Source organism: Larus michahellis, chromosome 5 (assembly GCF_964199755.1).
Source record: "Larus michahellis chromosome 5, bLarMic1.1, whole genome shotgun sequence".
Lineage (NCBI taxonomy): Eukaryota > Metazoa > Chordata > Aves > Charadriiformes > Laridae > Larus > Larus michahellis.
The window spans coordinates 74,529,835-74,587,210 of NC_133900.1; the positions used below are offsets into that span (position 1 = coordinate 74,529,835).

Genomic DNA, 57,376 nt, shown 5'->3' on the forward strand with positions numbered 1-57,376 from the left:
CTTTTCTTCTTGCCCTTGACATCCCTGGCAAGATTTAATTTTATCTGAGCTTCGGCTTTCCCAACCTGATCCCTGGCCGCTTTGCTCAATTCTGTTGTTTAAATATAGTTGTTAACTATCTTAAGATAACTGGCATTTTAAAACAGTGAAACTAATACAGAAAAGGGTGAATTTCATTGCAGTAGCTGATGCCTAAACATCAATAATGGTGAGCAACGTGATCTAGTCAAAGATGTCCCTGCTTACTGCAGGTGGGTTAGACTAGATGACCTTCAGAGGTCCCTTCCAACCCATCACATTCTCTGATTCTGTTAACCATGTCTAAATCATCTTCTAAATAAGCCGTGCTAAATAGAAAACACTTCTTCCAGTACAGCTTCCTGCAGTCAGCGTATACGTGCTTGTGTTGAAGAGCCAAGTGTGTTTTTTAGGGTCGCCTTAGATTTTATGAAGGACTGCATTCGTTTTCCCTCTCTTACCCTGTACGTGCGAGATAACGTGCAGCCGTCAACTGACTTCGAAGGCTGTGGTGTGGACAAAAGCCATGCACCGTGCTGCGGGAGCAACCAGCGAAGGAGGAGGAGCCCGTGCGAGCTCTCGCTGTGCAGGGAGAAGGAGAGGGGAGCGCAGACGGGGAGGAGGCCGGGCCGGCAGAGCAGCTGTCTGAGCGGTGGTCCCACCAGAGTTGCCAACTGCTCAGCCTACAGCTGGAGTGAGTGAAGAGCAGGTTTAAAACATGCCTCTGGGAGAAAGCTTTAAAGCTGTTTCTTGCTCTGAAATACCTGAGCTTGCCAACGTGCCTAACCAACACAGAGTTGCTGCTCAATGCTCAAAACACACCTACGTGAGAAGTAACACTTAAAAGCTCAGGTAAGCGGGGTTTTTAGTGCAAGGTTCTAGCATCTGCTCTGGAAGTGCCATTGCTCTCCAACCATCTCTACGTCAAAGACAACAGGAAAAACCTCCATTCCCACTCTAGTATTTTCTACCCTTCATCCACAGACAAAAGCACTATATTGTAATTAAAATGATTTAAAGGTGTGTTTTCTCAGGAATCTTAAATCTTTTGCTGCCTGCACGTGAAGATGTTTCAGTCTCCACTCCTAGGTATTTGCTACTTGAGTTATATTTTATGTGGCAAGGCTGTTAACTCGGTTTTTCAAAAGCTGTAAGAATATAAGAATCACTGTAATGGTCACCCTGCCTCCCATGCTGGCTAATGATCCTTCTAGAAGAAGATCCTTCTAGAAGGAGATCCTTCACCCGTGTGCCCTCCTGACCTCCTCTGATCAGAGCTGGGGAGCTTCCTGAGACAAAGGTTGCGTTTGTGTCACGCAAATCCAGATATTTCACAGTCACCAAGCTTCTGAGTGGAAGGTGCCTTTTGGAGCCATTTTTTCATTTCCAGCATCTCCTGTGGCAAGAAGATCCACAATGGAACTGTGCTGTATAAAGAAGTGCTTCTTTTCTGTTTGCTTTAAATCTGATTTCACCGAGTGCCGACTGGTTGTCATTTTATGAAAACCAGCAATTATTCGCTCCCTATTCATCTTTCACACCGTTACAGATATCACATTCCTCATCTTGAGTTGGTTTCAACCTGGAAAGTGAGTTCCTTCATCTCTTGTGAAGAAACCGTTTTGTACCTCTGATCTTCCCCCCTCTTCCTTTTTGTGTCTTTCAGCTCTGTTGTACGCTTTTTGAGATGGATTGGCGGCACCGCAATATTCAAGATGAGGACATGCCACCGAATTGCCCTGTAGTATAATCTATTTTTTCTCCAATTTTTTCCTAGGAATTGTTAACGTTCTACTTGCCTTTTGGCTGTCAAAGACCACTGATCTGATGTCTTGCAACAATGCAAAACTATGCAAAATGACTCCCAGATCTCTGTATTGAGAATGTCAGAGTAATTTAAAACCAATGGTGTGATGCAGTTAGTATTTTTCCCTGTGACAATGAAGCTTATTACTCAGTCTCTCAGTACTGACATTTTTTTCCTAGCTCTTCTATCATTCTGTCATCAAGAAACTTAGTCATGTTTTCCTTTATCAGATTATCTGCTAAAATGTTGACGAGATGCCCCCTGGCATATCCCCAGAAGCCATATCAAGCCTTGTGGATTTTACATTGGCCTTGAGAACCATCTCATTTATTTCTTGAGAACCTCATTTTCTTAAGAGACTTATTAAAAAAAACAAACACAAACAAGGAAAAAAACCATCCCATACCAAAGCACGTGCACAGCATGGAGTAGGTCCCGTTTTTCCCATGTCCACTCTTTCAAAAAAACATTAATATATTTGTAAGGCTGTGAAAGCTGTAATGATTCTTCTTAATATGTCATAGCTATACTTACGGCACTTCAGGACTTTACAGATCGATCTGGTTTAGAGGTGATTCCTCAAGTGAAGCACCCGCTTGGGAAAACAGTACACTTCTTTATAAAAGCTAAGGCTGTAAATAAAAGTGGCTTAGTATTTCCAAGATGTGGAACTACCGCAATGCTGATGTCAGAAGTTGGATCCCTTTTTTTGGCTCTCTCAAATGGAGCTCCTGTGCGCGATGCCAAAAACGAGTTGGGTGAGTGGGACAAATTACCAGCAGCTCTTCCACTGGTAGAAACAGTCACGAGGAAGAAGCTGCTGCTCCCAAATTAGCGTTGCTGCCAGAGGTACCAGAGCGGTGCCTGAGCCAGCTGCCCCCCCATACGTCCCGCCTGGCCTGGTCCAGCACGCTCCCGCTGTAACTCCTGCCCCGCAGCTTCCTCTCTTCTTACCAGCCCGCCCCAGCTCCCTCCCCTCCCATTGCACAGCATGCCCCATTCTCATGCCCCATTATCTCATTCTGCTCTCAAAATGCAATAAAATAAGCCCCAAATTTTATCATTTTTTTTTAATAGGGGTTTATAAAAACTTGGATAGTGAGCTTTCATCTCCCCTTCATTCCCAGTTTTAGAAGAGAATTATAGACCAGCTGGCTTGCCTAAAGTCCAACCACTAAGTCAGGACTTAAATAGGAATGTGCTTTGTTTTCAGCCTACAACTGCTTTCTCTTCTAAATCACAATTATTATTTTTTTTTGTAAATTTGGACTCAATACAGTATTTGTAAAATTATTTCAAATAGCTAATAGAGAGTCCCTAAAGACAAGCAATCTAATGCAGCTGTTTGAGGTTAATGTCATTTATAGCTTTCCTCTTCTACACCAACCCTTTCTCTGTTCATAATTTCATAAACTGGATTGAGGCTTACATAAAGCTACTCACTTTGCATGCATTACAGTTGAAGGATGTATTTTGTTTCTTGATTTTAGCAAGGACATGGACTTCAACGAGGCTGTGATATTCCTAAGCACACAGTTAAACTCCCTAGTCTCTGGCTGAATGGACTAAGCTTTATTTTCCAGATACAAATGATTAATAGGAAGTTATGTGTTCATTGGATTTTTTTAGCCTTTTTGTAACAGCTTCCTGGCAAAAGGGAATGCATATCCTATTATTAGTACAAGAAAATACTAAGAAAAGTTTTAGCACTATATAAACAATGCCTGATCCTTCATAAGGTCAAGTATTTTTCCTCCTGGAGACCTCCTTCCCTCTTATTCCAGGCTGAAATAAAGATTACAGAAGCAACTGATTACCTTAAATCTTTCCCTATTTTTTTTCAATAGGCCACCCCTAAACAAAATGTTTTCAACTTCTGCTTCAATTAAAACCAAATTCTTTAACCTACTTGTATGGAATATAATAGTCAACATAGGTTAGCTCATTACATTGTGCATAATTACTACAAAACTGCTGTACTAACTTACAGTTCTTAGAGCACTCTTTGTAAATCCTCAGGAGTTTCTCTTCCCAAGTAGAAAAATTATGAGGGTCCGGCCATGAGAGCACATGAGGTTTTGTCCAGCTCTTCCTGTCTCCCTTTTGCATAAAGTAATAATGTAAAATAATCAGTAAGCATTTAAACGTTCCTTTCTGCATCATGCAGCATAACTACTACCACCCCAACACCTGCTTTCTTATAGAACTTCTCCTGTGAACTACAAGGCACTTTTTCAGGTTTCTTTGTCAAATCTTAAGAAGCTTAGAAGTTTAATTAGGTCCTGTAAACCATTCAGTGCTAAAAAATCCAGCATCTGCCTGATTCCACCCCTAGAACACACATCCAGCCACCAGGAAAATTCCAGCACACCTGTAAGTCACAGCACAATGGAAGCCAGTTGGCTCCAATTTTATCAAACTGAATGACGTGGTGCGGAATGTGTTGTGAGCCTTCCCTATCCTTTTGTAGCTGGTGCTTTTGGGAGAGTCAGTTAACTTAAACTGTACATGATTTTAAAATTTTTAAGTTATATTTAAGAAATATTGCAACACCATTACTACCTAATTATAAAGGTCTCTAGCCCAGCTGCACACTTGACTAGCTTGTTGGTCATGCAAGGCAGGAGAAATTGTATTTTAACAAAATTAAATAACAGCCTTGCCAAAACATACCCCCTCTTATTTCTCAAGTCAAGGAGTATTATGTGCAGCCTGCCACCTGACAGACTTAAATAATTATTTGGCCATAAATCCTCTGAAGTACAGAAAAATGCTTTTAAAGGCCGTCTAAAGAACAGTTTGCTCATAAGCTGTGCTTGTTGTTCCTTTCATATGCACAAATTTAGCGCTAACACATCTTAGATTCGCAAACAGCCTTTTTTTCATAACAGTATCATAGTAACTCATGAACTTTGATCCACACAATTAGCTAATCAGAGTATTGCCTCTTGCAAACTACGGGAATAAATTTGAAAAAAAAGGAGACAATAATTTTTACATAACAGTACATTTATTACTGCAAATAATAGGAAGCCTGATCCAAATTACACGTAAAGCAGTTAAGTAGCTAAGTTGTAACCTCTGGAGGTAACACTGATCACAAGCACAACCTCCGACAATCTGACATGAAGGGTCCGTCCTCTGTCACGTGCATCAATCTCCTCAGCATCCCAGGGATGTAAGGGCTTGCCTCAGATGATAACCCAGGCACGACTACCCTTGGTGCGGTTTGTTGCTGTTATCTTGACAGCAGATGTCAGATGAAGGGAAAGTAGCTAAGACATGTCACCATGCAAGTTTTGCTGGCTATCACAGTACACCTGTGATAATTACACGAGCGTCATAAAGGAGGTTGACTTCTCTGCGGTTGTGTAACCCTCTCTCCCTGTAGCCCCAGCTGAAGGCTCCCCAAGGCTTACCTGCCTGTACCCCAAGCATCAGCTCTGATAAAGCACAGCTGCGTACCCTTGACTCAGACTGCTGAGAAAGAGCTGCGGAAAAAGTCTGTAGAAAGGTAAAAAGTGTAAAATTAAAGCCTCTGTTGAGACAGGGGTTCTTAGCAGCTCATGAATTCAAGGGGGCACACACCAATTTGAAAAGTATAAAATCTTAAAGGAGTGAAAACCAGGGAGTCTAGTTAGTCTGTCCCTTCTCCTCCTGTCTGGTGGCTGCCTGGCTAGGAAAGACTCCCCAGCTGCCTCACCTGGGTGGTGAGTATTTAGCCTAATAGCTTGTAAAACATAAATTTTACATTCTGTATATCCTACTTGCAGAATCTCTTTGTGCCCAAGTAAAGATGCCCAAAGAAGCTGGTTCAAAAGCGGGATACTAACTACAGGCATAGTATAGAAGCAAGCAAGCAAGCAAACAAAAACCCCAACCACAGAAGACAGGCTTCATCAACTCAAAGCCCAAACTTTTCAGTAGCTGTACATTTGATTTCCATGCGAACACCATCACTGTGTTTAGGGGAGGCGTCTGCTTTTGATTTCCTGAGATATTTCACGGAAGTTTGTGTGTCATGCTGTTTGCAGAGAGCATGTGCCACCTACTTAACATCTACTAGGCTCGGATTGCACGCAGACCATAAACTTGTTACAAAATAGTGTATCTTCTTGTTCATTATGAATGTGGCACGTGCTTTTGATATCCCTGGCAAAACGGATTTTTATGTAAAACTGGCCTATTAAAAGTTGGTTCAGCACAGTAACCGCGGTGTGACAATACCCTAAAGAACTTCTAGCTATAGTACTCTTAAAACAGTCCATAAACAATAAGTAAGCTCAGAGGCTGAACAGCTGCTTAACTGCAAAATCATTTAAACATCCTCGCACTCTTCCCTTTAGACATACAAGACAAACATTCCAGCATATGCCATTTTCCTTGCTACACAAAGTATTGTCAGCGTCTAAGTACAATAGACAAATTTAGTTTTTCAGCACTAAGAGCTAAATTGCATTGACGGGAGGAAAATAAACCAAAACACGCTGAGAAGAAAGACAAGAGGAAAAATCAATAAGTGCATTACAAGAAACTGGTATTTACTATGAACAGAACTACCTAACATTATGCAACTACTTCAAATAAGCCGATTTACACCAAATCAAAGACATTATTTCTTCTCTACGGAACAAAGCCTTGAAAGAAGAAGCTGATCCATAAGATTTTTATCATCTTCACCACACCTGTAAATGGAATGAAAGGACCAGTTACCCAGCTGAGTGGCACCTTGTTTTCGATGTGATATGAGCAGCTTCTTGGCGATTTCTCTGAGAACTCTGCAAAGCCCTTGAGGATAAAGGACATTATGTTTGGACTCATCAATATGAGTATAATTTTATCTGGGTGGTCCTCCTAGGCAATGCCAGAGCTTGTGATGTACGCTTAGCACAGATAGCGGTGAGGTGCGCCCAGCAGGGTCTCTGTACATTTTTAGAGCATAGCATGCTAAATTAAGAATTTTTATTAAAACATAAAAGAGGTTAGGAGGTTACTTTTCACTGTTTAACAATACAGAAAACAACATAATGTTTATGGTATTTATTTTCCTAAGTTTTTAACACCTGTCCATCAAAACTGATTTCTGGCAAATTCAAAATATCACACAAAAGCCAAATATAATGGCTTTTTTCTTGCAGCAATTAAAATTTGAAAGAAACACTCTTACATTTGTTTTCAGACTATATTTCTGACTAAACTTTCTAGCCCTTTTAAAAAACAAACAAGAAGATCTAAGTGGCTGGTAAAAAGTGCAGCAGTCAAGGTCTTTGATGAACATTCGAGGTGGAACAGGGAACACGTTTCACAGCAGAAATTCCAGGACCCCTTGCAGAAGGAAAACAGAGGGGCCTGTGGCATCTTGCATTCTTCCCTTCATGCAGCTGCAAGACTCCTTTGTATTTGAGACAATTTGGAATTTATTTAAAAGCTAATTGGTACTTAACACACCAGAAAAAATATTGTCAGCTCACAGAGGAAGGCTGAAAAAGGGAAAAAGCTGAAAAAGAAAATGTGTTTGGATTTAAGGTTTGGAAAGCTCCAGCTCTGACAAACAGTGGAAGTAAACGTCACCATCAACATTTGATTCCACTACACAGGTAACTGCTAGTAAGTGACCGTCCCCAGTTAAATATGCTTTGGAATTCCTTATTTGAAAGAGGTGAGGATACTGGCCTACATAAGCAAATGTTTATTTAAGAGAAAATCTTCAAAAGCACTATATCAGCACAGTAATGCAAGGGCTTAATTAAGATCACAACTGCTAATGGATTTAGGGTGTCATTCATTCACAGCTATCTAAGTCTGGCTCGCTCCCTCCTTCATTCTAGCACTGGGAAGGTACCCCTCAGAAAGGTTTGATTTTTATTTTTTCACCCCCCTTTCTTTATGGGTCTGATACCCAGCCAGAGCAGCGAGCTGATCTGGAGGGCCGCAGTGCTTCATGATCTCCACAGCTGGCACAAGTGAAGCACTGCCCATTTTGGCAGCAACCTTATTAGGTGAGCCTAAGCCAAAGTGCATTTTCGGCTAGTGGCTGAGCACTTGCAGCTTTTGATAGAAAATGTTCAAGCATTGGCAAAGTTGTTTAAAACCAGGAATTTATTCTAACGGCTTCTTTCAGGCCAACCCTTACTGCCATACTGTATTGTTGCATAGTAAAAATCCATCAAAACATCTCTTCTGGGTAAGTAAACAGGTTCTGCTAGGATACTCCTCCTTATAGATCGTCTGCAGCCACGCACTTCAGCGCAAGAAAGGGACTGTAATCAATATCCTTGTTTAAATTCCTACGCAACATATGCCAAAGAGACTCAATCCAACAATTTCTGCGTCAGGCTTTTGTTCTGAGCTCCAGCTAGAGCCATAACAAACTCGCATAGCAGGATTTCAAACAGGCCCTCTGCTCTCCTCTCTTGCAGGCAGCCAAGCTATTTGCAAACGCTTTCACACATTCTCCTGCCTGTGAGAAATGTAGGCCACAGTTTACCACAAGCAGAATGTGTGAAAATGCTTTTAAAAAGCCCAGCTGCTGGCCTGCTTTTCATAGACAAAGAGTGAAAGTGCTTTTAAATACTCCCCTGCCTTCCACACTGTAAACTCTCCCTTTTTGCAAAGGGAATTTTCCCCTTTCCAGGGTGAAAACATCCCACGGGCCATCTCCCCTACCCCAGCATGTAGCTGCTCCAGCACCACTCTTCTACTACTCTCCTTAAGGCTCTGGCCAAACCATAGTACTGGATGAAAAAAAACTCAAACAACTAAACAAACAAACAAACCCACCCCCAATTGCGTCTGCTTTCAGATTCTCAATATTTCAATGTATTTTTAAATATCAACGTTATCCATAATTATTTGATTCTTAAGTAAAAAAGTTGGAAATTGAAAGGAGTTACATTTGTTTTCATACAAGTAGTCAATCCAAATGAATTCCAATTAGGTGAATAAACAATACTATGCTGCAGCTAAACCAGAAATTCCTCAGAAATGGGGGGTTTAAAATTAGCATGAAAGATATGTAAGGTAAAAACGAAGAAACAAATTACAAACCATAGATACAGAATAATACTCAGATTTTAATCCATGGTTAAAGTCCACGATTTTCACAATACTGTCCAAAGGTTTCAAACAAGAATACCACTCAACATGGAAAACAAAATGAGAATTTATGTTAAATTTCAGGGTTGCCTACCTGGGTCTAAGATGCTGAAGGAACTGAACCTTCTTTCTCATTTGATCCTAATTTTGCTTCACATTCTTTGCAAGTATGATGACAATGCCTACAATATTGAAAGCAGACAAAGTATTCAAGAATTTTGCTGGATTTTTTTCTAATACAACCATATAGCATGCCAGCAATGTCCTCGAAGAACTAACCTCTTGCCTATGTTCTCCAATCGTTGTAACTGCTTTATAGGACATAAACTGCAAAAGATGACATCTAAATGTCTCAGCCAATAAAATCCCATTAATTATTATTCTTAACTACCATTTCCAGCAAACACCAAAATATAATAGGATTTTCTAAGCAGGAAAAGACAGTCCTTGCTATTGTACCTATCAATAAGGAGCAAACAGAGTTAGGAGCAAGGTGTATAATGCAAAAGAGTGACAAATAGCCAATTTGTGTAATACCATGTGAGGAAAGCAATAGCTTTGTTATGTGGGGGAAGAATGGAAGTGGAAGGACATAGGAACAATGAGAAAACTTCCCATTATCAGTCAGGCATTTTCATAGGCATAAAAGCTGACATTGGTCTGGGGGAAAGATGTGGAAAGACAGAGGAGAAAGATTTTGTGGGTAGGATTTTTGGAAATGCAATTTGTGTGTGAAAGGTGCATATGAGAAGCCATATTGGGAACGAAAAGTAGTACCGGCAGTTGAAGGGGGAGCTTGGAAGGAAGTCAGAGTGTGATTTGATAGGAAAGAGTACTTTATATGAAGCTTAGATGTCTAAAACATGGCGGTGACAGGAGGCAACCGCTGAGATCTATCATACAGTTGGTAAGGTGGAAAAAATGCCCTTGCAATTTGTGCTCTTCATGGTTTGGCATGACAGTGTAAGGCTGGGCAAAACCACAGTGGAGGAGGTTGGAATATGAGGTGACATTGAAATTCTTGTTAAAATATGAGGATAGTGTAAAAAAAATCTGCAGTGTATTTGGCCAGATATATGGTACAAAGGAGGACTCAAAGGGCTGAGTGATATAATAGAAGATCACAAGACACTTAGAGGCACAATACTAGATTAAAAGAGAACTAGTAACTGTTGTTCCATCACACTTAAAAGTATGATAATTTCATTTAAATAATGGATTTCCTAATAACAGGTATTAATACTGAGTTTAATTTGCATTTTCTGAAGAATGTTTAGTAGTTTCTAAAACTGACATATATAGCCTAAGAATGTAAGAGTAGTACCTCATGACCTGATCACAAAATTTAAATTCATAGTTTTGCTGCATATTATTTTTAGTATTGTAAAGATTATTTTAATCTAGGATTAATGATTTAAAACAGCACAAACCTTTTTTGTTGCGGACAAGATGGTACAATACCAATTTTCTGGAACTTTTTTTGGCATTCTCCCACGTACGACATCTTTCCAATGGCAAAACCTAAGACACCAGCAACTATAAAGACAGATAACAAAACGTTGTTAACACAAGAGCTTAAATCAACAGTATGCAATTGGCACCATTTTAATCATATGACGAATTGTATGTAGCGTGTCTTCTCAAAACATGTCGCAAACACATGTGAAGTTATACAGGGATTACAGGGATGATTTCAGTAACTGCTGAAAACCGGCTACCTATCGCGAGACGTAGCAGCTTGTCCAAGACAATGTAGATAAGAAAAGGATATCATATTCATCTGGAATTTCAAGATTTCAGATTCCGAGGAACAGATTATAAAGAAAGCCCATAATGAAATTAAATCACAATGTCAGCACTAATTTATCTTGCCCTTGTATGCACAGCATAGTATTTCTGATGATCCCAATTTTAACACTTATCTTCTCAGGGCTTCTAAGACGCTAGAACGTCAGCCTGCCATACTGTCGCACTGGGGATTTCACTCATTACGGAGTCAGAATAAAAATATTACTTCAACATCCTCAGTTTTCTGTTGAACTTCTGCTGAAGAGGGAATCGATTTCTTGCCGTTTAAAAGCCAACTTACTGTACTGTACAGTTTCTGTGCTTTTATTTGTTGTCTTTATCAACATGGTCCTAAACTAGACAGTTAAGATAAATCAAATGAACATGTGAAAAGGAACATACTATTTTATATATACTATGATGGCCCCTTGATACCATAGGCAGTGTGATCTGCTAAGCATGACTGATCAATGAGCCTGACATTAGTTATAGGTGAGATTGGAGTTTTTACCAGTTTGAGAGGATATATTAAGTAAATATAAGCTGCTACTGAAATGTTTACATTAAAAGAACCTTATTTCAAACATTTATTTTTAAACAGAGCAGAATTCTGATTTCCTAAAGCACTGCAGTAATATCTCATAAATTCAAAAAAAAGGAAGAGTTTGAAAAGAGATTCAGAGAGACACATTGAAGGTCTGCAGATTGCCTGTAAATAATTTTTCTTTTCCTTTTAAAATTGGGTACAACTTACTTGCCATCTTAGGTAATGCACCAAATCTTGGGCTTGCTGAGAAAATGCCTACAATAAAAGGAAATAGTCAGAAAACTTATTCATTTGAGGAACTCACCATCACTCAAAACCAAAGACAGTATTTTTCCTACAAGCTTTTGCATTTCTGAAGGTGAAGCCTGTACAAATGGGTAAGACTGTCCACTAATTCAGATTCAGGAACATCAGGGCACTTTCCATTCCACGAGTTCTTAGTGCATCCATTTTGGTGCTGTCCTAGAGTCATAGGAGGAAAAAAATCCGGACTTTGCAGGATTCAGTTCAGGCAGGGGTTCAGAGAGTAAACTAACATGAAAGCAGCATGGCTATCACTGTTGACATCTGCAGCACTGCAGGAGAGATGGTGGCGTCCGTTTCAGCACAAACCAACCTTGCAAATATAATAGTAAAGTGAAATCTCTTACTCAGGGTTCAGCTTCTTGTGCTGAGAGAAGCAGGACTGAACTGTTCTTCAGCAGTTTTCTGTGGCTATTAGTTAAGCTCATGTTAAACTGTAGCACAGATACCACATCTCCTCTGGAAGGGAGAGATCATACATTTTGGTCTTCTTAAGGAGAATACAGTGTGCTGAACATGAAAACCAAAAGATTGGCTTTTCCTACCAAAATCTACTTCCCCTCAGTTAACACCAGGAGGTGGAACCATTATGGCTCTGCAAGTGTGTGTCTGGCAGAGGAGTGCCATACTGTGGAGGAGGGCTCCACACAGCAAGGGTGCCATGGCAAAGGGAAGCGAACACTGTGTGCACTGTTCCATGCATTCAGACACTATTAATGAGGCTCAGAAGCTCCACCTTCTCATAGAGCCAGCGTACTGCGTGTAGTCATCAGAGAGGGCATTTAGACAGAGGAGCATTCAGCCTATGCTAAGTGCAAGGGCCTTCGCCCACTGGCATCTATGCAATTTTAAATTGTGTCTTTCAGGGGAGGGAGGAACAAAATTGCTGTTTGTTTCCAAACAGCCCCCGTCTTCCAATTGTTGAGACTCAGTAATGACTATTGAATATGGCCATTTGTTATTTCATAGCTGATAAGAAATGTCCAAGTACAACAGAGAGAAACTGAGAAGAGTACCCGGTGGCAGAGGGTGGCATGTTAGCTACCAAGACAACGCTAACACCCTTCCTATCACTGCTCACCCCTTTTCAAACATCGAAACCTTTGCCTTCCCTCACAGACTCTCCCATCCTTCTTCCCATCTGTCTACAAGCTCATAGGTCAAGGATGCAACAGAGAACCTACATCAGCCTGTTGTGGTATAGCACAGCTTTTAGGTTTTCTGTTCTAGTCCTCCTGATCATCTTAGTAAAAAAAAGAAAGAATGTGATGAGGAGGAAACATGGGAACAGTGGCTGGAACAAAACAAGGGGCTTGCAACCGCACACAGTGGGAAAAGGCTGAGCCATTTCCACCTCCTCCATCTGCTGTCTCCCACCACCCATCCCTTATAGCCCCTTGTTTATTTTCTGCTTCTTGCTTCAGGCCCTTTGATTTTTATTTTCTCCTACCCACCTTTGCTGTAAACGGCTGCTGAGGCAGGCTGAAGGACTGTCTTATTTGCTCCTGTGGGATACACCCATCTTAGCAGTCTTCAGGGTGGATGCCCTTCACACTTTACCCAAAACGCTAACCTCAACCTTATTCTTAGCCCCCAGAAGGGAAACTACACATTGCACGTTGCAATGTGTAGAACCAGCCTCATCCACCACATAAATGGAATACAATTCTCTTTTGTGTTAGCCTGCAGATCGCAAGACATCTCTATAAAAAGCTCTCTGTCTCCTCACTTTGGCAGCAGTCCTTGTCTCTTTGCACCAAAGCTGTATTCATATTGATATGTGGTCACTGTAAAAGCATTGCCAGCTTTTTCAAAGAAACCAACAGTTAGAGCTACTGTACCCGATTTTGATGCCCCTGCTCAGGTTGTACAATCCTCTGCCCTATAAGCAGCCTCAGTGAAGAAGGCTCTACTCAAATACATGTGATCATGGTGACAGAATCTAGCCACCCGTTTTTGAATTCGTGAATTCTCTTTTCAGTTCATGTTCTTTCAAAAGAATGACTGTGGCAATGCATACATAATGATCAAATCACTGTAACAATGACGGTGATGAGTGAGAGGAATATTGATCTTGGAAAACAGCAGACCTTAGGGAAACGTGCATTTCAGCAGTAATTCCAGAGTCTCAACTTCATAACTTAGGACCATTATGTATTTTTTATATTTACCTTTTGAGACTAGCCCCTGGGTGACAAGCATGCTCCCAAGAGACAAAGGAAGAGCTGTAAAAATAAAAAGAAGTGTATTTGGTATCAGCCAAAATTTGTTACCTATTTGTTAAATTCATTACTCTTTTAATGTTAAATGTTTTATATATTTAGAATGTTAAACACATTACTCATCTTCTAAACATTAACTTCATGCACTGTTCTAATCACCTATTACATCTGCTCATTCAGATTACTTTACTATTCCTTCAAAGCAAGGATGTGTTCACACAGTGCCAGACATCAGGCATCTGCAGCTAATGCATCATATATAGTTATTAAATAATAGCTTCCATAATAGAAATATCTCTTCTCAGTACTGCACCACTAGTAATGACAGCAGCTCTGATTAAATGCTGAAACCCTTTTCAGTCTTCTCCTTTCAGAAAATGTATAATATAGATACAAACTGACTTGGTGGACTTAAAAGGCACTAAGACACTGAGTAACTAATCTTTTAGATGTCCTAACACCTAAAGAGTTTCACAAACCCAAAACACATAGCCATGCCTGCCTTTCTTTTGAAGGCAAGAATAAGTATGCAATGAAGTAAAGCATTCCTAAGCTTGTTTTGATAATGGAATTCAAGAATAGAACCAACTCTATGATTGTTAAAGTAAGTTCATATTAAACAAGGGCTTAATTCAACCCCCTTTACCTACAATGATTACGCAAATAATTAAATTAATCCAATAGTAACATATTGCTCAATTTAAAATAAGGTGACAGTTAACTCACAATAATATTCCAACAAACTCCAATGTATTACAATAAACAGCACGGCATTTTGCAGCCATTCCTGCATAACTACATCAAGAAGTCATTCTCAGTGTCATAAGAACAAGTTTGCATTGCTCACCTCTGTACCAGAAACTTTCCTTTTTGCATTCTTTACGGATCCTTGCAATTTCTTCGGCATTGTGAGTTTGTGAGCTGGGACAATAGAACATTGGCTGAAAGGATAAACCTGGGTTAGTTTATTGAATTTAATCTCACAGGAAGAAAAAAAAAAAACTAAAGAAGGCAAAATATTTAAAAAACAAATAAAACAGAATGCAAAAACCAACAAAAACTTCTTGTTATGTTGTTAGCAGTGTGATGAAATACTTGATACCACAATACAGAAAGAACTACATAGGTTTTAAAGTTAAAACCACTCATCCTGTTGGTCTATACTTTCCTAAAATAGCTCAGCTGCTGCTTACCCCAGAAGTATATTGCTTTATTTCTGTTAGCCATTTCATTCTTATGAGCTACATCAGCTTTCTGGGAAAGAAATGACAGGAAATACAGAGTCCTCGTTTCTAAAAATGAAGTTCTGCCCCATACAGAAGTCAGTTTAAGTGCAGTAAGACTAGATTTTGCAAGTATTCAGAAGAGGGTCAACATAAACTCTGTCAGATTCCCCTAACTAGCTGAAGTTTCTCTCTGAGCAGTGTAAATATATTCATGGCATTAACTGAACTCAACCATACTGGCTTCACCGTCAGAATAATTAGCTTGCCGACAGGTTTCTTTTAGGCTAATGGTAGCTCTTTTTTTTTTTTTACCATTTTGAGAAAAAAAAATGACAGTATTCTCTCTTGCATGCTAATATCCAGGGTATTGACATGTGGATATAAGTACATCACTTTTCTTTCTTTATGAGATGACTTGGTTACCACTGTTAGCACTTGCAGTATCATTACTGGACATCTAAAATACACGGGCATACTGGTTTTGGCTGGGAAAGAGTTTATTTTCTTCATAGTACCTGGTATGGTGCTGCGTTTTGGATCTGTCACCAAACCAGTGATGATAACAGTGGGCTGTGTTTTATTGCCGAGCAGTGCTTGCACAGCACCAAGGCCTTTTCTATTTCTCAGACTGCCCTGCTAGTGACTCAGCTGGGGGTGCATGAGCAGTTGGGAGGGGACGCAGCTGGGACAGCTGACCCCAACTGACCCAAAGGATATCCCATACCATATGACATCGTGCTCAGCAATGAAAAATGGGGGAAAAAAGGAGTCGTCATTAAGTAATTTCAAGTAATTTTAACATTTTTCTGTAAAACCACAACCTCTACAAACATACCTACTCTTGAAAGCAAAACCAGACTTCGTAAAACAAGCAGTGCCTTGGGGAAAAGGGCACGTTAGTTTATTACAGGATTCTACTTCATTTTATGCCCAACTGATCCATGATTTTATAACCATAATAATGAAATACACTTATTGGCCGCAGCCACACATTTCACATTTTAGCTAATTAATATCTCCATCCTTCTTCAGGCACTGCTCCCAGTAAAGTTAATGGTGGTGCTGCTCAGGTAAAATGGTAGAGAACTAACTCCACTCTGGACCCTAAAGAACCACTCCAAACTGGTTTCTCAGCAAGGTGACAGCAAATACAATAAAATCCAAACAGGCTGAGTGAAAGATAAGGAAATGAACGTCAGGGCCCCAAGTGCACCAACAGGCTTTGCAACCTTTTGGTCCCCATATACACCCTGCCAGGGGTTTAATTGCTTGGGCTCAAAGTCAGCTCTAATACGGCACAGTTGTGTAACACTGAATTATACTGAAGCTGGGAGAAAGAGCTGCAAGAAACTTTGCCCAGGGCCTCTGCCCCTTGGGTCAGGAGCTGCATTTAAGCTCAGGCCCTCACCTAACTGTGTTGTAGTTATGCTTGTAGCTGGCCTTTAACCACAATAATCCCTACCTTGCCTTACTAACTTGACATCCTGGCTTACCATCAGACTTGCCTTATTCCTATGGACTTGTCTGGCAATCACTGGACCAACTGTTGGCTGACCCCGGTTAACATCACCGGATCTTGCTCTGCTCCTCTTTTTGGGATACTGTGGGACAGTGCTCCTTGTCCCTGAGGTCACAACCCCTACCCGCCTTGCTGTCACTCGTAGCTCACAGGTCACCTTCTCTTGCAGATCAGCCCACTTCTGCTGCTCTCTGGCAGTGACTGGTTAGCAACAAGGTCATACCACATTTAAACTCCTTGTGGGTAATTACATGCTTATAGCATAATATGGTAAAATCGTAACTCCCGTAGGTAGCCGATTTCTCCAGCAGAGGGGAATGCTCATCTCCTGTACTGCTGGAGGGCAGATTCTTGTGCCGTACTGTTCCCTTCTCCCCTTCTGAATACACACATGCACAACTTGATGGGGACAGGTAATACCGGAGTAGTACTCAGATACTAGAGCTTTGCCAGTTTGTAACTAGTTTAACTAGCATAGTATAAATCAGAGCCCACTATCTTAACTCAAAAGCTCCTAGCCCTCTGAGTGTAGTGAACCAGGAAGAACACCACATATCCCTTTCTTCTCTTCATTTATATGCTTAAGCTAACAGACATCTGTTTACCTCTTCAATAAGAGCGACCAATGCAAAATCCCAGTCATTCACTAGCAATAGCATCAAAATAAATGGAAGGAAACCCAGCTTACCCATCCAGTTTGCTTTAGTGGAGATGTCTGACTTTCCTGCTGGGTTGTTTCGGAAGACATTGTCTCTCTCCCTGTACTCTGCCACTGATCTTGGTCAACAGAAATTGTTGTGTTTTATGCTTGGCTACCTCTCTTTCTGCTAGGTACAAAAGTAAAAAGCCAAAGTATCATACTGATGCTGTAAGTTCACTGTTCACCTAGAAACAGTAATGACCAAGTTGAAAGGAGTATATATTTTTACAGCAGATAGATAGCATCCAGTCACCTGATTACATACAGATTACAGTGCAGCGTATCACTTATTAGCAATACAGAGTTGTGTGTAGCCTAATTCAAACAGGGAAGTGGGTGAGTACAATTAGATGCTGGATCATGACCAGCTGGATCATGATGGATCATGAGTGGTGTGCTAACACCACTCTGAATCATAAAGAAATGAGAACAAATATGAGCAAGTTTTTATTGTATTGCAGGTGAAAAGTTTGGCTTCTCCAGTGTGCTACCCAGATTCACTGTACTATTTATCCTCATTGCTGTGATCTGAAGTTTTGATTCCACAGGACCCACAACGCAAGCCTATCACAAACCACATCTGCGTTTCCAACAAACACAAACCAGTTGCAAACATTCTTTAAAAAAAAAATAAATCTATGAAGAATAAAGATTCAAAAGAGTTTTAGAGTTGCAGTCTTCCATGCCTGAGAATTGTGCTGCTAGGGAAAAACAAAAAGGAATCTCATTTATTTATGGAGTAATTCAAACATCTCAACTGTGATTTTTACCTAGCACTTTGCTGCATGGTCTGTCACTTTATTTATCAACATACAGAGCACTGCTGCTTTTCAAAAGGTGCCCTCTGAGAATGGTGGCACTGAGCAAGACTAAAGTGACTGCAAAGGACAGTTAAACAGGAAACATAAGCAACAATTTAATAACCTGAATGGTTTTTGGCATTCATAGTATTACTGTATAAACCACTTCCTGCACTTATTTTGGGGTCAGATACACAGCTATAAAGTCCAAACAACGTCTGCTTCATGCACACTGGATATTCAGACAGCAATGCTTTTTTAAGTGATGGAACAGAAGCAACACGACCTCCTCTCCCCTTGGTAAAAAGACTCAATTAAGCATTGCATTCACGCAAACATGAACTTTATTCTCAGCCACTCTCAAAAATGACAATGATCACTGTGTCTTTGAAAAAAATTAAGTTTGAAAATCCATGTAATGTTGGGAGAGCCCACAGTTCTTCACTGTCTGCCTCGCCCTGACTAAGTAAAAGCAATTTAATTTTCCATCAGTCTCTCGTCACTGAATGCAAAAACAGAGATAAAAGATGAGAAAAATGCATACAACTTTGAAGAGGTTTATGTCAGTCAAAGACACAACGTTTTCTTATTCTTATCTGCTTTCTATTCTTATCTGCTCATGAAGCCTACCTGTGCAGACAGTTGCATAAAAAGCATCACTACTGACTGATATGGTTTCTAACTGCTGCAACAGATTTTAACTGCTCATCTTTTTCATGAGGATAAAAATAAGTTGAGTCACTGCAGAAAATAAATAAAATGAAAAAAAATATAAAGGAGTATAAATTAGGTTATAAAAATTTGCAGCTTGCTGTTAACCTCCTGTATTGTCTTCAGCATACATTTCTCCAGAACTATAAGTTATTCAGCTACCCTTCTGCTTCAACATAACAAAGAATCCCAAAAATATGTAGTCCTTCAAGCAGCTTCCTGGTACCTCTCCCACTTGGGATGAAAGCTGAAAGCTATACTGGCAAGAACGAAGCAAAGGGACAGCGTCGAGGTCATCAAAATATTATTTAATTGAATTATTAATATTATTACTTAGCACACATGCTGCCTCCTATCTGAGGAATGTAAAAGTGTTCCAGTATTTTGGGGCATTGTGTCTTGGAAAGACAACTGCCGTCCCAAAAAATAACTTTTTTTGTATTGACCTTTAGAAGAAACATAATTTTCTTGCATATTTTTACTGTAACACTTATTGCTGTTTTCTCAACCTAACTACGTCATTGTTAGTGTAACAATTAATTGTATATTCTCTTAGCTGCCTTGGGAGGAATTCCCCAATGATGTTATTCTTCTGTTTAACTGAAATACCTATATAACACATGATTAAATCAACGCGGCTTGTAAGGATCAAATATTCGAAAACCTTTGTATTCTACAAGAACTGTTCTGGATTATTTACTCCTTTACAGAAGACAAGGCTAATACATGACTTCTGAAAGATCTCGTGGTTTTGATTCTTCTAACTGGTCGATAAAGAAGCAGCATGCAAGAAGACAGCTACATTTTTTGTACATGAGAATTGCTAACTTCATATACTCTGTTTTCAATAAAAAGCCTCCTTCCAAATAGGAATGGTGACCACATAATTTCTAAGATTACTTGGGGAAGAAGGTGGGAGCCAAAATTGCATGTGTTAACCGGTATGTACAGCTGACCATGACCTACAGTGCATGCATGACCTACTGCACATCTGTCCAAGGCAGGTACCACTGAACTACAATGATCACGGAGACAACTCGTTAGGACTTCAGGCAGGCTGTTTAAGGACTGAGTGTCTGTTGTGAGGAAGAGGGAAAGACTCACTATGATGCTTCACAAGTACCTTCTGAACTGGCACTTTATTTTAAATACAGGCTCTTGATTTCGAAAGACAGTCACCAGAGCAGCTGCTCTAGGTCTTCAATGAAAAGCTCCCTACCAACAACTGTGCGGGTGAGTGCCTCGCGCTTGCCCAGCTGTGCCTCCGCAGCAGCACCTGCTCGGACGTCTGCCGGGGTCACTCACCCAAAGCACAGCAGGCCCAGCGAGAACAGGCTATTATTTTGCGCTTGCTGCTTGTTCTAAGGGCTAAGGATGTGGCGGGGGACGTGTGAAAGGCCGGGAGGTCTGGGTTTCGTGGGAAGGAAGAGCTGTTGCAATCAGGCCCCGGGCAGGCGTCCGCTCCAGCCAACAGCGGCCCCACTGCCCCGGCCACCGGGCCTGGTACAGCCAGCCACGGCCCCGGCGCTGGGGGAAGGGGACGGCGAGAGGGCAAGGTCTCGGGCGCTGGAGGGAGACTCCCCTTATGAGCCGCCGCCTTCCCCCTGCCCCGGGCCGGCCGCCGAGAGCCACGCCAGCCCCGACTTTCCTCCCGCCGTGACGCCGGAGAAATCCGGCCCCGCAGAGCTCAGCCCCTGCCGGCCGCTCCTCCGGGCCGGGGGGCGGAAGGTGGCTGGCGGCGGGCCGTGCCCCCGGGCACCGCTCACGCCCCGCGGGGCGCCGGGCCAGCGGAGGAAGGGGAAGGAGGAGCGGGGACCGGGCGGGCACCGAGCCCCCGCCGCCGCGCTCCGCCGCCATCTCCTGGCCGCCGGCGGTAGGGACAGGGTGGGGGCAACCAGCTCCGACCCCCGCGGAGCCCAGGGACAGTTTAGTATCGGTATCAACAAGAAATAAAGTAAATAAGAAAAGCACTTTCATCAATCCAAAATAAACTCTCTAGAAGAAGTCATCCTGAAAATTTCAGTTCGGGGGAGCAGGGTTGTTCCTCCAGGAATACTGAAAAAACAATTCCACTTTCTCTGAAACGACAAATGCAATGCCTTTCTTTAACAATAAACTTTACAAAATGAAGCATGCAAACCTAAGTTTTATTTTGCCTTTTATCTTTCATAAAAGATAAACTTTAAAAGGCAGTTGGTCTTTGTTTCTTTGGGGTTTTTTTTTGGTTGGTTGGTTTTGGTGTTTTTTTCTTTGTTTCTTTGGGTTTTTTTTTTTACAGTGAGGCATAGTAGTTTTTTGTAGTGAATCCTAAATGGTGATAGGACACTTCATTGCTTATCATGAAATGAACAGCTTGTGAGATCACCATTATACTTCCTTCTCTTGCTTGACCTTGGCATCTCAATTTCCTAACAACCATGACGTAAGTCATAGTTCATTTTAAGTCCAAAAAGGCTTTCAGCTTACAGAAGTCTTGGCTGCTTGAAACAACCTTTCCGCAGAGTATTCTCTCACTCTTTGCCAGCCAAACTAGACCGCTGGGCTTTACTGCTGCAAAATGTGCTCTGCACATGCAGGTTTAGAAAAAGCCATGTCCTAAAACAGCTCTTCAAAGTGTACCTCCATCTCCTGTGATCTAAAATTTATTCTTGAAATTACATGTAAAAAAAGATTTAATAGATACTGGCTACATGCTATTCTGAAAACTACAATACAGAAGAAAATCCCACGTGAGGCGAGCTTCCAATAACCAATTATTCAATTATTTCTTAGCTAGTTCAGCTTAAATTGGTCATAAAATGAAAAAGCACTGGAATGACTATTTCCTCATAGGGCATATGCATGCCCAGGGATAGTGGTTGCTTGGACTCTTACACCTTCCTTTGTAAAAGTGCCTGTTAAAAAACAGGTTAGACTTCTTTTTCATTTTAACTTTAAAGGTAAAGTTGGTTATCACAATTGAATATGTTCCTCAAACACTCATCATTCTTAAGATTTACCGGAAAGTACTTCAGAGCTATGAAAATGGAGAAAACCTGGTAGACAGAAACCAATAAATGTTAGTGCTTCAGAATAATAAACACAAACCAAAAGAGGGATCCTTACCCCTCCCAGAACAAAACCAACGTTACAGATCAAATTAAAAAACCCAAGAGATACCGAAAATAAAACAACCAATAAGGAACTGAATCCTCGGCTGAGGAATTTTCTATTTTCAAGAGTAGAAAGAGGTCAAGGAGCTGAGACTTCACAAACTTGGGGAAGGTTTACAAGCTCTGGCTGCTTGTCTGAAGAACTTTTTAGAAAACACTGCAAGGTTGCCAAGATCCTGAGGTTCACCACATCTACCAAAGGCAAAGCCTTTCCATTGTGTGTATTTAACAGAAACACGCCATGCGTGCATACAGCATACGACAGGAGGAGGAACTGTTACCAAGTGTCATAAATATGGTTTGTTCCTTGAGAAACAAAGACCTGGAGTAACAGAAGCACAGTGTGGTTAGAAAAATGTATCCATAATAAAAACATTTAGAGCATGGAAAACCACATAGGAATTACACTGTAGGGCATTGTTCTCGTGCTAATGGGAGTAGGAGTTAAGGGTGAATGAAAAGACATCAAAAGTCACAGCAGGAAACAGTCAACATACTTCTGAGTAGAACATTAAACTGTCCTCACTGCATACAAGAAATCATGTACTAGTTTTCTATGTCGGGGCTGATTCTTGGATGTCTTGGATTATTTCTATTTCACGCTCGGTCTGGCCTATCTTTTAGTAGAAATGAATGGCTGACAATTATCAGATGTTCGAGCTTTAGGATTTTCACTTTTCAGCATGAAGAAGGTTGTAAAATGGCCACAGAGTTTTCTCTTATCTTAGGCCGCATGGCTATATATGTAATTTCTTTTCTACAGTAAAGACCTGCAACACTAGCTAATTTCAACAGGGTTATAGGTGCTTAGATCCTGTAATCAGACTTAATTGTACCTGCCATTTCTAATACATATTGAAATTAATCAAGACCTATTATACGGAATATATTACTGGAATTATTTTGGGGCAATGTTTGTGTATTATGTCCCACAGAACATTTTATGGAAAAAAGGTCTTTAGCAAGTCTCAATATTTATTAATCCTGTGTTTTAGGGCTAATTTACAAGAGATGAGGGTATACTTAATCGCCGGTGTAACAAATGAACAGTATTTTGTAGCCAACATACTGTGACCTTGAGAAAACAACAACCAAATTAATGTTGAATATGAATATGCATATGGAGTTTTGCATAACAGGTGTAAAGGTAATGATTAAGAAGCTTTACACTGTTGTGCAAACTGCAAGTCTTCGTGTTTTTACTGCGACTGTGGCAGGTGCCTAACTGTAAACTCAACCACCCTAGCTTTTTTCCAGAGTCGTTTTCTTAATCCTAAATAGAGTTTATACTTTCATGCTTTTTTTTCCTCTATTTCTCTGGCACTTTCTTCTGCTTCTTAGTCATGCCCATTCATAGAATCATAGAATCACAGGGTTGGAAGGGACCTCTGGAGATCATCTAGTCCAACCCCCCTGCCAGAGCAGGGTCACCCAGAGCAGGTTGCACAGGAACGCGTCCAGGCGGGTTTGGAATGTCTCCAGAGTTGGAGACTCCACCACCTCTCTGGGCAGCCTGTGCCAGGGCTCTGCCACCCTCAAAGTAAAGAAGTTCCTCCTCATGTTTAGGTGAGGCACATCTCTACTGGGCAGTATGCAAGGACTTCTCCCAGGCATCTGACAGTTCTTTTAAATTCCATGTGTTTATTTTGGATTTCAAAACATGCTTGTATTACAGTTTGAACCCAAATAAAGCATTGTTTTTTACAACCACTAGCTCTAGAGAGATTTACCCCTGTCAATACCAATATAATTGTGGGGCTGTAATTGATTTCCTGTTAAATTCAGATAATTTTTTATGTCTGCCTTAGGTTAAGGGCATATTAAATACTATTCTAAAATGAAGATGCTCCTTTTTCTGTGAGTGAAAACTCCTCCTGTAGTATGCTATCCTGGTTTTGCTGGTTTGCCATCACTATATTCCTGTATAGATCAAATGCTATCACTTTATTTTTTATCAGCTACAGATGCGGCACTCCAAGAATAAAAAATATATAGTGAAAGGCATTCCTACACATATATGTGTCATGAAGCACCTTGTAAGCATTGACTTTTGCATTTAAGACATATCTGTTTTAATTTCAGAACACATTACACATGAAAACTCCCTCCTCTTATGCTCAAATGCTTATCTCTTTGTCAACTCTATGGAGAGATCTGGAATGTAACTTTGCTACGTTTGAAGCCAAACTTCGGAGTTACTAAGAATCTCAGAGAGAGTACCCAGAATACAGTGGCTAAATTTGTCAGGAATTGCATTATTTTCATTGCCTTAGGAGTTTAATGGAAGCCACGCAAGCACATCAGGTTCATAATTCCAGTCGTGTCTAGTTTTACTGGAACTCCGCCTCTGAACCATGACGCAAGATACTGTAATTACAGAAAGTGTTGCAAAATTGTTTCAAATATTTATTGGCTGAATACATCCTGCGAGTCTCACACTCTTGCTACGCAGCTACAAAAGGAGCCGTGTTCTGGGTTTACTCTGGCTAAGGATCTCATCTTACAAGTTCCATTTGCGTCATGCCACAGCAAGATGAAATGGCGTCATCACTTGCATAATCCTAAACCAGTGATAAGTGAACTTGGTGACTATTATGGGGTGACTTTTCTTAAATGAAGAAAATAAAAGATGCCTTTAGCTACATGGACCTTGGGAGAAAAGAAAGAAGAAAGAAGGTCATTAAACATATGAGTCTCATTCTTTTTCCTCTGCAGAGACTGACTTTTTCATCAAAATACTTCAGTTCTTTCATGGACATTTGAAACATATATATGTTCTCAAACACCAACCAAAATTCAACAGCATTTCTGTAACTAGCCAAACCCCATTATACTGCAGGGTAAATTAATAAGTTGATTGTGAGTCTAATGAAACAAATTTTTCCTTAGTACTCTGCCCCCCAAAATGTTTTGACAGGAATTTATTGCTAGTAATAGGTCATATTTAACAGGTTTCAGGGGTTTATAGTTTAGTCCTATGGATTTGGAGTTTCACAGGTGCAAAGCAAAGAAAATGCACATCATAAGGTTTGTTTACAATGGGATGGCAGTTTTAACACAAATGAGAAAATATAGCTGTCAGTTTCCTAGGGTAGTTTATGGAGATTAATAAAACTTAAGAAGGTGATGTATTTCAACAGCAAAAGGGCTTTTTAGTTCTCAGTTAATCGTTACAAATTTACTTTTCATGCCAAAAACGAAATTCTAAAATTCAGATTTTGCTTATGTAATCCTTTCGTCAGAATTTGGCAGCCATGATGATGGCTGGGTTCATATAGCTCAGGGTTTCTTCTACAATTAACAGACAGAGCCCGGGAATTCCTCATCCCGGGAATCTCAGCAAACTAAATGCTACTTTTCCTGCTTTTTGCAGACAGGATTGCTTATCAGAAGTCCTTAGTCTGCTATAAAACAAAGCACATCTCATTAAGATGAACACAGCACCAATCTGAACACCCTCTATCCCCAAAAAAGACAGGTAATAACAGTTAATCGATCATGTATTTATGCGACTAGAAAGTGAGTTGGCTCCTCTTTCCCCCATCAGCCTGCGTGATGACAATCCTTTGCATCTGTTTTGTTTATCCAGTGGATAAATGCTCCTTCGGTAACCAAGCAGTGAAAAGGGCGAGATCTACTCACCCTTCCTTGTCACAGGGCTGCGAAGAATGAACTCCGGCCACCCAGGCTGACCTCCATGAAGAAATGCCTGGTTTAACTGAACATCTCTTCACAGTCACCTCACACCGCGCCATCCCCTCTAGCTGCAGTGCCATCTCGATGCCGGCCTTGCCACCACAACCACTTCTGTGACCGCACTGCGTCTGTGGGGCTTCTGCCTGCTCCACAGCCACCCTGCAGGCTCGGGCAGAGGGTCAGTCCCTTCCCTCACCTGCCAGGCCGCTGGAATAAAAAGGAAACTCGGCCCTCAGAAGCAGGAGCCCCAAGGGAGCTGCCGTTTCTGTTAGCGACGGCATGCGGGCCACGACCGGTGGGCTGAAGAGTGTCAGCCTGGCGACATCCCTGACGCCCAAGCCTACCTCCCAGGCCGTCACCGTGCCATCACCCCTATCTGGCAGGTATCCCCCTGCCCAGCTCCCGGACCCGGGGCCTCGCCGCCCTTCTGCCGGGGAGCCGGCTCCCCCCGCCGCCCCCTCACGGCCGGGGCGCTGCGTCCGGAGCTCCCCCGTGCTCCGCCAGGCGGCGCCGTGGCGCCCGCTCGCCGGCGGCCGCGTGCCGGGCGGGCTCTGTGAGGCGGGACGGGCGGCGGCGCCGCGCCCTGCCGGCTACTCGCCACTCGGCTGCGGGCGAGAGGGGCGAAGCCTCCGCCGAGCCCAGCTCAGCCCAGCCGGGCAGCGTGCCGGGGCGATGTTCCCTCTGTGGAAAGCCGTTCTCTCGGAGAGCCTCCTGGGTAGGTGGCGGCGGTGCCGAACGACGTGGCTGGGGGGGCTGTGAGGGGCCGCGCGGGGGTTAACGGGGCCGGGCGGCCTCCTTCAGCCCCCACCTTGGGAGCCCTGCGGCGGGGCAGCGCTGGGGTCTCTCCGGGGAGCCCGTAGAGCCGTGGGGCTTAGAGTTTGTGAGGAGATGTTGCCTTTCACAGGTGCTTCAAATAAGCTCCTCTGCTGGAAATGAGTAAATAATGCCGAGTGTTCTTCTTCGGGGTTTTTTTTTTTTTTTTTTTTTCTTCTGGTGGCTTTTGTCTCTTGGATTTATTGCATGCCCTCGGCTCGGTGTTTGTGCAGGTGCTGGTGAGCCGGCGCTCAGCCGTGCAGGTCCCAGCCCTGAGGGTGGTCACCAGAGAGACCCCCTTGCCCACCACCTGTGGGCTCAGGTGCTCGGTGCATCTCTTGCAAAACCTGTAGAAAACCATCCCACAGTGCCAGTGTGCCTGGGAAAGGTGTTCAGGGGAGAGTGGCGCACTGATTTACTAGAACAGTTTGTTTCGCCACCGATCTGCCTTTGAGGAGTCCTGAGGCTGCGGGTGGATTACTTATTTTAGCCAGCATTGCTCCCTCAGAACACTAACCCTTTTCTAGATTGGGCGCTCCTTCACTGAAGAACAAAGCAGGAACTACTGTCTGAGTGGGGGAAGAGCTGTTTTCTTCTCATCGTTCTATTTCCTGGGAAAATGTGTTTATTTAATTTGCAATAGCAAATACTCCCTCACCAAAAGTGGCTATCATTACTTGAACTACTTTCAAATACATTTGATATTCTATATTTGGAAGTATAAGATGGTATATTTTTAAGTAATCTCCAGGAAACCATGCTGTTGAAAATATATGATGGGTTGTTTTCCTTTTTTTTTAGGCTACATTTCTTGGTCTCTTTACCATGCACTGCCACCAATGATCTATTACTTCCCCCTTCAGACACTGGCACTCACGGGTCTAGAAGTTTTTGCTGTTGCCTTCTTTTCTCCAATATTCTTGGTATTTGGCCCTTTTTGGAGGTTGGCTAACAATAAGTACATCTTAGCCCTTCTGAGACTGACTGTGGTTGGTAAGTATGCACTGTAGTGAGTTATAGATTCCATCTTGGTATAAAGGCATAAGAATAAACATTCTAAATTGCCTCAAAATTCAGATGATTTTGAAAAGAGACAGGAGTAAGAAGTTCTTGTTCTCCCAAACTAATACTTTTCTTTTTCTCTTGAGCTTTTAGATACGGTCAGGGGAATATTGTTTGCATCCATTGTGTTGGTTTTTAGCCCAGTACTGCATAATTAAAGACAAATCTCATTTCACTTTTATTTCTAGAAGCTTTTAAATGAGTACGTCATACCCAATAGGAAAAAAGTTTTCGACATTGCACAGAGATCAGGAGAGCAGGTGTCTTTTGTATAGCAGTTCTGTGTCTGTGACAACAGGTAGGGAAGAGGTGTTACAGAACAGCTCGGTGCTATTATGAAAGTAATCTGCTGTCAGTGAAACGTTCTTTTTGGTAGACTTAATTTCTGGAGCAGTTTTTTTTTTTGTTAAATAATATTTTTTTTTCTTTGTTAAATGTATCTGTATGCCTGTAGCGTATTGATGGGGTTATAGGATCATCCTGTGAGATGGCTCTCGTATTGTCAGTTGCACAGGAAGAAAGTTTGATCTCATATTCAAGATAAATCCACCTCCCTACCCATCCCACATGCTCCTCCCTAGACCAAGACTTGCTGGGATTCTCTCTGTGGTCCCTCTTTGGTGCAAGCCTTAGCTCCTGTTGATTTTCTGAAAGTTTGTTGGGAGAAGGTTTGGCAGCTAGAGCCACATTCAGAAGCAAGCTATTGGTAATGAATTTGCAACACCTGGATGAACTCAGAGGAGATAAAAGGTCTCCATCCTGTGTACAGGGAGAATGCTGCTGCTAATTGGTGTCTTTCAGAAGGAGCATTTTCTGTCTTCTTTTTCAGAAGCAGCAGTTCCTGGCTCCTCGCTTATCAATACAAGATGAGAATCAGAGAATCACTTTCCATATAATTTTCTTCTTTTACTGGTAGAAGACAGCACAGGATCATCGTATTTACTTTCTCTGCATGACTTTAGTTTTAAAAAGAATTCTTGTTCTTTATCTCTAAAAAGATACTAGAGCTGAACACAGCTCATTGGTTTTATCAGTTTAGATGAAGAATAGTTTTACCATGTTCTTTTCTTTTCTACTCTTTCTGTCATATCTGTCCTAATACTCTTTTGGGCCTTTTTTAGTAAGCTTTACAGTGAGCAGAGTCTTCCACTTCAGCAATGCTCAGTGCATTGCCTTCTACAAGATCTGCTAATTTAGAAACTAGTAATGAGTCTAAGCATTTCAAATTGCACGCTGCATTCCTTCAGATATCACAGTAACACAAAATTTATTTAAGATTAGTCCTTCGGGTCATCTTGCTATGTTTACTAATTCACTTCGCTAGAAGAGCTGGAAATCACTTATTCTGCTGAGTAAAGAGCAGTGACAGGCCTGTAACAGTGTGTAAAGTCCGTTGGTTTATGCCATTTTGCTTCACCTGAATCGTAAGCTCCTGAAAATATTAACTACAAACAAAAAGCTAGCTAGCACCTTCAGCAGTAATCTAGGGAAAGGATGGGGAAACTGAAGCTGTATACATTCTTACTTTTGGGCTCAGCTGAGCATTTCTGTACACAGAAATGCTCCTTTCGTGCCCGAACAGGAACTGTTCCCACAGTGACCATATCCCCCTGCTGTTTCCATCTCCCAAATGGTCCTAATACTGCCCGCCCCTTGGCAAATCTACACCATATTCTCTCCCAGTTCTACTGTACTTACTGTGATTCCCCTTACCTGTTGCTCCACAGTGAGCATCAGCATTTGGGGAAGATGTAAGAGCGTGTTCTTCACCCTCTTTGTCTCCAGCAAAGAGTTTATCAGCCAGTGGTAACTCAGTCTTTTCTTGCCTCCCTACTGCAGGTTCTCAAACCACTTCAAGTTATCCGGAAGCCCTTGCACAGGCAGCACTGGGCTTTAGGACTTTCTATATGTATCTTTTTATTCGGTTCTCATCACTCCATTGTCTTTTAAATTTGTCCTATCACACTGTGCTGCTGTTTCTTGTATTCCTCAATTATTCCTGCTTTCTTTCCTTCTTCGTAACTAACACTTCTTCCTCCTTTCTCTTTTTGATCTTTTCCTCTTCTCAGAAAGGCCATGGCCTTACTCTGGGGCTTGTCGAATAAAATCAGGCAGAACAATCTGCCCCATGCGTGCTCCACCACATTCCACTGGAAATAAGCAGTTTTCAACTTCACAATCCAAAAATCTGGAAATTCTTCATGCTTAGCTAAAATGAGAAAATTTGGGGGGATGATTTTTTTCTGTTTTGATGGAAAAGGCTCTTCCTGTATTCATTATCCTTCTTTTTGCCTTTTCAGGAAGCTTTATTTTCTCCAAAACTTTTAATTTCCGTATCCTTTCATGCTACTCGATTTTGTGTTATATTTAAAGACGACCAATAACAATGACCTACCCCTCTGGTAGTGTCAATTTGAATCTATGTCTTCATACAACACACAGTAAATTTGCATGTTTGGATAGATATATTTACTTTTTTGGGTGTAGCTGCTCAGCAACAAAAGGTGTGTCTGCTCTAAGTAGGCAAACTCACCCTAGCTTTAATCTGGCTAGCACAAGTGATGAAAGATTTGAAGAGGCAGAGTTGCGGATTTCAACACAATTTATTGACAGAAATCTGTGTGCATTGTACATGCAACCTCTGCTAAAGTCCATACAAATACATCTTCATTACACATCGATTTAATTTACCATCTTAGCTCTAAGCTTTGTGTCTTTTACTCCGAGCAGCATGAGCTGCTATAGACAGTTGGAGGATTCCAAGCATGAGGTGCCAGAATCAGCAGCTCCATTTCTGGTCTTCCTTGCTTAAAGTCTCCTGAAGTTTGACTCATCCTTACTTAGTAAATGGCTGGTAGCAAAACGATGTTGCCTCTCCTGCTGTTTGTCACTCATCCTGGGCCAGAATTTGCGACACTGACTGAAGTTCTGAGAATGTATGTGACCCATAGCCATCTGAATTGGAAACTTGCTAGCGGAGTTTAAAACTGCTGATAAATGTGAGGTCACTGTGCCCTGGGAAATGGCACGTGCACAGCCTCTTTCAGTGAGGGGAGTGTCAGTTTCCAGTAACAAGATGACACAGGCTGCTAATACCACTCTGAGACTAGATACTGGACCAGAGAAAGCCTTGTTCTCACCCGGGGAGGCAGTTGCCTACTAAGCTGTGTGCAATGTATGGCGACTGCTCCTTTCTGAAAGGGATATGGCTTTTGCCACAGTGCGCGTACTTTTATGCCTTTTGAGTTATATAAGTGCACTGTGGCAAAAGCCATATCCTTCTTAGAAAGGAGTAGTCACGATACATAGAGTGTTAACGGCTTTGGAGTTATGTAAGAGCGCTGTTCAGGAATATCTGTATGCTTAGATATTTTATTTGTATATCCTATTTATGGAATCAATGACCGTAAGTATTTAAATTAAGGCAATCACTGCAGTCTTGGATAATCATTTAATGTTATTTTTTTCCCTGAAAATGGTGACTGCTGTAATGTCATCCATAACTACCTAGTTTCTATCCATATCTACATTTCTTTGATTTATTTAAAAACGTGTAGTGTTACGTGTTTTCAGGTTAATGGTGTAGCCATTGAAATTACAGACAAGATTGAACTAATGCACAGGAAATCCTTATTACTTGATCTCTATTGCCCATTAAAGCAACCTCTGTGTGCGTGTGTGTTTGTTTGTAGGAAGCTTAGCATCATACCAGGCACCAAATGCTTCAATTAGACTGTTCATCTTGGCTGCAGGTGTTTCTTCGTCATTGCTGGTTCAAACAGTAACATGGTGGTCAGGAAACAGTTTACAAAGGTATCTTTTTATACTGACAGAGTTGTAAATTACGTTTCTTTATATTAAAAGGTTGGTTTTTTTGTGAGAAGTTTTTTTTTTGTTTTTTTTTTTTTCTCAAATGCATCGCTATTCCAAAACTGATTCTTACAGGTTCATCAGGATATGGGGCTTCATGCTAGGCAAGATAATGCTTCTTGTTCTTCGCATCTGGTATACATCACTAAACCCAGTCTGGAGCTCAAAAGCTGCCAATACTGTCATACTGACCCTTGGTTTTATAGCAGCAGTGGAACGAATTTATTCAGGTAAGCATATGACAGCAAAGATGCCTTTTGTGAAAACATCCTAAATTATACCTATCTATATGTCACTGGGGTTTGATTTTTTTGGTTTTTTTTGCTCAGTACAGTCTGCTTTTAGACCTGATGTATGAGCGTTGCAGACTTTAGAAACCATGGGGTACTTCCATCTGCCCATAACATGGTAGAATCAATATTGCAATTCATACAAGCTGTAGTAAGTTGATGTTGGAACTGCCAATTAATTGCAGTATCAATAATGTGACAGTAACACAAACAAAGGCATAACCTAGACCAATAAAATCAGAATGGCTTATCCTCATTCCAACATGAAACATCTGTGGTATTTCTGTTATTTTGTTAATTCAGTCTGCTCTTTGAGTTTCTCTGCCAGTGCACATCCTTTGACAGAGAAGGAGAGACAGGACAAAGCTGGGGAACAGCTGATGTGACAAAATAAACAGAAAGAATTGGAAAACTGGATGACTTGTCCTTGTCAAAATTTGCTTGAGTTCTTGGAGTGTCTGGACAGAGTACCCAGCAGTGGGGGCCGGCAGGGGCTAATCACACTTTAAAACTGTGAAGGTAGTATTGTCAAGAAACACAGCGAAGCTGGGCTTGTTAGTTAAGGCAGCTCATGTTAAATCCTCAGAAGTTCCTTCCTTCTCAGTATAACCTGAATTAATTAATTGAAAGATAAGACCTTATCTATGTGTAAGTAGGTATAAATTGGCGTGGTGTGTATTGTTTGTAGACTTGCATTACATGAATGAAGCCTGAGCTTCCATGATAATTTAGAAAGGAAATCTACTGCAGGAGATTAGGAAGGGAATCTGTCTTCTTTCTAGGTGACAAAGCAATATGTCTATGCAATTAAAGGTGCTGCTTTCTCCTTAGAGCAGAGAGGGCCTAAAGTGCATGGAAAAAGGAGAAGAGAAGGAAGGGAATTTACTTCTGGCTTCTTTGGAAGTGTCAGGTTTTGCTCTTATCAGAGTTTAGAGTTTCAGAGAACAGAATCCTCTGAACAAATTCTAATAACTTTTCTGCTGATTTTCAAAGCCAATTTAATTATATAAATTCCAGTAGTATGAAGAGTAATCATATGGGCAGGTTGTAATTTTTGTACACTTAAGGTGAGTAGCTTTTCCTGATAGACTCAGGAATGTTATTAGAGATTTTTTTGTCTTATCGATTTCCACGAATGATCAGATAAGTTAGCTTTTGTGTTTGAGCCCATAATGTATTCTGGTAACTTTGTGATCTTGGTTATTTCTTTTTCTCAGTGACTCCTTCTAATAGGATTTGACAATTTGTTCAGCTATATTTCTGTTTTTTTTCTAGGGGGAGACAAGAAGAAACAAGAAGCAAACAAAACTGGTAATGCAGTTAGAGAGACTGTTTCCCACCCTCATTGGCTTTTGTCAGGGATTGCTTTTGGCAGCCTCATGTTCCTCACCCTGTGGATATTTGGGGAGGTCTCGCTAATTTCTAGATGGGCAGTAAGTGGACATCCACATACAGGTCCAGATCCTAATCCATATGGGTAAGTGGTTATTTTTTATTATTATTATAACAAAACAGTAGTCAAAAGCCAGTGCTGTAGTGGGTGATGAATTAAAACTCAACCAGCTGATGGTATAAGAGCTTACATAGAATAAAGTGGGTACAAGGACCTTCACACAGAAGACTTGTGGATTCATTCTTGCTTTCACATACCTCTGAGCGTTGCGTCTCTACCAATAAGTCTTAAAATTTTCTAATACAGAATGATTTTTATTTCAGCAGTAAAAAAGTTGATTTGCCACATTGTAAAACAATTTTTGAAGTAGGGTCTCATCTCGCGGGTAACAGGCAATAGGACAAAAGGAAATGGCCTCAAGTTGCACCAGGGAAGGTTTAGATTGGATATTAGGAAAAATTTTTACGCTGAAAGGGTTATTAAGTGTTGGAACAGGCTGCCCAGGGAAGTTGTTGAGACACCATCCCTGGAGGTATTTAAAAGATGGGTAGCCATAGTGCTTAGAGATATGGTTTAGTGATGGTTTTTGTCAGAGTTGGGTTGATGGTTGGACTCGATGATCTGAAAGGTCCCTTCCAACCTAGGCGATTCTATGATTCTGTGACTGAGGTTCAAGGACTTATGGATGAAGCGCATCTATAATATGCAGTAAATGAATCTAGCAGTTGACTTCAGAGAGGACATGGTAGGAAACAGTCTACCTCAGAGACACATGCAGATAAAAAAAGTAAACTGTGTGCAGTATTAAAGGATGTACTTCTGTAAAGTTTTGGTTAGTAAGAACTTAGTCTTTATATTGTGTGGCTTGCTCAGGCTCCCAGATCTAGAATAACCAGATTAGTTTTTCTGAGTCAACTACCTGTAGCGGCAGGCGAGGTGGTTTATAATATGGAATTAGTATACACAAGAGCTACCCAAGACTGATAGCAATGTTAGATGCTGGAGGATACCCTATTTGACATGAAGAAAATACTTCTGTTTGGGGTGGATTCCTCCCTGTCATTTTCTCTGAGTTCTTTTTTCTTTTGTACCCAGTATTTCAGTGGAGTGCTTCTGCTGCCTTATGTAGCACGCTTATACATTGTGATAAAATGCCATTATTTTCAACTGATGTTTTTCAGATATAGTAAAGGGTGTGAGATAAAAATATTTTGTGCTCAAATTGAGATCTGTTTAAAATAAAAGGATTATAAAATATTACCAAACATCCTTGTCTGTATGTCTACAAGTTTCTTTTTCAACGCCAGGTGTTTATAAAATTATATTAATGTATGATTTCTTTTTCCTTATTGTTGTATTAGAGGTACAGTTCTGTTGGGCCTGGCTCATGGACTGATGCTTCCATTTTGGAGCCGGTCTTCTGTCACCAGTTTTGCTTGGTTTCTGGTAGGTAGGTACAAATCCTGAGCAGAATTTTTCTTTCTATTACCTTACTCCCTTTACTCAAGCCCTTTGACCGTACGCCACATCTCAGAAAAGTAAATTGCTAATCAAAGCCTCTTCTTCTCTCTCACTGACTGTAGCATATGCGTGTCTGACCATTGACTAAGGGTTATAGGCCAAATCTCCAGGCCACTGCAGAGCTTCAGAAACCCCTGTTAAGGTTCTGTTTCCATGAGTATCGTGTTGGTTCTCCCCGTCCGCATTGAGTAAGGCTACATCTAAGGTTATGGGGTTGAGATGACACAAGCCTCTTGATTCTGCAGGGGGCACAATAACTTGTAATGTAATGAGTAGTTCACCTGCAGGCAAACTTGCATCCTGTCTCCTAAGTTGCCAAGATCTCCAGGCAGTAAAAAGCAGTATGAACATCAAGGCAGTTCTGCTGGAGCAATATATTTGTGAAGCAGTCTGGGTGGTGGGGATAGAAATTCAAGTGCTGGATGTGGACCTCCATTTTCAGGAGGATGGTATAGCTATGCTGTGGAACAAGCTATGCATGGAGCAAGTAGGAGGAGATGGAAATAATTCTGCTCTTGAATTGTGGAGAGGTGTATTTTCCATATGTTCTCAGCATGGATGCAGCGTGGTTTAATTTGTAGGCTCATCTGAGTGAAATTTAGTCGTATAAATGCTGTTTAAAAAAAAATGTAAGTCTGCTTCTTTTTGTCCTTAGCTAACTGTTTGTAGAAGAATAAAAAGCAGTACTTCCTACAAATGTTTAATAATAAATTGGGACATATCAAAATACAGGGACCAAAGGAAATGATGAGTTATGTTTTGCTTTTTTCTTATTTACCTTTTCTTTTGGAGCACTTAAAAGCCAACACTTTGAAGTCATTTTCCACAACCTCGAAGACAAGAAATTTAATGCAAACTGGGTTTCTCTAGTCAGGAACCGAAATAAAATACCAAATATCAGGAAAGTCACAATAAAGGCAGAGAGCTGGCAATGCTTAACCCATCAGTTGCCCAAATAATTTACCTTTTGGTACAGGTGTTAGTTTTAAGAAATGTGTGTGCAGATTGTAATGTGAGTATGAGCATTTGATTTTTGATGTACACACATTGCTAATTTAAAACAAGTACAGAATGCTTTGTTAGCTGATTGAAGCATTGTAGTCTAAAATTCTCAGAACCTTAATGTATAAGAGTAAAATATTAAATTTTTTTCCAACATCAGCTATCATGATGTGAAAGTTAGTAAATGTTTTCTTACTTAAAATAAAGTTTTGAGTTGAAGTCCTCCGGTTAGAGAGAGTTTCCGTGGTTGTAAATGTTTTGTTTGGGATCAAATCCCATCACAGTCAAAGATGGTATGGTATATCGAGGATCTTGCAGTTAGTAAAAGATTAATACTTGTTTTCTTTCCCATCATATGGTTACCTAAAGGGAGAGAAGATCAGGGAGAAGTATCATTTCTCCTCACATTAACCTATTTGATTCTTTCTGTGTTCTGTTAAAGGAGGTTCATAACAGGCAGACCTGCTAACCTCTTAAAAACTGCATCATCCGTCTTGTTCTGGGAGAGCTCTGTGTAAGAAAAACTGTTCAGTTTTGGCTCTTGATGATGTTTCTCTGATGTCTTTTTGCTTTACTGTTTTCAGTTCAATAGGCAATCTTTAAGATAACGAGATATCTCTGCGTTTGGCTATGGGGAATACCTGTCTTTCTCGTGATGCCGTTCTCATGGCTGCAAAGCACAGTTATATTTCCCAGGTGCTCTTTTTTTCCCGTGAAAAAGAAGGTGGCAGATAATATGCCTGACTGTGACTTACTCTGTTCTTTTCTGTTCCTTCACAGGTTTGGCATCTTCAGCTGGTCTCCTTTATTTACACACCTGGAGTGCTGCTGTTGCAGGCAACATTCTTGCTGTCTTTACGATGTGTATGTGGCCTCAACTGGCTGGACGCTTTGTTAGCTGTCTGCACCCTGGGAAAGCCATGACTACAGCCATGTTTGCCTACGTTCTTGAATTATTCTTCTGTGTATGGTGTACAGCTTATAAGTTTGTACCTGGAGGAATTTACGCTAGAGAAAGCTCCCATCTTCTTTTAGGTACGTTTATGACTATGAATAAATACAAATATGCTTTCTTTAGACTCACCCACATGTTTAAAATGTATTTAGTATGTAAATAGTCTTTCCAAATGCTCAGCTCCTGTTTGATTTACTATGGGTAAGAACTTCTATGAGAAAATTAGTGAAACATGCAAAAAATAATTCCTTTTTTTCTTTACTGTTAGAAATGGTTTAAAATGTGGGCAGAAAATGAAATTCGGTTGAGGGAAAATTATGAAGTGAAAAAAAGTCTAATAACTCAAAACACAACTGAGGAAGAGTTCTGTTAATCAGTCACCCTACAATATGGCTGCAATCCAGGGTGTGAATGCACCTGTATGCTAGGTACCCAAGATTGCAGTATGGTATCTCAGGTAACAGTGTAGTTTTTGGAAACTTCAGGGGTTTATGAAGGCTGTGTTCCTGGGACTGTAACATAATTCAGTGCATTATTTAGCCCTGATCTGAGGAGCAAAGTGCAGCATCCTCCTGATCTAGCTAGTCTGCATTTGAGACCTGAGCTTCGTCTCCCCGTGGCTGTACCTTATGCTTTGTGGACACACCAGCATGTTTGGAGGAATGTCGATAAGCCTGCAGTGTAAGAAACTTGTCAAGAGGAGAGGAAGAAAAGAAATTGTCAGGGATTTGCTGTTGAGGAAGAATTGAGGAGAGCAAATATAAAGGTTTTAGCAAAATGATCCCTTGATGAAGGTGGAGAGGTGGAAAGAAAACCAGCCCTTTCTAGTTTTGTCTCCAGAATTATTTTCTTATTAGGTGCTAATGTGTTTCAATAGCATATTTCACTAATTATATTTAAACAATGCCAAACATTGTCTGGGGCTAAGTATGTGGCACACTTTAAAATGTTACACATTATCCTGTGTTTTGTTTGAAAAGGATTAATGAATGCCGTGCTTGACTTGTTGCTCCCATAGTTTTAGATTTTTGTAAATGTCTTTGAAACCACTTTCTGTCACTCCAGTTTCTTAGTCTCCATTTGTGTTTCATATATTACAGCAATCACATGCGGGGTTTCAGTTTGTTTTGTTTTGAGGAGAGTTCCATCACATTTATTGCAGTTGTCTTTGTTCTGAAAACACTTTGGGAGTCTGTAGAAACAGTTATCTCAGTTAATTTAATTTTATTTTTTTGAAGTTATATGAAGAAAGCGTGTGGTAGAAGAATGTCAAATGCTTTCTTGAGTAATGCTTTGACAAGAAAAGCTGTTGTATAAAATCCCTCTCTGTCACTTCCTTTGAAATACAGACTTGTGACTAATTCACCTGGCATGATGACTGGTTAGTAACACAGAGATGGCCCTAACTTTCTCTTTGGTAAATAGAAAACTGTGAACTGAACCTGTCTCAGCTGATGGCATTACATGAGTTTATATTCCATCTGAGAATCCAGTTTCTGTCTTTTGGATGCCATCCCATTGCTCATGAAAGATTTGCAGATTATACCATTGAGATCATGTATTTGTTGCTGCACTTCTTCCCTTGCAGCTTGGCTTTCTGGCAAACTGCTTGTTTTCTTCTGGTTTCTTTCAGGTGCAAGTGCTATTTCTTGCTTTCTCCTCCTGTCCAATATCCTGCCTTTCTCTTGCCACAGTTTGGGTAGGGAACTGCACCCGGAAAAGGGACGATGAAAGTAAGACCATTATATTCAAAACTTCTGTGCTGCTTCACTGTGGTGTAACGTAATGCTGAGGGATCGGATCCCTGGTCTTCCATCAACTTTAATGGCTTTGAATCAGTCTCCCTTTGAGAAGGTTTTTGTGTGTGCCCCCTTTATCATTGCACTACACCCAGCTTCTTGGGTCTTTCACTACAGCTAATGTAACAAGTCAGGTCAATAAGAAAATACTGAGTAACGGTTATTTTCATCTTCAGCTATCACTCTGAAATAAAACATGACTTCTTTAGTTAATTAACTACGCCACAAAGATATTAAGGACATATTCGTTTTCCAGCAGAGCTCTTATCCAATTCATTATGTTCCCGCTTTTTCTTTGCAGGTAATTAGATCCTTTAGCTCATGAGGGGTCAGAAAAGAGCTTGTACTATTAATCTGAACTACCTATTGAAAAGATACCATCACAGTGCATTGCAACAGTTAGTGCACTGAAATCACTCACTGCCTTTTAAAATGTGTCTGTAGGTGTGCTTAGTTGTCTATTCTTAAGAAGCACAGCTGCTTCTGTTGACTCTGGAGCAAAAGAATACAAGATGCTGCTGTGTTAAACTGGCCTCCCAACCTGCTGCAGTCTGCTTACATTGCTTTAGAGCAAACTATTGAGCAGTTGCTTTTGTAGTTCTTACATAAAAATGTGTTGCTTGTATCTTGGTGACGGAGCAGTTCATTTGCAAAGATAATAGACATCTACAATCAACAATGTATTTTTTCATCAAGCTGTTATTTTAAGGTTCTGTAATAGGGAGGTGTAACTTAATTGTTCTTGTCCAGGCTAATTCCAGTAAGCTTTGAAAGCACTGGCCTGAGCTGGGAGTTGTAGCAGTCAATAGGGGCCTTAAATTATGATAAAACGCTTCATCTACTGGGTGATAGTCTTTTTGACGTAATACCCTGAAACTGTACTGCAAATCAATGTTTGCTTGAGAGTGCTGGCTAAGTGCACTCGAGGTTCTGTGGAAGTTGGTGTTAGGATACGCAAAGGTGAGGAGTCACTACTTTGGCCCAGATCGAAGGATTAAAATATTTTTGTTTTCATTGATCTCCCAATTAGTACATGAATGGAGGAAGGGAAGACATGGCTTTAAACAAATGTTTCACTAACAGAAGAAACCTGATAAAATGTGCAGTAGTGGGACCCAATAGTACCATCAGAGTTAAAATATCTCTGCGTTTCCATAGTGAATAATGAGACAGGTTTTGAGGATTGCTCTATTAGCACCCAGCGCAGCCTGATGCTTGGGACCACAAAGTTATCAGGTAATATCATGATCCTTAGGCTGCTGGGTTGCAAGGGAAGAGCTGGAACAGCTGTAAGTTGCATTAGTGTCCGTAGCTCCCCTTCTGCTCAGCCTGAAAGACCCAAAAATGGACTATATTTTGGAGCTCACTGTAGTCCAGAGTAGAGTTCATAATGTGAAGCGGTCTTTGGCTGGATACTTTTACTATTAGGTCTGCTCTGCAGTTATCAAAACAAAGCAGGCTTAATAAGATTGTTTCAGGTGTATTAAATTTTAGCATCAGCTTATTTGTAAACAAACAAACAAACAAAACCACCCCAAACAATGTAATTTTAAACTTCATTATTTTTTTGTGAAACAAGGTGTTTGGTGGCATTTTAAATTATCTTTTAGCTTTGAATTCTTGTTGCAATACTACTGTTTTGAAATATTTTTTTGAAATATTTATCATTAGTGGCATGTTTAATTTTATTGGAAGCAATGCTTATGTCAACAAGTACAACAATGTAAATGAAAAATTTTTGAAGTGCTGCAGGCATAGGTGAGGTGAATACTGTGACAATGAGAAGTAGGATCTTCTCTATCAATAAATCTCATATTGCCTGCATTACTACATTGGGTATGGCATTTATCTGTGTTTGTGCTTTGAATTGTCTTTGTTGGAGCCATAATGTTGAATGTAACACAACAGCTGGGAGCTTATAAATGGTGTATTTATGAGCAATGTTTAATATGTTAAAACTCTATGAAAAAAGTAATGACTTATATTTTCACAGGGTTTATCATGTTATGTATTGGCGTAGACTTTCTGACAGGACCCAAGAAGGACCTTAGCTCTATCTTTGAAGTGAAAAGCAACCAAAAGCCACTTTTCAAAAAGAGTAAAAACTATATTAAACTACGTAAGTATAGTTTTACTTCCTTTTTTCCATGACTCTAGGAATAATGTCTGAGGAAAAAGAGTAACACAGTGGAGTGTTTTGCTTGGATGTTTTAGAAATGCTTTTTGGTGCTAATTTTATAGCTAGACTTGTAGTTGGTATTACCCTAGTTCCAGTTTTAATGATGACATATACTAACTGAGGAGCTGATTCACTATGATTACAGTTAAGAGAGAGGCTATTCCTCATGGAATGTCTTAAATGAAGACCAAAAAATTTGAACTGGGGGGAAAAAAGAAAATGTAAAAATGGATTTGGCATCATTTGTGATTTCATTTTGGCAGTTGAGGAGGCGGCCTCGCTGGATCTTGGGATTTATTACATGTGTATACAACAAAAATATGAATGATTTTTCAGCCCATCCGATTTGTTGATTTTTGAAGCAGTTCAGTGTGACACCCTTTATAGGGGTGTGTGAGCTGGCTGGCAGTGAGGTGGGACTCAGCTGGCCCACATATAATGTGACACCCCTCCTGCATGAGGAGGCAGTCCTGCAGAGCCTGTTGTGGCTGACATCACTACAAAATTATGACACCCTGCTGCACGTTCAGACCAGACCTGTCCTCAGGAAACCTTTTTGTCATCTGCCTGTGGACTATGCCTAGAGATCCCAGCTTTCCCAGATGATAGGTATGAGGTCTGCTTTTTTCCTTGGGTTTTGAAGACAAAACGTTTGAGGTTTTACCGCTTTTTGGCTTTTAAATCTCTGGAATACATAATCCATCCAAATGATGTTTTCAAGTATTTCTCCACAATTATTTGAGCTTCAGATCTGTTTTCATCGTTAGTTTATGTTTTCTAAGGAAAAAGTCTGTCACTATAGCGAAGTTTGGTAGAGGAAAAAATTGTGAGGCGTTAGGGCATGCTGACCCTACAGAGATCAGGATGCTGAAGGTTCAAATCCCTGCATCTTTTTTAGCTCTGTGACTTTGGATCAAATCACTTATCATTTGCATACCTCATTTTGCCTCATCTGTAAAGCGGAAACAATAGTGCTTCACCACTTTTCAGGGCTGATTCTGAAATCTTCATGAAGGTCTTTAGCCTATATACTCAGAGGCCAGAAGTCTGTGGTTCCTGAGAGTTTGTCTGTTGGAGGCAACATGAGCAATGCTGGTTTGAGTATTACTACTCAAAAACATTTCACAAAAGTGAGTAAATACTTCAAAATACTGTCAGTGACAAAGCACAGCCCTTGCTCAACTAATTTTGTGGTGTTACAACAGTAACTCTTGTACTTACTCATCATGCCCAAACTTGTATTGTTTCTCAGCTTCCCCTTTAAGCACCTTTGCATTTTGCAGAGTATGAAATTGCTTGCTTGACATCTACTAAGGTAAACAGCATGTCTTTTCTTCTGACATCACACATAGTAAAATTTAAATAAATTTCACACAAAATTGTTCCAGAAAACTTGCATAAAAATAATTACATATCTATGAAAGATCTGATGAAAAAATAAACTGGAGTTACTGAAATCATTGTAGATAGCATATGCCACTGTGTAAATGAAATAACTGCAGAGGGTTTTGGTCATCAAATGGCCATGTGCCAAACCCTGAGAGCTCTTAAGTGTCTGTTGCCGTTATTTGGAAGGCTACAGGAGAATAGGAAAGCTCTGAATTTGCATTCTGTGAAGCCACAGTGCCTTTCCAAGAATGTATGAAAGGACTGCTCTGGAGGTCTGGCAGGGATCACATCTTTCTGACACCTAAGGGCTTGCGAAGTAAACTAAATTTTCTGCCACACATTGTACTATGACAAAATAAAAAATGTACGCCGCAAATGCATACCTGGAACACAGAGAGGAAAAACACTAGAAGGCTTACATGATGCTCTTGCTCATCTCCTGTAGTGAATTCTTCGGTAGGTATCATTTTTACATAAATATTCCAATGAGTTTTGGTGTATTGTATCTGCTCAGCCTGTTGTGTTTTGGAGAATCTAAGTGTATCTGCACACATATAGGTATTCTGCACGCATGTAGATGCTCTTAAGTACACTACTTAGGAATGGTGTTATCACTGGCATATGTGGAAATTTAGATGTATACATTTCCCATTCTATGAATACCACATCTTAGAATGACAGTGTACCAGTTCTGTTTAACTGCAACAACAACAACATTATTTTCTCTTGCTTTAAAAACAACTTTTCTGTGTGTTTCTGTTTCAAGTATTGTGGCTGTTTGTTGGTGTTGGTTTGCTAGGATTGAGTCTACGTTATAAAACCTACCAGAAGAAGTTGGGCCAAGGGGTGAGTAGTGCGTTTGTGAAAACTGTAACTTTCAAATATACAGTAAAATGCGTGTGTGATGTCTTAGATGTGTTGGTTGGTGCTGAAGAAATCTTTGTACCAACATCCAAGTATTCAGCAAAACTAATGCAGAAATGAAGATGCAAAAAGTTTAATTTGTAAATTCATGTTGAATATCGGAAGTGTCTGGGTCTTTGGATATTTACAGTGCTGCTACAAAAGAAAAAAAAATTCTGAAAAACTGAGAGATGCTTGTTTCATATATTCAATTTGAATGTTACTTTTATAAGTGAGTTTATTTGAATTGTATTCAAAACTTGACTGGACAATGCTGTTAGCAGCCTGATCTTATATTAGGGAAGCTTGAACAGGTAACCTCTTGAACAGGTAACCTCCTGAGGCTCCTTCCAGCTGAAGGAATTCTATGCTTCTATATTTATATGCATAACTCTGAATTGAATCTCTCTGAAAAGTTGGTTGTCTTGCGTTAGACTTAGACTATTTATGGAAATTGGATAAAAATTAGAAGATGCCAGTTTTCTATCTGGCAAAAAATTAAGTATTGCAATGATAGGAACAATTAAGATGCTTAATGCTCCCGAAGTTTAGCATTTAGACTGCTTACAAGTTGTCTGAGTATGTTGCTTGCCTATTTAGTAATTTTAATTCAAAATCAGAGCTGTTTTGATCAGATATAAATTAACATGTTTCCATTCTATGATTTAATTGATTACTAATATAAAATTGAATTTTTCATAGAATCATAGAATTGTTAGGGTTGGAAGGGACCTTAAAGATCATCTAGTTCCAACCCCCCTGCCATGGGCAGGGACATCCCCCACTAGATCAGGTTGCTCAGAGCCCCATCCAGCCTGGCCTTAAAAACTTCCAGGGATGGGGCTTCCACCACCTCTCTGGGCAACCTGTGCCAGTGTCTCACCACCCTCATGGTGAAGAACTTCTCCCTAACTTCCAGTCTGAATCGACCCATCTCTAGTTTTAATCCATTCCCTCTAGTCCTACCATTACCCGACATCCTAAAAAGTCCCTCACCATCTTTCTTGTAGGCCCCCTTAAGATACTGGTAGGCCACTATAAGGTCTCCTCGGAGCCTTCTTTTCTCCAGACTGAACAACCCCAACTCCCTCAGTCTGTCCTCATAATAGGAGAGGTGCTCCAGCCCTCTGATCATCCTCATGGCCCTTCTCTGGACACGTTCCAGCACGTCCATATCTTTCTTGTAGTAGGGGCTCCAGAATTGGACGCAGTACTCCAGGTGGGGTCTCACGAGAGTGGAGTAGAGGGGGAGAATCACCTCCCTTGACCTGCTGGCCATGATTTTCCTGATGCAGCCCAGGATACAATTGGCCTTCTGGGCCGCTAGTGCACACTGATGGCTCATGTTGAGCCTCTCATCTACAAGTACCCCCAAGTCCTTGTCTTCAGGGCTGCTCTCAAGCCAGTCACTGCCCAGCCTATATCGGTGCTTGGGGTTGCCCTGACCCAGATGGAGGACCTTGCACTTGGTCTTGTTGAACTTCATGAGGTTGGCATGGGCCCACCTCTCCAGTCTGTCAAGGTCCCTCTGGATGGCATCCCTTCCCTCCAGTGTGTCAGCTGCCCCACACAGCTTGGTGTTGTCGGCAAACTGGCTGAGGGTGCACTCTATGCCACTGTCCATGTTGCTGACGAAGATGTTAAACAAGACCAGTCCCAGTACTGATCCGTGAGGGACTCCACTTGTCACTGGCCTCTGCTTGGACATGGATCCATTGACAGCCAACTCTTTAGGTGCGGCCGTCAAGCCAGTTCTTTATCCACTGAATTGTCAGTCCATCAAACCCATATTTTATCAGCTTGGAGACCGGGATGTTGTGCACTTATGAATCAGACTTTTCTTTTTTGGTGGCAGTTCAGAAATAGTCTTCTGAAACTTGCTCTTGACATGTATTCTTGTTGGTAATTTTTTTGTTAGAGAAATCACTGATGACAAATGCAGGAAAAGATGCAGAAGAGGTGATGACAGCTAAGTAGAAATTGTGTGTGTTTGTGTACACGCCTGCACGCATGTGTGTATTCACACATACACACAGACATATATGGCTGGCTTTCTTTTTAGACCTCAGCAAGGTTTTGTAGTACCTTATAGTGTGGAAAAAAGTGGGTAGTTCCTCTCAGAAAGATGAAAAAATTTGTAATCTCTTTCATGTTCATTTATTTACTTTTACAAATTCATTTTAACTATGATGGCTTTTCTCCTCTTGTTAACAGCAGATTTTTCTCAAGAATAGCTAAAGTCTTTTGTAATCCTGACAGATTTATTAGGAAAATATATTGGTTAAAACATCTCTTCTTCCTTGTCTTTTATGGCACCATGTAGCTGATGTTGTTGACTGCAAAGCTATAATATATAAAAGTCAAACTGTACTTGACTTTTTTTACATTTATTTTTTTGAGGTTCCAAAAAGAGACTTCTCTGCTATGATCTGGCCTTTTAGATTTGGATATGACAATGAAGGATGGTCTAATTTGGAAGGATCAGCTAATTTGCTTAATCAGACAGGTAACATTTTTTTCTACTTCATTTATATTTGAGAGGGTTCATCTGAATAGACAGATAGATAACTGAGTCCATTCTTGCATTAACACAAGCACCTGTGTCTAGTGGCTTTTTCCTGAATTTGTGAAGTGTTCCAATACAATCACTTCAGTTAAAAATCCATTTGCAGAGGTGACAATTTTTTTAATGTATTTTAAAGAGATTTCTGGTTGGAGGAAACACTTCGCTTCTTATTTGGATTTTTTTCTCATACTGATGATGAGTTACTTCTCTATAGACAAATTATTTGCATGAATAAAATAATAAATATCCCTTTAGATCAAATTTACTGTTTTATAACTTCTCTGTGTTTTTAGATGTAAACTAAAACTAGCGTTATATAATTCCTAAAACGTCTGAAATTAAAATGCCCTAAACAAGATGTACAGAGGAGAAACAGACCAGTCCGTTTCCATCACTGAGACCGAGCAATTTATAAAAGAAAAACAGTGATTGTAGCTTGGTTGAGTTGTCATGTTTTTACTGTAAAGAAGGGTGTCTGACCTGTTGCTCACGGACAGGATTTTGGTTGGAAAATTACCTATAGGAAATGAAGAATTTGGACCAAAGATTAGTGCTGCTGCAGGGTGCATTGAAAGGAATTGACCAGTGGTGCTTGTAAGTGTTGTTTTCTGTGATACCCATGAGATAGGGAAGACTGGGCGCCGCTGCTTTAGGATTTAAAGCAGCTGAGGAGACAAGGAAGCATCCATGCTGCCATTCCAGCACTTGATGTCCTCCTCTCCTCTTATGGTGTGAATGCACCACATGGCTTTGCTGAGCAGCTTGGGCTTGACAGACCCAAGCAGTGGGAAGGTGCTGGCACAGGTGCTGCTGTGCAAGCCTTGATTTTGTGGCAGAGATGCCCAGGAGTTAATTAAGAGGGAACAGGCTGGTTCATCCATCACTCACTCCATTGTCCCATGACCAAAGGTTCAGAGGGCTGAGCTCTGTAGGCTGTCTCACTACACATTTGATGAATAGAAAGTTGGGGCATTCTTGTACATATGTGATTCCATAGCTCATGGCTTATGTCTGGGTACTTACTTAATCTTTGCATATTTATTTATGAACTGTAATGAATGCATTTATTTCTGGTATCTGTAGTTTAAATTAATGAATATTAGAAAAAGTGATTACCTGGTTATGTCCGTTGAGCATTTCTTTATGGTATCGCTTCTAAAAGAAGCAATTGCTAAGTCAAAAGGCAGGAAATTCTAAAACATAAATGAATAAATCTTAATTCCTGATTGCTGGAAACAGTATTCTGGAGTTTTATGTTACATGTATATTATATAAAATACCACATTAACATTTCCAGGAAATGCATTAAGGCATTCAGAGTTAAGCTGGAGATTCTTAAACTATTTGTTTGCTAAAGTGAGAGCGATAGAAAAAAGAGTGGCTAACTTCTTCAGTGTAGGGGTTATCTTTAAAGGTGTGGTGGTGTGCGTGCCTTGGGCTCATCTTCTCTCAGTTGGAATAGTGAAGATGCAACATGTAATGGCTTTTGTGACTGTAACTCCTGTGTGCCCTGAAGGGAAACATCAACCCGTCTCAATGGTTTCAGTTATTGTTTCTGTGGCCAGCACGTATGCTAATGATGTAGAAGGGAATCCCCTTAAAAGTACTCTAACTCCCTGCTAACGTGGCTTTCATACTGCTAAATAAGACATTTGAAAAGCAAAAAATCTTGTGGTAACAGTGGTGCTGAATGGAGCAGTCTTAATTCCTTATAGAAGGGCTTGCAGATGAAGCTGTGACTCGATCTGTCTTCCAGAGTCGGAGAGCACTCCAAGGGGGGCATAACCACGGTGAGAAGGGAGCACTTCTTGCTGCTGCAGCCGTACTGCCTTGCTGCTCAAGCTAAGCCTGGATGGTTCAGCCAGCCTGTGGCCGGCTTGCAGACTCCCACCTTCCTTCAGGCATGGGCAAGTCTTTCTTAGCTGCCAGTTCCTTCAGGGACCGCATAGCTCTTCTGTATACTGCAGCTAAAATACAGGGGAACCTGGCATGTTCCCCTGACAAAACCACACCTCAGCATGTAAACAGGGAGGGACCACAGTGCCCTGAGAAAGTGAGGTGGCTGAGGATGGCCAACAATTCAGTAGAGCTGGGAACCCTCCTGTTATCATGCCTGGAGGCTGACACTAGCTTGCTATGGGGTGATTAATTGTTTTGGCAGCAGCAGCCTGCTTCCTCTTGCACAGGACCCTTTGGAGCAGAATAATATTTGGTAGATGAAGGTAAACGCAGATGTGCTGCATAGTGCTTGTTGATCAAGTTGAAAGCAGTAGACTCGCCATTGGTTGTTAATCTGTGTATGCACGTTATGTCTAATGGTTTTGAAATGGTCTACTCTAGGTATGTGCAGGCCAGCTGTGCTGTGCAGTCTCGTGTGTCTGGTTATGTACCAGGGAGGAGCCATGGCACCCAGACCCTGAGTATCTCTCCATCAGAGGCTGTGTAGCCTACAATGACTGAAAGTTTGGGCATGACTGTTGCCAGCATAAGATTTGCGCTGATTGACTCCTGAAGGGGTTGTGTCCATCCCTGTGTAATCAAGAGAGAAATGATGACATTATGTAGCCATTTATAAATCACATTTATAGGTCACAGTTATAAACTTGGAAGGATTTTCTTTTTTCTTGCCCGTTTTAGGTGCAGATTTTATCACTATTATAGAGAGTGATGCTTCTAAACCGTTCATTGGGAACAATGATCCAACAATGTGGCTAGGAGAAAGACTAGGATTTTACACAGACTTTGGTCCAAGCACAAGAGATCACACTTGGGGGTGAGTCATCTTTACACGCACAGTTACAGTAAGTAAGTGTAAATACACTGTCCAATACTAACTCCATTAGAACATGGGCAAAGAATAGTTGGAATAACAATCACTGTAATCACTTGTTGGAGCTTGTCTTTAAGAACATGCTTTGGTTGCCTAGCATTACAGTGCAATGCAGATGAAGTTTTCTCGTTGTTAAAACTAATCAGGTTTTGGTGCCTGCCCCTGTAAACTACTTTGGCCTTGGTGATGCAGAGAATGGCATCCTGCCCCTTAATCTACAGATTTGGAAATTTGGCATTCTAAGTACTATATCTGATTTCACTTTTCTCATTGTTTTGTTTTGGGCTATGAGAACTTTAGATTTCAGTCTTAAAATTGTGATAGAAGTTGGGAAATGTAAGAGCACCTGGAGTTATTAGAAATTTTGAATTCATTAAAGCCAGCTTGAGCCCTGTAGCGGGAAATGAGCATAGAAAGATACATGTCTATTTTACCAGATTTTTTTGTGTCTGATTTTATTTTAATGCTTGACCAACTACTAGTTGCTTGTCTTTGAATATCTTTGTCCTCTGGAAAATAGTGGCTTTTTTTTCAGGGGGATATGCAGATCTCTGTGGCAGATGGAACTTCCTAGTGATGTTGCAACAGCTATTTAATGTTTGGGATATGTGAGGGGAATTTAGTAACATTCCTTTTCCAGAGCCCGTGTCTTTAAGTGATGCAGAATGTGGCAGAAAAGTCGTTATCAGAAATTATCTTCATGAAACATTTTGAAAAACCTGATGCAAAATGGTTTTAAGGTTGATTCCAAACACAAGCTGAGAGAATGAGAAATCTGCAACTTTAAAAATGTATTTCTACCTGCTTCTACTTCTAATAAAATACATTTTAATTAATGGTATTGTAAAATTCTGTCTTGTCTGAGGATGCAGATTTTGAAAGGCTCAGTGTAAGAATTCATATATATGGAATGGTATTTCTTAGTGTAGGAATGAATTTGATAATTCATTTTCAGACATGTACTTAAGTAATATTCTAAAGGAAAACCTTCTAAATTCAGAAAAATCCGCTAGAAATGGTTTGTGTTCTGGTCTGATGGTTTGAGTTCAGTGACCATTAGTCTTCTGGTCACGTTTATCTGCTTAGTTCACAGTTGTGAGGCCTGTGAACTACAAAATGTAACTGTTTCCCTCTTCTCATGTAGGATTATGGCGCTGTCAAGGTATCCGATTGTAAAATCTACCCATCACCTCCTTCCGTCTCCAGAGGGAGAGATTGCACCTGCCATCTCCATGACTGTCAACTTCACAGGGAAACTGGTTGATTTTGTTGTCGCCCACTTTGGAAATGAAGAGTGTGTATTTTATTTATTGTTACATATGTAGTGCAAAGCCATGTAAAATACTTGCAATTTGTGACCTTCTGGGACTTCTTTTGTACCTTTTAAAATGTGCTGCTGTAATACTGGTTCTAACAAGGCACACTGGAGGAAATACTATGACATAGCTACTGGTTTAAAATTTTGAAGCGTTTTTTAAAAGGGACAAATGTGTCATGCAAAACTCATCTGAACCTAATATCTGATTTACTAGACATATATAGTAAACCCACAAATCTGCAAAACCACAAGAAGTAATAGGGCTACAGGTACACCTCAGTGTAGGATATCATCCTTCTGACTTTCTCCATATGGAATAGATCTATTATATTCCGTGTTTATTAAAAAAAAAAAGGAACATTTCTGAAACCTCCAAGACGGTATTGAAACAGCAACAAAAATACCCATTCAGTGTCTTTCTGACTATATGAAAGTGTAAATATCAAATCTGATATTCTAAGGAAGAATTATACCAGCAACTGAAATATGTGATGGGAAAGATTAAGGTATATCTTTCAGTTCCTTACTTTAAAACAATGTCTTGATTACTTTTGTGTAATGAATATTAATAAGGTACAGTTTTATGATGCTTCATGTAGCTGTATTTTCTGTTTTATTTGATGCAATATCTAGTATGTTTGTGGTTACGCAGTAAGACTTGAACTTTTAAAAATATTTATTGTAATTCATGGAGAGGCAAATTTATCGATTGGGTGCAGAATATAATACACAAACAAGCTGCTCAGAAAGCAGTAGGAATTCTCATTATCCCATACTGAGCTTCCCCATTTTCTTCCCCTGGGTAGAAGCTGTGCTCCAAGCATGCAAATTGTTTATAGATGTCCCTTTTACTGAACACATTCAGTTGTCAGAAACCACTCCCAATTTGAACTCTAGAAAGGAACTTCGTTTTGTGCCTCACACGGATGATTAGACTTGCCTCTCTGAGAAACTGTTTGACCAAGTAGAAGAAAATAGCACTGTATTCCCCCCTCACAGAGAGATGAGATAAAGATGAAGGAGAAAATAGGAAGAGACACATGGAGAACAAGTGCAAATTGTATTGTGTTTTGAGGTGAATGAATTTATAATTAAATGGCACGCACAACTGCTTGTTATTCATCTTTTTTCATCTGCTGCTTAGGATGACATAAACTATAGAATACTGGATAACTAGGGATTTTGTTTAAAGACTGTTTTTTAAATGTGGGAATACAACAATGCCTGTGTCATTTAAAAGAACCTATCTTATGTAGAGGTGTAATTCTGGAAAGAGCAGCTATCTGAGCTGGCTTCTCTTTAAATGGTTGGGGGTTTTTGTCTCCTGTCTGTGTGCTCTTTCTCCCTAATGCATTTGCTTTGGTCAGAAGTACTGCTATTTAGAAAGCATCGCAGCATTTAAATTCTTGTCGTCTTTTGGGGTTACAGATTCCACAGTCAGCTCCCTGTCTCAATTGTATTTAGCCCAGTCTACCAAAATATAGAAGAGAACATACTTTGCACAACTGTTTAAAGTTATTAACATGAAGAACTGTAGAAAGAGAACTGCCTTTACATTATGTTATGACAAATCCAAGGACAGGGATTGGGATCCCATACAGTATTTTACCAGGCTCCACTTATGCTATCACTTCTGGTCATGTTGGAACTGTTGTGTAAGTCTTGTTCAAGAGATGCAGAATACCTGCCAAATGTCAATAAGTAGTGTTAACGGGATGACTTAGCTCTTAAGTTCTATTTCATAAATTATGTGACCCAGACTTTAAGACTATATTTACCACGATTGGTCTATCATAAAAGTTTTGTTAGCATGTGAGCTCTTTGTTATGCACAATTAAATTTCAAGTGCAGGCTGAGACAAAGCCTCAGATAACCAAAGCACTTATATTCACATTTCTTAGTGATGAGATCAGTATTAAAAACAAAACAGTAATAGAAAAAGTTGTTCCTATAATGGTTAGAAAGAGAACCCTAATTACATCTACCACAACCATGTGGATATCATTGAACATAGTGAACATTTTGAATCTTTGAGCTTTGTATAAACTTTCATACTCTCTAAATACTGAGCAATAAAAAAGATGTCAGATTCGTTTGTGGTTTGCTATGTTATAGCACAAAGATTCTGAGCTAAAATCTATATAGGTTAAAGTCTTTTCCATTTCTTTCAGAGAGGACTTGGACAGAAAACTCCAGGCTATAGCTGTTTCAAACCTATTGAAGACTAGCTCTAAGCAAGTGGTATTTCTAGGATACATCACTTCAGCTCCTGGATCCAGAGATTATACTGAATTAATAAAAAATGGAAACGTGCAGGTAATGCAAAACTTGTATGTTTTACTTTTATGTAATGCTTCTTTTAGCAGTTAGAGATAATATACATTTGCAGCATTCGGCTTAATATTTCAAATTGGTAACTTAGACATATAAGAAAATACATACACATTTTTAAATAGTCTTCAACTGGCTGACATGTTATAGAGAAGGTGCAGTTAAATAGTGAAAGGACAAGAGGCGATGGACAGAGGTTGCCACAAGGGAAATGTCAATTAGATAACAGAAGAAAAAAAAAAATAGAATCACAGTTAGGGTTATCAAGCTCTAGAACAGGGGCCCAGAGAAGCTGTGAAACCTCCATCCTTGGAGATATTAAAAAGTTGGTTGCAACCTGCTTGAAGTTACTTGGAGCATGGGATTGGGAACAAGTGTCCTCCAGGCATCCCTTCCAGCCTCTAATTCTATGATTCTTTTGTATTAAAACTGAGTTCTGCAGTTTGGTTTTCTGTCAGATGTCAAAAGTTGTCTGATTTGTCTAACAGTGTTGTTTTTTTCCTTTGTAAATTATTACAATGTTCTAGGCAAAACATTTTTCTGCAGCAGATTTACACGTTGGTTCTGTTACTGATTTAAAGCCTATGCATAAGGAAAGCTTGCCTTATTTGTTTGACTTTTTATTTTTTCCTTCCACTTGTAGGATATTGACAGTACAGATCATGACAGATGGTGTAGCTATATTATGTATCGCGGAGTAATAAGGTGTGTTAAAGTGGATCATTTATTCATTGATTTTAAATATCTTTATGACGATCAGTTTTACACCCTTCTGTAGGTAATTGTGGAAGAGTCTTATATCCCTAAACAATTGTGTATAGACAGTTAGATATATAATGAAGTAATGTGAAACATCAATCTCGGGATGAATTGGTGTATTTCTGAATATAATTTACAAAGATGGTATTACAGGTTTCATCCTTCTGTGTCAAAAGCCTTCAGATCTAATCTGCTTTAGTAACATAAAACTACTTTTTTCCAAATATCTGGCTTTGCAGTTTCATTCTAAAATGTGAAGGCTAAGCCCTAATTTGTGTGTAACACAGAAGATACAAATTTTGGACTATGATTGTAGGGTTTGTTGAAGCAAAATGCTGATCTAATCCAGCGAAGCTTTATGCTGGATTTAGTGGAAACTTTAACTGCATAAGCCTATATTGAAGCGATTTCCTCTGCTGGGACCTATGCATTCCATATCTTTTTAATACCAAGTTGCTTGTAAATCATTCCCTTGGTGATGTATGTACCAGAATGGAATTCAACTTATGCTGAATAAACTGCAATTCTGCAGTGTTCACAGGAGTAAAACCATTAAATTACATAGCTGTCTTAAGTAACAGTACTAAGTGTGGGGGGGAAAGGCAACAAAACCCCCATTTGCAATCTAATTTTTCTCATTACTCATTCCATTGATGCTTCAGTTCCTTTCTTGAATTTCAAAATCTCTTCAGTGAAAAACGTTGGCGAGTTTATACCAGTATGCATATTCTAAAACTGTAATTTTAAAAATAAGTTTCTAGATCTAGAACTTATTTTTGTTGTCAAACACTTATGCTTTCTCTGTTTTTCTGTTTTTGACATTGTGTTATGACGCTTGTGTTTATACAGCGCTTTTAGTTTTTTGAAGGCAAGATTCACAAAAATGGAAAGTTATGTTGATAGGCTAAATAATAACTCTTGGAAAAAAGAGACATGAATTAAGAATGTCATGAAATTGCCTTGAGCTATTTCTTCAAACTAACTCTTCTTGTATCTGATAGGTTGGGCTATGCCCGCATATCTCATGCTGGTTTAAGTGATTCAGAAGTCCAGATGGCCAAATTTAGGATCCCCGATCACTTGGATAGCTATGTTGACAATGACAGAATTGTCACTGATCCCAGCCAAGTTCCTGAGGACATCCATTTCAATCCCAGGTCAGTGTGTCTCGTAAGAAATTAAGGGATGATGTATGTGACATCTGGTAAAAGAGAAGTCTCAGAACAAAATTGTTCTTAAAGTGCACTGGTCAGTACCAAAGTGAGCAAAAGATTAGGAGTCAAGAACTTCTGATTTGTAATTCCAGTTTTTCTACCAACTTGGCATGTGCCTTGGGAAAATCAGTCCGCTGTGTTGTAGCATAAATTGAAGATAATGCGTATTTCACCCAGGTGATTAATTTCTGAGATTGTTTGATAGGGATGTTTGCCAAGTGCTGTAGTGACTCATTTTAAAGATGATGAGAGAGCTCCCACGTTTCTCAGCACTTTTGAGGATCGGGGTCTTAATACACTGTTACTTGGAACACAAGATACAATATATACATTAAATACTCTTTGCCTAAGCATTTTAAAACTTACTATATAACTGGAGCAAAAATTACGGAGAATGCCTGAGGCAGTATGTTACATATGTCAAGAAGAAAAAAGGGCTAGATTTTTACATAAAAAGTTATTTATTTCTAGAATGCTGTCACTTTCCCACTGGCATTGCATAAGGAAGAGAAATATGGAGAAAGGTACTTATTCTATGCTGAGTATCAGTGGAAGAGTCATGAAGTTTGAGATAGATGTTGCTGCAGCCAATTTCCAGCAATGCTGTATTTACTACTTCTGACTGCCATAATACAGAATATATTCATTTCTTATATACACCTGACAGTTGAGCTTACTCACTTTTTATTTACCATTCAGTCACTGGCTTCCTGTCTAAGCAGGAGCTTGCTCAGTCTTTTCCACATGATGAAACTTGCCTAAAGTTAGCATTCACTTCAGATTTTTCTCAGCTGATTTCAGCAAAGGATATTTTTCTTGTCCTAATTTCTTTTACGTCTGCCTTTAAGCAGAAAAAAAATTATACCCTTTAGGAATAAGTGTGTTTTTCCAATTAACTACAGTTCCTTTGAAGTGCAATGGCACTGCTTTTAAATGCTATTTGGCACAAATATTTTGAATAAGTACTATATTTTACTTTTGCAAATCTGTTGACCATAATAGTGAGTAGTCAAAACTTTTTAGATTTAAATATGGCATGAAAAATTACCATTTTCACCATAATTTTCAGAAGAAAGATGTGCAATGTTAACAATAGGGTTGAGTATTTAAAACTACGGGGGCTTAAATTCTGTCTCCACTGAAGTCGGCAGAAAAAACTTAAGAGCATAGGATTTTATTAGATAAATGCTCTGCTCACCTTCGTCAGCTGGAGTTCCATTTACAGAGTGCCTATGGCATTAATCCAATGAGTGTAATTAAACGTCTCCATTATACTCAAAGACCTCTAGTTAGGTAGTGTACATAGATTGTGATTCATATCTAAGTAGGGTTGTGTTTCTGAAATAAACTACCCAGAACATTCAGAAGAAGTGTTAATGATACTGTGGTAAGTGTATGATTTAATTGCATGGGTTAAATCATGTTGTAATGGTTTTGCTTTATTGAATATTTTTCTTAGGTTTGGATCTTATAAAGATGGACATAATTATGAGCATATTCATCACTTTCATATGAGCACTCCTAAATATTTTAAACAGACAAATTAGAATGAGAAAATAACACGTCATTGGGACCAACAAGAAAGGTTTGTTGCTTGAAACTGAGTTGGCAGCCAAAAAGACGACATTGTTTAAGGATGAGCAACTCCCATGCTGCGTAAAGCTGTGAATGTCTGTGTAATAGTTGGTGACTCTTTCCTTTAATGAGTTGTCATCACTGTGAGAGCGGGAAGACGAATCCATTTTGATAAACTGGTATCTACCTGGGCCAAATACCAGCTTGGTACACAGCAAAGCAAAGGTGGGGACTTGTTTTGGCAATAACTTCAACTTTTTTAAAGGTATCATATGTTGTGCTGTTTCAGAGTGTCCACCTTTTCTTTAGGGTCCAGGTATGACCCCCTTCCTCTCCTGGAAGCTCATTGGAACAATCATGAGCAAGGAGTTTCAGCTGACTTCCATACTTTTTTGATGACTGAGGCAAAAAAAAATAATAATGTGGTAGTGTAGGTAACCTGATGATATATGCTGCACTTTGTAGTCCTGTGCTAGTGCAATGAAAATTTAGCCTTAGGTTTTTCAAAATGGGAATTAAAAAGTGTGGTTTTTAATTGGGAGATATGCTGTAACTATATGTTTGAAGTGTGTATATTTTTGACTCACTGAAACAGTATTTACATCTTCTACTGTTCCACATTGTATTCTTAAATGAGTTTTATCAGACCAATTTGCAAATGATAACGTTCATAATATTGGAGAAAAGGCAGTGACTCTTACAGACTTTCTTTTTTTAACATGACATTAGACACTGCAATGCTTTTACAAAGGGAAGAGTGAAGTACCTCTGAATAGTTATTGTTATGAGACACTTATGTGAACACGCTACAGAAGAATTAAAAACAATCATGCTCAACAAGACAAGGTTTCTGAGAAGGGGGAAAAGTTGTTTTTAATTTTTATTTAAAATTAACTGTAATAAAACAGAAAAATGAATTGTTCCTTTGCTAGTACTACACTTTTTAGTGGGACTAAATAGAAACGGGGCTTTTTTTGGCCTAGTCAGTGAATTACCTACTATGTAACACACACACATGTAACACAATGTATGACGTGTTTTCTCAGCATCTCTTGGCAATGTCTTTTATATTTAACCCCTGATCCTTCGGTGTATGTACAGAGCTTCCCTTAAACAGCGAGGACATTTTCAGTGTTGGCCAAAGGAAGTTTCATACTTGTGAGAAACACGTTAGATGGTTTATTTAAATAACCCTCTCAACTTGGAAACCACATTTGTGATGTATTAGTACTGCATGTCTTTCCAGTAATACCAAAACCATACTGTAACTGAAAGGAATAGGGCACATTGCAGGAAAAAGGTGAGGGTTTTTTTTTCCTCCCTCTCATTCTCCACCATGTGCTTTTAAGAACCTCTTGACCATACTCAATTTTATTGTTTCTCTACATAAACAAATACAGCATGTGTCTCTATGTAAACAAATACAGGATGTGCCTTTACTCAGGGTTTCTTGGTCTATAACTGCTGCCATCACCAACCTTGTCACTTTATCCTGGTCCTCCCTTGTTGTTAGGACTGTGTTTCTGAGGGTGAAACACTCCACTGATCTTTGTGGACCCAGGATTTTGAAAGGCACTTGAAGAATACGTAGCCATCGCAACTTCCATCTCAGATGGTATTAGAAAGCCTGAATTTGTTAATTATGCTTAACCAGTCAGTGTTACTTACCACCTAAAGGTGCTGTGTTTGTCTTTACAAGCCCAAAGAAGTCTAATTAAACATTCCAGTTTGGATATCCTTTACGTAGGATTTGAAATCCTCTAAATTTTTTCTTGTGTGACTCTGCAGCAGGACAAGACACATTAGGTTTTGGAGTGATGAGAGTGACTTTCTTGCACTTTCAGCAGTTTTCTTCTGCAAACACCAGTAGCCCTGATCTCTCCCTTCTCCCAGCCTGCAACAGCAGCAGGCACTGGCACCAGCATTGCACAGTGGCTCTGAGTATCCTCACTTCTTTGCAGCATGCTCTCATGCAAGCTCTGACGCACATCCAGCCACAGGTTTGCCTTTCCATAGCCTGTAC

At 40.1% G+C, this 57,376-nt stretch overlaps 2 protein-coding genes across 2 annotated transcripts; one reads left to right on the forward strand and one right to left on the reverse strand.

Annotated features, from left to right (window-relative positions):
- Positions 1-9,014: 9,014 nt before the first annotated feature.
- OCIAD2 (OCIA domain containing 2) lies at positions 9,015-14,848 on the reverse strand. Its single transcript, XM_074589570.1, has 5 exons — positions 14,628-14,848; positions 13,730-13,783; positions 11,463-11,510; positions 10,351-10,456; positions 9,015-9,102 (listed from the first exon to the last, which is right to left on the reverse strand). Exons 1-5 carry the CDS (start codon positions 14,716-14,718, stop codon positions 9,021-9,023), a joined length of 381 nt encoding a protein of 126 aa, XP_074445671.1. The 5' UTR covers positions 14,719-14,848; the 3' UTR covers positions 9,015-9,020.
- An 11,335-nt stretch (positions 14,849-26,183) lies between these two features.
- On the forward strand, positions 26,184-55,325 carry CWH43 (cell wall biogenesis 43 C-terminal homolog). The gene is made up of 16 exons (XM_074589267.1): positions 26,184-26,299; positions 27,199-27,390; positions 31,152-31,272; positions 31,405-31,559; positions 32,895-33,096; positions 34,374-34,462; positions 36,316-36,570; positions 40,283-40,408; positions 42,624-42,703; positions 45,161-45,266; positions 47,964-48,099; positions 49,301-49,450; positions 51,646-51,790; positions 52,449-52,510; positions 53,566-53,721; positions 55,238-55,325. Exons 1-16 carry the CDS (start codon positions 26,257-26,259, stop codon positions 55,323-55,325), a joined length of 2,106 nt encoding a protein of 701 aa, XP_074445368.1. The 5' UTR covers positions 26,184-26,256.
- Positions 55,326-57,376: the final 2,051 nt, after the last annotated feature.

What these genes read in the sequence shown, in the direction of transcription:
- OCIAD2 (XM_074589570.1), bottom strand. Translation starts at nt 14,718, where the DNA reads ATGTTCTATTGTCCCAGCTCACAAACTCACAATGCCGAAGAAATTGCA. An exon ending in TGCATTACCTAAGATGGCAA is followed by an intron (nt 10,457 to 11,462) that starts GTAAGTTGTACC and finishes CTGTCTTTATAG; the next exon opens with TTGCTGGTGTCTTAGGTTTT. An exon ending in TCTTGTCCGCAACAAAAAAG is followed by an intron (nt 9,103 to 10,350) that starts GTTTGTGCTGTT and finishes TCAATATTGTAG; the next exon opens with GCATTGTCATCATACTTGCA.
- CWH43 (XM_074589267.1), top strand. Translation starts at nt 26,257, where the DNA reads ATGTTCCCTCTGTGGAAAGCCGTTCTCTCGGAGAGCCTCCTGG. An exon ending in TCTGAGACTGACTGTGGTTG is followed by an intron (nt 27,391 to 31,151) that starts GTAAGTATGCAC and finishes GTTTGTTTGTAG; the next exon opens with GAAGCTTAGCATCATACCAG. An exon ending in ACAAGAGATCACACTTGGGG is followed by an intron (nt 48,100 to 49,300) that starts GTGAGTCATCTT and finishes CTTCTCATGTAG; the next exon opens with GATTATGGCGCTGTCAAGGT.